The 72,089-nt window shown below is 41.5% G+C and overlaps 2 protein-coding genes across 2 annotated transcripts; both read right to left on the bottom strand.

The window, feature by feature from the left end:
• Positions 1-24,395: 24,395 nt before the first annotated feature.
• Positions 24,396-38,898, bottom strand: LOC105946414 (vomeronasal type-2 receptor 26). Its single transcript, XM_031895183.1, has 6 exons — positions 38,669-38,898; positions 36,623-36,914; positions 34,286-35,092; positions 31,075-31,293; positions 29,816-29,939; positions 24,396-25,303 (listed from the first exon to the last, which is right to left on the bottom strand). Exons 1-6 carry the CDS (start codon positions 38,896-38,898, stop codon positions 24,396-24,398), a joined length of 2,580 nt encoding a protein of 859 aa, XP_031751043.1.
• An 8,307-nt stretch (positions 38,899-47,205) lies between these two features.
• LOC105946413 (vomeronasal type-2 receptor 26) lies at positions 47,206-64,906 on the bottom strand. The gene is made up of 6 exons (XM_031895182.1): positions 64,572-64,906; positions 62,947-63,238; positions 58,508-59,317; positions 57,153-57,380; positions 50,765-50,888; positions 47,206-48,125 (listed from the first exon to the last, which is right to left on the bottom strand). The coding sequence occupies exons 1-6, from the start codon at positions 64,904-64,906 to the stop codon at positions 47,206-47,208; spliced, it is 2,709 nt and encodes a 902-aa protein (XP_031751042.1).
• Positions 64,907-72,089: the final 7,183 nt, after the last annotated feature.

The following is a 72,089-nucleotide window of genomic DNA, read 5'->3' as shown; positions in this document are numbered from 1 at the left end:
AAAGACAAATAATGCAACTGGCAAAAGTATAATTTATAGAACCAAGGTTAAGCATCTTGATAATGATGAGAAATGCTCTCGTTTCTTTTTCAAAAAATTGTGTCATAAAAAATGTGTTTGTTTTTGATAAAATTCGAAATAAGGAGGGCGATGAGGTTTATGGGGGAAATGCATAAATGTATTAGAGAGATTTATGGGGATTTGTTTTGTGGGAGCAAAGAGGAAATTGATATGGAGTTCTTGAATATTATTGATAACTGTTTAGCCAAAAAGTCTATGTCACCTTCTTTTCATAGATGTGGATGTTGGGGAAATTTTTGAGACGGTGAAGTCGATGGTCTTAAATAAAACTCCGGGTAGTGACGGGCTAATCAGTGAATTTTATGTGAAATACTGGGATATAATTAAGGAGGAGTTTTCGGAAGTATTTATGTATGTAAATATATTATGTGGAATGGAGAGCTGTCTAGATCTATGCAGGAAGGGGTTATTGTTTTAATTTTCAAAAAGGGAATTGGCGGAATATTAGAAACTGGCGACCAATCACATTATTAAACTCTGGCTATAAAATTCTGGCAAAGATGGTGGCGAACAGGTTACGGCTGGTTGTGGGTAAGTTAGTTGGTTGGTTGGTGAATCCTAAGCGGGTGCGTTGAGGAGGGAAATTGTTTATAAGCAGCAGAAAAATGGTGGGCTGCAATATTGGGGTTGTAATGTGGGAATATTAAGTAAGGATAGCTGCTGTGCTTGTATGATTCAGTATATGGGTGGGGGCCATATATATTTATTTTATATATTTATATAAATATAAATGAAAAATAGAGTGCCACACAGGGACTTAAAAAAGAAAACAAAAAATCTTTATTAATCCATTTAATCCAATTTTTTGTTCTTTTTTGTTCTTCTGTGTGTGCGGCACCCTGTTTTTCATTTACATAAACTTCTGTCCAGCACCTGGGGCAGTTTGTAGTGCTCTTTTGTTTCTTTTATATATATGTAGGGGAGCTGTGTACACTTGTCTCCCCTCTGTGTTGTTACTGTGCAAGGAGGAGGAGCCCCCACCCCCTGTGTGAGCTGACAGGAAGGAAGTGAGAAAAGAAGGGGCTGCTGGGAACGAGGAAGCAGACAGACAAGCAAGGTGTTGGTAGCTCACACAGTGCTCTGTATAAGAAAGTAATTGGGAACCCCCCAGTGGCAGAAAGTGCACTCTCTTAGGGTGCGGAAGGAAAGGGGGTCACTGTCAGGGCTCTGAAGAACAAAGTGTGCTCTTCTCAGGGCACAGAAACCCAAAGGGAGTTCTAAGACTCTGAAGCACTTGCCACATAAGTGGGGGATTCCCCTCAGCAGTTCAGAAAGTACCACCTACTGTATGTTATGTGAGTGAGGTTGCCCCTGGCTGGCAGGCTGTATCTATCTCTGCTAATTTAAAGGTATAGCGTCCTGCCAATAAATCCATCAACCTTTCCTGTGTTTGTGTGTTGTGGATCAGAGAAGTTTCCCAGAGAGGGGTACCGAAGTCCAAACTGCCCTGACCCTGGGTGGGGGCCCGCCATTTATCAGTGTTCCTGCCCTTCCATATAGCGGAGGCCCAGGACTCCTGTAGCGCCACACGCAGGTGAATGCATGCTAGATCTCATGCAGTAGCAAAAGAGGGCTACATTTGGAGGCACTGCTGAGATCGAAGCAGAAATCACTGCAGATATGCCATTAATAACACCAGCCCAGGTCTATGAATGGGCCCTAAAGGAAAAGGTGAACCCACACCATGCATTTGCCATTGATCGTGTACCACCTGAAGTTACACTGGAAATGTTAGAGCGTATCCTGTCTAAATACAGACATTTGGAGTGTGCACATCTGATAGCAGATGAGGGATCAACCATGGACGGATATGCAGTCCTGCTTTTCAAAGTGAGTGATCCACTAAATTCAGAAGTGGGGCCACCCTGCGGGTGATTTATCGGTAGGGTGGCCCCTGGTGTACCCCCAGGCTGTTGTTGCCCCCTCGAAAGTTGAAGCACCCAGTCCAGATGCAGGCTATACCAGTAAGAAAAAAAGGTTGCTGCCATCACTACCCTGCAATGTGCAGCACACAGTAAAGCAAGAACCGCTTGTAACCGAGACCAGTGAAGCTAAGGATGTCAGCATTTCAGAGCATCCCTTGACTGACACAATAACCCAAATGACAGAGGCATTGGCTCAGGGGCGGCAGCTGAGCCACTATAGAAAGCTAAAGACATTTTCAGGCACAGAGCCGGTTACTACAGGGGAAGAGGGATTTGAGACATGGAAGGAGTCTGCACTACAAGCGTTAGATGAGTGGGCCTGCTCAGAACAAACCAAGAGGCAGTCAATTATGGAGCATGTCCGCCCCCCTGCAGCTAGTATTGTGTTACATTTTAAAGCCAGTCACAAAGATTACAATGCTATGGACATAATTGATATCCTCACTTCAGCATATGGGAAGCATGAGGACCCTGACCAGTTATTGGCTGACTTTAAACAGATGAGACAGAAGTCTTCGGAGGATGTATCTGCATTCACCCTCCATGTAGAGAGTATGCTGCAGAATCTCTTGTCAAAAAAAGTGATTACAGCAGAGGAAGTAGATACACTACGTCTAAAACAATTACTAAAGGGGATGTCCCCATTCTTCCCCATGTATTCAACGTTGCAGATACTCCTGAGGGATAAAAGAGATACAGGCTTTATTGACCTGATGAAAGTGATTAAGCAAGAGGAGGCAACCCTAGGCTTTGCTGGTACCTCCCGGGTACCAAATCAGAACCCGGCTTTACCTACCTTGAAAGATATCAAGGTAACTGGAAAGGGTGTACCATCAATAATCCCAATCCGGAAAAGGTCCCCGTCAGAGTGGCATAAGGGGGTACCTGCCACTACCCCTACCAGTTGTTTCGGGTGTGGCAAGGAGGGGCATTTTGTTAAAGACTGTCCTGAGAAAGATTCCCCTAATGCAGTGCAGACAATGTCATGTGGGAAGCCAGATAGCTACCCCAACAAGGTTACAAAACCCTCTACGACAAAGTACAGAAACATGGTGGGCCCTAAGTCCTTGGTGGACATCCTGTTAGATGGGCAGCCAGTACAAGCTTTGTTTGATACCGGATCACAGGTCACAATAATCCACTATAGTTATTACCTGCAACATCTAGCCCACAAACCTTTACAGCCCGCTAGAGGTTTAGAATTGTGGGGGCTGAATCAGCAGGCCTACCCCATACATGGATTGCTACAAGTGACTATAACCATGCCGAGGTGCCATGGTACACTGCCTCTGTCCCAGGAAGTTGATGCTGTGGTCTGCCCAGATACGGGAAACCCTTTTGTTTAATTTGTTCATAAATGACTTAGGGGAGGGTATTATGAGTAATGTATCAGTGTTTGCAGATGACACAAAACTCTGCAGACCAGTCAATTCTATCCAGGATGTGACATCCCTGCAGCAGGATCTTGACCAACTGGCAATCTGGGCAGCTAAGTGGCAGATGAGATTTAATGTGGATAAATGTAAGGTCATGCACCTGGGATGTAAAAATATGCAAGCCCCGTATAACCTTAATGGGACTGCACTAGGCAAATCCATAATGGAGAAGGATCTTGGAGTCCTTGTAGATAATAAACTTGGCTGTAGCAAGCAATGCCAGGCAGCAGCTGCAAGGGCAAACAAGGTTTTGAGCTGTATTAAAAGGGGTATAGATTCACGGGAGGGGGGGGTTATTCTTCCCCTTTACAGAGCGCAGGTAAGGCCCCATCTAGAATATGCTGTTCAGTTTTGGTCTCCAGTGCTCAAACGGGACATTATTGAGTTAGAGAGGGTCCAGAGAAGGGCAACTAAGCTGGTAAAGGGTATGGGAAGTCTCAGTTATGAAGAAAGACTGGCCAAGTTGGGTCTCTTTACACTGGAGAAGAGGCGCTTAAGAGGTGACATGATAACTATGTATAAATATATAAAGGGATCATATAATAACCTCTCTAATGTTTTATTTACCAGTAGGTCCTTCCAACGGGCACGAGGGCACCCACTCCGTTTAGAAGAAGGGAGGTTCCATTTAAATATTCGGAAAGGATTTTTTACAGTGAGAGCTGTGAAGTTGTGGAATTCCCTCCCCGAATCAGTCGTACTGGCTGATACATTATATAACTTTATATAGGGGCTGGATGGATTCTTAGCAAGTGAGGGAATACACGGTTATGGGAGATAGCTCTTAGTACAAGTGAGGGAATACAGGGGTAGGGGGGATAGCTCTCAGTACAAGTGAGGGAATACAGGGGTAGGGGGGATAGCTCTCAGTACAAGTGAGGGAATACAGGGGTAGGGGGGATAGCTCTCAGTACAAGTGAGGGAATACAGGGGTAGGGGAGATAGCTCTCAGTACAAGTGAGGGAATACAGGGGTAGGGGGGATAGCTCTCAGTACAAGTGAGGGAATACAGGGTAATGGGAGATAGCTCTCAGTACAAGTGAGGGAATACAGGGGTAGGGGGGATAGCTCTTAGTACAAGTTGATCCAGGGACTGGTCCGATTGCCATCTTGGAGTCAGGAAGGAATTTTTTCCCCTCTGAGGCAAATTAGAGAGGTTTCAGATGGGGTTTTTTGCCTTCCTCTGGATCAACTTGTAGTTAGGCAGGTTAGGTATAGGCATTATGGTTGAACTTGATGGACGTATGTCTTTTTTCAACCCAACTTACTATGTAACGCTGCTCCCATCATTCTGGGAACAAATGTTAGTGAGGTACGGACTACCCTAAACCCTTCAGTCGCTGGGACAAAAGCCCCTAGGTATTCTGACCATGGTCCAGAGGTTGTCTGCAACACCTTCACAGTTACTTACAAGTATGGGTTGTTACGCCATAATGCTGGGCAAACTGTTGAGATTCCCCCGGGTTCCATTAGGACTGTGAGAGCACTAACTGATGTAAAACCTGAGATGATGAAAGGCTATAGATGTGTGCTGGTTGAAAGCCCCTCCAAGGCAGTGGCCCAGAATGGGTGGAAAGTTGTTCTGGAGAAGAAAGAGTGGGAGAAGAAAGAGTGGGAGAAGAAAGAGTGGGAGAAGAAAGAGTGGGGCAAGAAAATACCTCTAGTTGCTCAAGTATCCCCCCCATACACAGGTGCCCCCCCATCCAGAGTATCCCCCCCATACACAGGTGCCCCCCCATCCAGAGTATCCCCCCCCATACACAGGTGCCCCCCCATACAGAGTATCCCCCCCATACACAGTAGCCCCCCCATACACAGTAGCCCCCCCCATACACAGGTGCCCCCATACAGAGTAGCCCCCCCATACACAGATGCCCCCATACAGAGTAGCCCCCCCATACACATGTGCCCCCCATACAGAGTAGCCCCCCATACACAGGTGCCCCCATACAGAGTAGCCCCCCCCATACACAGGTGCCCCCATACAGAGTAGCCCCCCATACACAGGTGCCCCCCATACAGAGTAGCCCCCCCATACACAGGTGCCCCCATACAGAGTAGCCCCCCCATACACAGTAGCCCCCCCCATACACAGTAGCCCCCCCATACACAGGTGCCCCCATACAGAGTAGCCCCCCCATACACAGATGCCCCCATACAGAGTAGCCCCCCCCCATACACATGTGCCCCCCATACAGAGTAGCCCCCCCATACACAGGTGCCCCCATACAGAGTAGCCCCCCCATACACAGGTGCCCCCATACAGAGTAGCCCCCCCATACACAGGTGCCCCCCATACTGAGTAGCCCCCCCATACACAGGTGCCCCCATACAGAGTAGCCCCCCCCATACACATGTGCCCCCCATACAGAGTAGCCCCCCCATAGTAGCCCCCCCATACAGTGCCTCCATACATGCTGCTGGCTGCTGGCTGCACGTTAGTCCTCCTCTTCAGCGTCTCCTCTATATGCGGCTCCTTGTTCGGCGGAGCCAGGCCTTTTATAAGGTTGCGCCCGTGCGTGCGTGTGACGTCAATACGCACGGGCACAACCTTATAAAAGTCCTGGCTCCGCCGAAGGAGCCGCATATAGAGGAGCCGCTGAAGAGGAGGACTAACGTGCAGCCAGCACGTCCCGCTGACGGGATAGTTCCATGAATGTCCCGCATTACGGAAATGCGGGACATTCATGGAACTATCCGGGACAGCGGGACGCGCTGCCAAAACCGGGACTGTCCCGCAGAAAGCGGGACAGTTGGGCGGTATGCACATGCTGGACTTTACCATGCCTGGGAAGGGGCAGTGTCCAATCTGGTAAATATGCTTCCGGTGTTTGCACTACCAGGACTATACTATTATTGATTCAGTTTATGAAATGTGCCTTTGTAAGTATACGGCTGAGTATGTTGCATGCAGTTCCTTTTCAGCTAGTGGTTATGTCAATTATTGCATTACTTGGTTATGTTTTTTTATTGTTGTCAGCCAGTAGGGGGCAGTTTTTAAGCAGGGGGAGAATGTAGGGGAGTAGATTGCAGTAATCTAAGCGGGAAAGGATAAGGGCATAGATTAGTGTTTTAGCTGTTGCTTGTGAAAGAAAGGGGCGTATCTTGGCAATATTGCGGAGGAAAAAGCGGCAGGTTTTGGCAGTGTTATTAATATGGTTAGAGAAGGAGAGGGACTGGTCAAAGATAACCCCAAGGCAGCGTGCAGAATTTACAGGGTTGATGGTCATGCCATCAATAGTGATGGTGAAAGGAGGAGGGGCCAGGTTTGGGTGGGAAGACCATGAGCTCTGTTTTAGCTAGGGTAAGTTTGAGCTGGCATCGGTTCATCCAGGAGGAGATAGCCAGGAGGCAGTTACCAATCTGGGTTTGAACATCAGTGGTTAGTGCAGGGGTGTCTAAATATATCTGGATGTCATCTGCATATAAGTGGTATTTAAGACCAAAAGAAGAAATAAGGTCTCCTAGAGAGAGAGTGTACAGGGAGAACAGCAAAGGGCCAAGCACAGAGCCCTGAGGCACCCCCACACTGAGCGGAACCAGGGTAGGGGATTTGTTAGTAAGAGCGACAGAGAAGGAGCGGTTAGAGAGATAGGAGAAAACTGGCTACAGGATCGGGTACAGAGGGTGGTTGTTAATGGCACATTCTCTACTTGGAATAAGGTTCTCAGTGGGGTCCCTCAGGGTTCTGTACTGGGTCCACTTTTGTTTAATTTGTTCATAAATGACTTAGGGGAGGGTATTATGGGTAATGTATCAGTGTTTGCAGATGACACAAAACTCTGCAGACCAGTCAATTCTATCCAGGATGTGACATCCCTGCAGCAGGATCTTGGCCAACTGGCAATCTGGGCAGCTAAGTGGCAGATGAGATTTAATGTGGATAAATGTAAGGTCATGCACCTGGGATGTAAAAATATGCAAGCCCCGTATAACCTTAATGGGACTGCACTAGGCAAATCCATAATGGAGAAGGACCTTGGAGTCCTTGTAGATAATAAACTTGGCTGTAGCAAGCAATGCCAGGCAGCAGCTGCAAGGGCAAACAAGGTTTTGAGCTGTATTAAAAGGGGTATAGATTCACGGGAGGAGGGGGTTATTCTTCCCCTTTACAGAGCGCTGGTAAGGCCCCATCTAGAATATGCTGTTCAGTTTTGGTCTCCAGTGCTCAAACGGGACATTATTGAGTTAGAGAGGGTCCAGAGAAGGGCAACTAAGCTGGTAAAGGGTATGGGAAGTCTCAGTTATGGGGAAAGGCTGGCCCAGTTGGGTCTGTTTACACTGGAGAAGAGGCGCTTAAGAGGTGACATGATAACTATGTATAAATATATAAAGGGATCATATAATAACCTTTCTAATGTTTTATTTACCAGTAGGTCCTTCCAACGGACACGAGGGCACCCACTCCGTTTAGAAGAAGGGAGGTTCCATTTAAACATTCGGAAAGGATTTTTTACAGTGAGAGCTGTGAGGTTCTGGGGTCCCCCCTCCCCGAATCAGTCGTGCTGGCTGATACATTATATAACTTTATATAGGGGCTGGATGGATTCTTAGCAAGTGAGGGAATACAGGGGTAGGGGGGATAGCTCTCAGTACAAGTGAGGGAATACAGGGGTAGGGGGGATAGCTCTCAGTACAAGTGAGGGAATACAGGGGTAGGGGGGATAGCTCTCAGTACAAGTGAGGGAATACAGGGGTAGGGAGATAGCTCTCAGTACAAGTGAGGGAATACAGGGGTATGGGAGATAGCTCTCAGTACAAGTGAGGGAATACAGGGGTAGGGGGGATAGCTCTCAGTACAAGTGAGGGAATACAGGGGTAGGGGGATAGCTCTCAGTACAAGTGAGGGAATACAGGGGTAGGGGGGATAGCTCTCAGTACAAGTGAGGGAATACAGGGGTAGGGGGGATAGCTTTCAGTACAAGTGAGGGAATACAGGGGTAGGGGGGATAGCTCTCAGTACAAGTGAGGGAATACAGGGGTAGGGGGGATAGCTCTCAGTACAAGTGAGGGAATACAGGGGTAGGGGGATAGCTCTCAGTACAAGTGAGGGAATACAGGGGTAGGGGGGATAGCTCTCAGTACAAGTGAGGGAATACAGGGGTAGGGGGATAGCTCTCAGTACAAGTGAGGGAATACAGGGGTAGGGGAGATAGCTCTCAGTACAAGTGAGGGAATACAGGGGTAGGGGGGATAGCTCTCAGTACAAGTGAGGGAATACAGGGTTATGGGAGATAGCTCTCAGTACAAGTGAGGGAATACAGGGGTAGGGGGGATAGCTCTCAGTACAAGTGAGGGAATACAGGGTTATGGGAGATAGCTCTCAGTACAAGTGAGGGAATACAGGGGTAGGGGGGATAGCTCTCAGTACAAGTGAGGGAATACAGGGTTATGGGAGATAGCTCTCAGTACAAGTGAGGGAATACAGGGGTAGGGGGGATAGCTCTCAGTACAAGTGAGGGAATACAGGGGTATGGGGGATAGCTCTCAGTACAAGTGAGGGAATACAGGGGTAGGGGGGATAGCTCTCAGTACAAGTGAGGGAATACAGGGTTATGGGAGATAGCTCTCAGTACAAGTGAGGGAATACAGGGGTAGGGGAGATAGCTCTCAGTACAAGTGAGGGAATACAGGGGTAGGGGAGATAGCTCTCAGTACAAGTGAGGGAATACAGGGGTAGGGGGGATAGCTCTCAGTACAAGTGAGGGAATACAGGGTTATGGGAGATAGCTCTTAGTACAAGTGAGGGAATACAGGGGTAGGGGGGATAGCTCTCAGTACAAGTGAGGGAATACAGGGGTAGGGGGGATAGCTCTCAGTACAAGTGAGGGAATACAGGGTTATGGGAGATAGCTCTTAGTACAAGTGAGGGAATACAGGGGTAGGGGGGATAGCTCTCAGTACAAGTGAGGGAATACAGGGGTAGGGGGGATAGCTCTCAGTACAAGTGAGGGAATACAGGGGTAGGGGGATAGCTCTCAGTACAAGTGAGGGAATACAGGGGTAGGGGGGATAGCTCTCAGTACAAGTGAGGGAATACAGGGGTAGGGGGGATAGCTCTCAGTACAAGTGAGGGAATACAGGGGTAGGGGGATAGCTCTCAGTACAAGTGAGGGAATACAGGGGTAGGGGAGATAGCTCTCAGTACAAGTGAGGGAATACAGGGGTAGGGGAGATAGCTCTCAGTACAAGTGAGGGAATACAGGGGTAGGGGGATAGCTCTCAGTACAAGTGAGGGAATACAGGGGTAGGGGAGATAGCTCTCAGTACAAGTGAGGGAATACAGGGGTAGGGGGGATAGCTCTCAGTACAAGTGAGGGAATACAGGGGTATGGAAGATAGCTCTCAGTACAAGTGAGGGAATACACGGTTATGGGTGATAGCTCTTAGTACAAGTTGATCCAGGGACTGGTCCGATTGCCATCTTGGAGTCAGGAAGGAATTTTTTCCCCTCTGCGGCAAATTAGAGAGGCTTCAGATGGGGTTTTTTGCCTTCCTCTGGTTCAACTAGTAGTTAGGCAGGTTATATATAGGCATTATGGTTGAACTTGATGGACATATGTCTTTTTTCAACCCAACTTACTATGTTACTATGTAAGAGAACCAGGATGCAGCCTGATCCCGGATACCCAGAGAATGGAGAATTTGCATAAGAATAGAATGGGCGACAGTATCAAAAGCAGAGGAAAGGTCTAGGAGAATGAGGACCGAGTAGCGTCCTTTGGCCTTGGCAGTCTGGAGATCATTTGCCACTCTACATAAGGCCGTCTCAGTGGAGTGCGCAGGCCGAAAACCAGACTGCATAGGGTCCAGCAGATTATGGGTGCAGAGGAAGTTAGTTACACGAGAAAAGACAAGACGTTCCAGGAGTTTAGAGGCTGGGGGGGGGCAGGAGAGAGACAGGACGGGAGTTAGAAAGGCAGGATGGGTCCAGTGTAGCCTTTTTAAGAATGGGTTTGACACATGCTTGTTTGAAGAGAGAGGGAAAAGTACCAGAAGCCAGAGAGGAATTGAATATGTGGGTAAGAGCTGGAGTAAGGGCAGGGGCACACTGTTAGTAGGGATGAGGGCATAGGGCCCAGTGAGCAGGGAGTAGGGGGAGAGGAACTGAATATGTGGGTAAGAGCTGGAGTAAGGGCAGGGGCACACTGTTAGTAGGGATGAGGGCATAGGATCCAGCGAGCAGGTAGTAGACGGAGAGGATCGGAGAAGCTGAGAAACTTCAGACTCTGTTACGAGACTGAAGGAGCTGAATACGGAGAGAGGAGATTTAGGAAGGCTGAGATTACCGTTATCTGAGGGTTGGGAAAATTGTTTGCGGATAGAATCGACTTTGCTTTTAAAGAAGTCAGCAAAGTCCTGGGGGGGGGGGGGGGGTCAGATATGATTGATTCATTAGGTGAAGGATGAAGTAGTGCATTAAATATGGAGAATAAGCGCCGCGGGTTTGATTTATTATTATTTATAAGTGAGTTATAGTATGCTTGCTTGGCCTAGGATAGGGCAGTATTGAGGCACACCATAAGAAGTTTATAGTGGAGGAAGTCAGCTTTAACGCGTGATTTCCTCCAAATGCGCTCAGCAGATCATGCACAGGAGCGCAGAAATGGCATCTGAGGGTTAAGCCAGGGACGGGGATTGCGGGCACAACTTGCTTGGGGCTGCAGGGGGGCATGGGTGTTAATTGCAGATGATAAAATTGAGTTGTAGGTATTTACCAGTAACTCAGGATCAGAGGAAGCACAGGAGGAGGAGAGGCTAGAACTAAGAGAGTTAGAGAGAGCATTTATATCAACCATTCGCATGTTGCGAATCAGGGTTTTAGGCTGAGAGTTAGAGGGAGAATGAGACATGTGCGAGATAGAAAAGGAGATAAGATGATGATCTGAAAGAGGAAAAGGCTGTTAAATGTAGATAGATCTAGATTTTTAGAAAAGACCAGATCTAGAAAATGCCCACCCTTATGGGTAGCTGTATTAGTCCATTGCCGGAGATCAAAGGAGGAGGTTAGATGGAGAAATCGAGAGGGCCAGGGCTGAGAGGGTGCATCTATATGGCAATTGAAGTCGCCTAAAATGATTGCAGGGGTGTCAGAGCATAGAAACATAGAGCCAGGATTCAAAGTCAGAGAGAAAAGTAGCCAAGGATTTTGAAGAAGGAGGTCTGTAACCAACTGCCCCCCGCACAGAGAGAGGGTGGAACAGCTGAACCGTATGCACCTCAAAAGAAGGAAACCTGAAAGTAGGGGGTATAGGGATTAGTTTAACCCGGCAATGAGGGGAGAGCAGAACCCCTACCCCTCCCCCACGGCCAGTAATGCGGGGAGTGTGAGAGAATGAAAGGCCGCCATAGGAGAGAGCTGCCTCAATAGCATTATCATTCTGAGAGAGCCAGGTCTCTGTTATGGCAAAAAGGTGAAAAGACTTGGAGCAAAACAGATCATGAATAAAAGTGGCTTTGTTAGTTACAGAGGGGTATTGAGAAGGGCACATGGGAAGGGGAGATAGGAAGGGGAGAGAGTGGGAATGGGAATAAGGTTAGACGGGTTAGCGGTTTGTGAGGGTTTTACCAGAAGAGAAGCATTGCGTGGGCGATAGGAAATGGGAATATGGCAGGGACCGGGATTGGGAGAGATATCACCTGTGGCCAGTAGGGGCAGTAAGGAGAGGGAGAGGAGGTGGGAGAATGATTTAAAATCGTTATGCTTTTGTGAGGTATTGGTTGGAGGTGCTAGATTTTTCAAAAATGTATAAAGATTGTAAGAGCAGCAGTGTGTAGAATGGAGGAGAGAGGGAGATATTGTTATGGAGTAGGGACAGGCAGCCGGGGGGTGAAAGGAAGAAGTTACCTTTGGAAGCACAAACATGAAAGATAAAACTAATAAGAGCAATGACATTATGCAAGTAAACTGGGTCTTGATTCAAATGGACTGAGGCTGCCGGTCTTCTGCTGTTGCTTCCCTAGTTGTTCCTCCTGTTGCTCCTCTTGTTAAACTCCTTGTTAAACTCTTTTTCCAGTTCACTTGTGAATGATTCACTTTGGAAGGATTCACTTGTGTGCTGCTACCCTAGCGCTGCTTTCCCCAATGAGGTTCTTAAGATATAGGGAGAGCAAGCTGGGTCACTCCTGAACACAGGACTGGGGGATCAGGACTGATTGCAGCTAGTTACATTACAAATTAAATCAATCAGCTGAGTCCCAGGATGAGAGAAGTGCACAAGTGAAGATCAGCCCAAAGATATGCTGAACTACAAAGTTTGTTTAGAGGAGTCATAAAATCAACAAATTGCTGGAGCACAGGAATAGGGGGCATGCAATATTGGGAATTGAGAATGGAAATAGAACTAGTTAAATTACCCAATAAACTAGCAAAAATGCAGTATTCAGGGCCACAGTGAAGGTGGAAATAGTGCAGCAATTACCCAATAAACTAGCAAAAATGCAGTATTCAGGGCCACAGTGAAGGTGGAAATAGTGCAGCAATTATCCAATAAACTAGCAAAAATGCAGTATTCAGGGCCACAGTGAAGGTGGAAATAGTGCAGCAATTACCCAATAAACTAGCAAAAATGCAGTATTCAGGGCCACAGTGAAGGTGGAAATAGTGCAGCAATTACCAAGCAAAGTCCTTCTAGTCCTGGAGGCAAGGGGAAACTACAGGATAAACTTCCAATAGAAATTGGTCCTCCACAGAATATCCATCAACCTTTCCTGTGTTTGTGGATCAGAGAAGTTTCCCAGTGAGGGGTACCGCAGTCTAACCTGCCCTGACCCTGGGTGGGGGCACGCCATTTATCAGTGTACCTGCCCTTCCATATAGCGGAGGCACAGGACTCCTGTAGCGCCACACGCAAGTGAATGCATTATAGATCTCATGCAGTAGCAAAAGAGGGCAACATATATATATATGTATATATATATGTTTATATAAGCATTGCACAGGTGTAGATGATATTAAATAGTCTTTGTGTCTTTATGTTCTTTATTTATTATTCCCCAGTAAATATTGCTTTGTGTTCATCTCTGGTTTTAATAAAATAATGTAACATTTGGGCAGAAATATAGAGGCTAAAAGCCCCGCGCTTGAGGAGAGTATGGCAAATATCTCCACACACACAGTGTTTTTGCCTTTGGTGCTCAGATAGGCCGGGATCATTGTGATCCAAACACTGCAGAAGAGCAGCATGCTGAAAGTGATGTACTTGGCCTCATTAAAACTGTCCGGTAAGCTCCGAGCTAAAAATGCTAAAACAAAACTAACAGCTGCCAGAAGCCCCATATACCCAATAACTGAGTAAAAGCCAATAGCTGAGCCCTCATTGCACTGAATGATGATGGTTCCATGGGAAGTGTGAATGTCCAGTTCCTGAAAGGGAGGAGAAATGGCCAACCAAGTCATGCAGATAATTATTTGAATGGATGAGCAGAACAAGACTACAGAATTGGACAGTTTGACTCCCAGCCATTTTCTCCATGAGCTCCCTGGCTTGGTGGCTTTGAAAGCAACACAAACCATGATAGTCTTGGCCAGGAGAGAAGAGACAGCTATGGAGAAGGTGATTCCAAAAGTGATGATGCGCAGCATGCAGGTTATATCCACAGGGCGACCGAGGAACAGAAACACACTGAGGAAGCTCAGCTTGATGGAGACAAGGAGGAGGAAGCTCAGGCTCCGGTTGTTGGCTCTCACTATGGGGGAGTCCCGGTGTGTAATAAAAAGTCCAAATATCAAAAGAGTTAAGAAGAAAAAGAAAACTGACAGTGATGACAAAACCACTGAAATTACATCATTATTGTAGGAGAGAAACTCTTCTGTTTTGGAAAAGCACTGATTCCTCCACTCATTGGGCCATTCCATGGTTGAACATCTGAGGCAATTTTCACTGTCTTTGTAGAGAAAACATAAAATGATTTAAATGATGATGATATATAGGCTATCCCACAGCCACAGTCCCTTAATATCCCACTAATACTATAGGCACCATCTTTCCATTTTTAGTATAATTCAGTATAATTAAAATAATAGAATAATAATCTGGTTGAAAATTAGGATATCATTTGCCTTTATCTAATTTGTTTAGACTTAAGATGTGCAACTAAACTGCCAAGAGTAGTAGAGAAAGTCGTAATGTTGAGGGTTGTTTTTTTTCTAAAGAAAAGACGCTTGCAAGGGGACATGATACTCCTTACACCACTGATTCCCAACCAGTGGCTCAGGGCAACATTTTGCTCCCCAACCCCTTGGATGTTGCTCCCAGTGGCCTCAAAGCAGGTGCTCATTTTTGAATTTCTGGTAAAGGAGGCATGTTTTGCAGCCAAAAAACAAGTATAATGCCAAACAGAACCTTTTATAGGCTTCCAGTCCACATAGGGGCTATCAAATAGCCAATTATAGCTCTCATTGGCACCGCCAGGAACCTTTTCCATGCTTGTGTTGCTCCCCAACCCTTTTTCCACTTGAATGTGGCTCACAGGTATAAAAGGTTGGGGATCCCTGCCTTACACACATATATGTATATATTCTTTTCTTTTACAGCTTTAATTGTCAGTATAAGCAGCTTTTATACCAGTTTCACTGGAGATCTCTCCCTCGGAACACCGGACACAACTATAACAGCAAGTGTGGGCTGAAGGTGCCGAGGCCTTTCTAAACCCAGGACTGCAATTTTTAGAACAGCGAGATCTTGGGATCTAAAATGAGAAAAACATACAAAAATACAAACGTTTAATGGTCTCGAGATGAAATATCTCAAGATGGAGTTTATTTAAGGCTTTTAATAAACAAATACGTGTTCAGTTGCCTTTGGGTTTGGTGCTGCCCATATGCCATTGCCCAGGACCAGTTATAAGAATAAGATCTAAGGGATCATCACAAGTGAAGTTTGCAAAACTGTGTTTTTACCAATAATGCAAGATTGAAACATTGTACTGAAACAATTGTGTGTAATACTGTGCATGAAAATGAACACAACTGTCCAAGATATTTCGAGAACTGGGTCCAAGTTGCACCATATTTGTTGTGGTGATGGGGGTTAATTCTAGTCCTTGCCCTTGTCATTGATTCTTTGGGCATCTACCTACTGAAGCAAAGGAACCCTGGAGCTAATACTAATGTCATGTCTACTGACAGCTGTATATGTTTTTCCCTTGTTCTTCTCTGCCCTGATCATATTGACAAAATACATCATTAAAACAATGTACCAGTATCAGCTGTCCTCCAGTAAATCCCACAATGCCTTGCATGATTCTTCACAGCTCTGTTAATTACAGAACATGCAGACTCTGCTTTTAATAGCAATTATATTTATAAATAATTTCAACATCTGTGAAATTTTCATTAATCTATATTGGAAAGTTGATTAGAATGATAACTTATTCACAACAAATATTTAATCAGCAACTTCAACCTTCAACCTACTAATGCTAAATCTCACTCATTACTGGATCATTTTCACACTATAGATCTAGTAGCTTTATTTTCAGCTCATCAGACCAATTATATCATTCAGTATTTGGTACAAAGTCAAATCCCCTTAGCCTCTATGTTAGCCAGCTATGCCTCATATGCTTCTTTATAATTTTGTGGTATTGAGTATTCTTCAGATTTATTCACAAAAGCCCTAATGTATCCCCCAAACCTTGTTTATATCTAGTTGTGCCCCCAATCTATAGATATTATGATTATTTAGTCATAAAGTGTCATGGATTTAACTATACCATGAAGGCAGAAGCGAATAAAACTCTAGTTCTTTCCCAACTGTATTAAAAGCTGGAACGGCCACTATAAACCATACTCTGCTTGTGTCAGGGTAGAGGTAACTATAATGAATGTGAAGGACAATTTTATTTGTTTCTGTAGAGGAGAATAAATCCAAAGCATAATTTATACAAGGCTATGTTTTCTTAATAAACTAAACTTATCAGAAAAGAACAAAACCCAAATCTGACCTTGTTGTCTGGTGTTTTCCATCTTATTAACTCTGGTTTTATATGAAGTTTCTGGTCTGGTTGAGCCCACGGTGTGTACGTTCCTACTGGCGCCCAAGCCAAGGTTTTATCAAAGAATAAGTTATGAATCTCATACTGAGTGACAAATTCTCCATTTTCATTGAAATAAGAAGTTTGGTTCTCTGTGTCTGTAACTGTAACGTTTTTCAAATAGTGATGTAACTAAAAAGTATGAAAAAACACAAGAATGAGTAAAAAACCTTTGTGTTTTTGGGACTTTTTAATGCACATAGTTTGGCAGTTTTTTTAGTAAATGGCAGACATTCATCAAAATGAGTTTATTCGAATTTTAAACGAAATATTTGAGAAAAGTTATAGAGTTTTATTAAATATTATTACGCAAACTGTTTGGTTACAAAAATACCATTAGGATTTAACAATTTATTTTTAATGCTGAGCATGAGGGACATGGGTGGGATTGTGTTTGACAGCCTAAAGCAATCGAACGCAAATTGAAGTATTTACCACGATTTGAGTTCCTCTTGTTGAAAAAATTGTGAACATGACTATTTTCCAATTTGAAACTTCTGAAACTTAAATATTCAAGATTTAAATTCAAAAACTCAGACATTAAAAATTTGCAGCTAATAGCATGTTCATAAAGGAGGGCTCAGGAGTAGTGATGAGCGAATCTGTAACGTTACCCTTTGCCATAAAATTCGCGAAACGGCAAGAAAATTTGTGAAACAGCTAAAAATTCACAAAACACATTTGTCGCGTGATTTTTTTTTTGTCGCCCGCATCTTTTTTTTGTCACCCTCTGGTATTTTTTGTCGCAACCGCACCCGTTTTGGTGCGCCCACACCCATTTTGACTCGACCACACCCATTTTGACGCTTGACAAAAAAAATCTGCTCAATAATTTTTTTCGCGCACATTTTCACAGAAGTTTCACAAAACAATTCACCAATGGTGAAATGTGGAAATTCGCTGCAAATCCATGTGGGCAACAAAAAAATTGTGCAACAAATACGTTTTGCAAATGTTTCGCGAATTTTCTTGCCATTTCGCAAATTTAATGGCGAAGCGGACAGATTCGCTACTCAGTAGCCGTGCCATAAACCCATCATTTGGATAAAACTTGGACCTAAAGTAACAGACATAGGGTTCTGTGATCACCTTCAAGACAAAATAGTCTGTTATTTACCTGGTGCCTGTAACGGAGCCCCTTTGTGTTCCTTTCAGCCATTTGCTTGCTAAGAAAAGACTGCAGCCCAAGAGACATCATAAGAACAGCAAGAGATACACTGGGAGAGTGATAAGTGTTATTAAATTCTGCAAGATCTGTGAGTCGTTCCTCTCCGGAGCAGTTGAGATGCTGAACTGGATAAAGATGATGATAAAAGCTATTTCTCTTATGGTTACTCGGCATACAGATATAAAACATGAAAATATTTTTAAGCAATATGTCCTCTGGGTATTTTGAAGGACGTCTGCCTGCTGCAAACTGCCTAAATCTGTGTATGGACATGGGGTATGTGAAATGCTGGGAAAATACCAAACTGCCATGGAACACTTTGCCATAATATTCCAGAACATGGCTGAAAGATTCCCACATGGAGGTCAGAACGAGGGTTTTTCGACTAAGTCTGTCTGTTAGAGTGAGTAAGTTTGCTGAGATGCCTGCCAATGCTTTCCCACAAAGGATAATGATGTTGGCTGAGTATTTATCCATCATTTTCTCATACAACCCAGGTTTCCTAGTTTGATTCTGACTTATCTCAAGGATCTTCACGGTAAACTCAACACATATCCCATAAGTAGAGAGATATCTGGTCAGCAGTTCGTGCTCCTTCTCCCCTTTATCATCATTAGATGTAATAATTCCAACCCAGTTCCAACCAAAATGCTTCAGTAACTTGCATAAAGCAAAATACTGATGGTGGTGACTCTGTACTGTCCGGAAGAAGGAAGGGAAGGTGCCTCTGTCACTGAGTGATGGCTCCCCAGCACCGTAACTGATCTGTAAGTAGAAAAGAAGGTTTAATAGGCGGCATCTACACTATAAATGTTTTATCTATACATAGGGGTACATTCATGAAAGCACAAGTTTGAATCCCGAATGGGGTAAATTTGGACTGGATACGATAATTTCTTAAGATTGCAAATATCACGAATATGCTTACGAAAGAATCGTATTAGTCATGAAAATATTATATTATTTGCCAAAAATCATTAATAGTAACCTAAGCATTGTGTAATTTACCTGGGAATACCCATACAGAGTCAGTATCTGGGCTATGGGCACGGTAGTCTTGGAGCCGAGATCCCCAATAAACCCAGCAATGTTTCTCTTTCCCACACAGGAGTAATTGGGAACCGGCTCCCTGGTACCAGATAATATCTGTAATACGCTCCTCACAGCCTTCTGCTCATTCCCACAGGAGTCGTATATATGGTACCCCAGGGTCAGGTTGGGTAATAGAAATGGGTTATTGTTTATTTCTTCTATTGCAAAGATAAAATCCATAAAAGATCTGTAATTCCTGAGATCTATTCTGGGGAATAAACATAATAAGGATAAAAGTGTTCATTGACCCAGTAGATTAAATGCTAAATCAGGTGCCATTTAAGTACTGTAAATAATTCCTACCTATTGTCAAGAAGCAAATTTCCGTAATTTGGATCTCCATAACCTAAGTTCTGCCCCAATAGGGCTGTTCTGCCCCCAATAAGGGGTAATTATATCTTAGTTGGGATCAAGTACAGGTACTGTTTTATTATTACAGAGAAAAGGGAATCATTTAACCATGAAATAAACCCAATAGGGCTGTTCTGCCCCCAATAAGGGGTAATTATATCTTAGTTGGGATCAAGTACAGGTACTGTTTTATTATTACAGAGAAAAGGGAATCATTTAACCATTAAATAAACCCAATAGGGCTGTTCTGCCCCAATAAGGGGTAATTATATCTTAGTTGGGATCAAGTACAGGTACTGTTTTATTATTACAGAGAAAAGGGAATCATTTAACCATTAAATAAACCCAATAGGGCTGTTCTGCCCCAATAAGGGGTAATTATATCTTAGTTGGGATCAAGTACAGGTACTGTTTTATTATTACAGAGAAAAGGGAATCATTTAACCATGAAATAAACCCAATAGGGCTGTTCTGCCCCCAATAAGGGGTAATTATATCTTAGTTGGGATCAAGTACAGGTACTGTTTTATTATTACAGAGAAAAGGGAATCATTTGTTAAAATTAGAATTATTTGCTTATAATGGAGTCTATTGGAGATGGCCTTCCCATAATTCAGAACTTTCTGCATAATGGGTTTCCTGGTAACAGATCCCATACCTTTATAATCAACAGGGTACATCATTAATAAAGTATAACATCTTTCCGTTCAGGGTAAACCAACAGGCTTAAATTAAAAAAAAATGCTGTCTGTGCTTTGTCTTTTGTGTTCTTTTGAATGTTTAATATATATAAATAAAGCCATAAATGCCAGTGAGGGTCTTCAGTATTAAACCATGTAAACTTATTAATTAAGCACCCACAAAGCAATTTTGTTAAGGTGTCTATTATAACCCAATGTGTGGAAGGTTGAACTCTTTTATATTAATACATTGCAGCCCCCATAGCAGCCCCACCAGAAGTAGATACACCTCTAGTTAAACCCTAATATAGAGTGTTCATTTGTAATTAATCATATTTACAGAAAGCATGCCAGCAGGTTGATCCTCAAATGTCTCACACCATAGAGACTCAGAGACAGCACCCCTCCGATCATGATGTCTCCTTCCTGTATATATTCATATTCCTCAACTGCTTTAATCATCTCCAGGCGACAGGCAGTACTGATGGAGGCTTGGCCAGATCTACAGGGTCCCTCACACATAATTATAATATAGATCAGCAGTTTGATGGGAATATATGTAGCCATTCCTCCCAGCATTGTACCCTTTGGACAATACCCCCAATACACGACAGAAGGTTGGGTCACATCCCCAGCAGCAGTCAGTAGCAGTCGTACAGCAGATCCCGGATCCCCCTGCATGTGTAGAACAGAGTAAGGGGCCCGGCTCATCCAACCCTCATTTTATAGAGAGCAGAGAGAGGATTTGCCCCAGTAACAGTCAGTGGCACAGAGAGACACAGGGGCCCCAGGGTTGGGCTGTGTGTGTAGAACAGAGTAAGGGGCCCGGCTCATCCAACCCTCATTTTATAGAGAGCAGAGAGAGGATTTGCCCCAGTAACAGTCAGTGGCACAGAGAGACACAGGGGCCCCAGGGTTGGGCTGTGTGTGTAGAACAGAGTAAGGGGCCCGGCTCATCCAACCCTCATTTTATAGAGAGCAGAGAGAGGATTTGCCCCAGTAACAGTCAGTGGCACAGAGAGACACAGGGGCCCCAGGGTTGGGCTGTGTGTGTAGAACAGAGTAAGGGGCCCGGCTCATCCAACCCTCATTTTATAGAGAGCAGAGAGAGGATTTGCCCCAGTAACAGTCAGTGGCACAGAGAGACACAGGGGCCCCAGGGTTGGGCTGTGTGTGTAGAACAGAGTAAGGGGCCCGGCTCATCCAACCCTCATTTTATAGAGAGCAGAGAGAGGATTTGCCCCAGTAACAGTCAGTGGCACAGAGAGACACAGGGGCCCCAGGGTTGGGCTGTGTGTGTAGAACAGAGTAAGGGGCCCGGCTCATCCAACCCTCATTTTATAGAGAGCAGAGAGAGGATTTGCTCAGTAGAATGAATATAGGCACAGCCACCGGGGGGAACTCCCATCTATTCTGGAAATTTTGCTCATAATTTCACTATTTCTGTTTGGCACAATGACTACTATTAAAATAATATTCTAAGCTACTGCCTATTCATGTACTACCTATATACTATAAGAATTGATGTGCACATCAATCAATATAATATAAGCATAGAAAGTCAGTAGATGAGATATTATTATATGTTTTAACATTGGTACTACTGTAGGATATTTATTAATTGCTGTTGAAAATAAGTCAATGGTCTGTCCAAATAAGTCCTAGATAAAAGCAATTAAATAATTTCTTCTTTAAACAACAAAGAGTGCACCATTAATATTTTTACTTGACTTTGCATTTTGTCTCACACATTTTCTATTGTGTTTTGCCTTGTCTTTGTCTTTGCACTCTAGCACCATCTAGAGGCAGGATTTAACACTCAAAAGTGTTGTCTGGACATGGCGAGGCAAACTGTGAAAACTTGCGGCATAAATAAATTTAGTAGATATTTCCCTTTTCACATCTTGCTTGAGACTCCATGTTGTGAAGTTCTGAGTGCTCTCTTACCAATAACTTGAAAGTAGCAAGTTCTAACTGTATCTCTACTGATGTAGATATATGGACATTCGTGTGGCAAAGTGCCTGATAAAGACACTGTCCATACAGACATGAGGTAACTCTGGGAGTTTTAGGGGATGTCCCAGTTGCATGCCTAGTAGTGTAGTGTTTTGTTTATGCATCAGTGTCAGGGTTACCAGGTTGATAGGGACTGGTGCTGCACAAGTTAACTGACTGACCAGTTTGACACTTTGTTGCTGAGCCTATTAACATGGATAAAGGACTTACATATACTTTAGTCAGCATATCAGCCCACAACATAGGTTTTTTTAAACCCTCAGCTGACCCAGGCTAATTGCCAGATCAAATTGGTTTGCAGTGAGAGATAATGTTCCTGTGAAGCACTTGCCAAGTATAGATTTAGTATTCCTATTAGTGTATGACCTGGTGTGTTTTCTGTGTGTTGCCGGTACCATACTAGTGTGCTTGCCTTCTTAGTTCTGACCAAGCCCATACAACAACTCTGCTATCTATTCCCTCTGTACCACGCTGTTCCAACGTACTCGTAGCTAAAGATGCAGCCAAGTTCCTTTACCATGTTGTTGCGTTGTCTCTTCCTGTTAACATAGGTGAAAAAAATACCAAAATTCACCACCAGGTGGAACATGGTCTATGACATTTTCTATTGTGTTTTGCTGGCAAGTCTTTGCACTCTAGCACCATCTAGAGGAAGGATGTAACACTCAAAAAATGGTGTTTGGACATGGTGAGACAGTGATCCCCAACCAGTGGCTCCTGGGTATCATGTTGCTCACCAACCCCTTGGATGTTGCTCTCAGTGGCCTCAAAGCAGGTCCTCATTTTTGAATTTCTGGTAAGGAGGAAAGTTTTGGTTGCATAAAAACCAAATATAATGCCAAACAGAGCCTTCTGTAAGCTGCCAGTCCCCATAGGGGCTATTAAGTAGCCAATTATAGCTCTTATTTGCATCCCCATGAACTTTTTCCATGCTTGTGTTGCTCCCCAACACTTTTTCCATTTGAATGTGGCTCATAGGTATAAAAGGTTGGGGATCCCCATGGTAAGACTACATCTGAACGTAATGGCTGCATCTGTACCTCTCTGCTCATTACTGAGTGCAAGTCTGTTTCTTCATGTTCCTGCTACACTGAGTAAGAGTGCTGTGGTTACAAGCGGGTCTCGGCTGCTACTTTCAGTTAACCCCGCCCACCATCCTGAACGCTCCTTCTCTTCCTTCCTGCTCTTTAGAGTAGATATCTGTGCATACGCTAGGGAGAAGGAACGAGGAGGAACTTACCCTGTTACATTGCTTATAGTGCCTGGAAGCCTAGTAACTTGGAGTATCTTTAAGGTGTTTGCTGTTAGTGAAAGGTATTCCTATTCTCTTCTTCTACCAGCCTTGTGGGTTTTCATCTTGTGGATAAATGGAGACAATTTTTAGGTAATTTGTACTGCAATCTGTTAATCTCACGACAGGGTTGACAACCCAACATCATCTGTTAATCTCTTGCTGACAAATGGCTCCCTATACTGGGTGTGTAAGTCCCATTCAAATCAGCAACAAATTTCAACCCTCCATCAACAAATCTAGGGGGTTATCGGTGCCTCTACTCTGTTTAAGGAACCCTAAAACAAGTTCAACATTGAAAGTACCTGAATAACTAAGAAGTCACATTTATCCTGGCTGAACAAGGTACAGATGCACTCAGCAAGTTTTCACATTTTGTCTGCCATGTCCAGACACCATTTTTGAATGTTAATTCCTACCTCTAGATGGTGCTAGAGTGCAACAGCTTTCCAGCAAAACACAATAGAAAATTTTGGTATTTTGGTATTTTTGTTACCCTGTGTTAATTGTAAAAGACATAAGGCAACAACATTGTATAGGAACTTGGCTGCTTCTGTATGTCTGTGGTACATGGTCACATGGCTCTTTGTGTAAGAAGGTTTTCTAGGTATGGTACTCCTGTGGTCTGCCTTTGTTTTCTGGATTACACATTATACCATTGAGAGGGGTTCACCTCCTGATGGACAGCCACACCTAGATACACCGATTCAAGTACACGTTAGCCATTTGACCCAATAAAGCTTTAGTCTGATGGATTAGCAGCCCTTCTGACATTTACTGGAATATCCATATGGCCAGTAAAGTCCTACGGTCAACTCTATTGAGGGGGTTCATATTGTGTAGGGTGGCTGACTTTCTTTATATGTATATTAGTTCCTGTATGCAAAATTAAGATGGATGGGCTTTTGGTGTCTGGTTCTGAGCATCTGCCCAGGTGTTACAGGCTGCCTGGCTTATGTACTTGCTGTTTCAGCATCACTTATTATGCTGGTATACTGTACCTTTTATTTCAAGGTTGCTTTGTTCTGCCATTAAGCGAGGGTTTAGTTTTTTTGTGAGTTGGTCCCTAAGCTTAAGTGGCAGCTAAAAGGTGACTGAGCATAAAGGGGGCCTCTCCACTCCTAGATCTCAATGGTGTTCATATTTAATGGAAATCCACCTTTGCATTCTGATTGAAATACATGATTTAAAAATAATATTGGCTAGAAAAAAAGGTTGAAGCTCTACAGAATGTGTCAGCTATATACAGTCAATGCTAATAATAACAACAATATTTGCAAGGATCCTTGCAGACATAACTCTATACTAATATTATTTTTAAACATTATTCCTCCCAAACATAACTGATTTTATGTTTCTTTCAGGCCTAAATAAAATTATGAAGCATTTTGGTAGGAATATACACACCAGAAGTCCAGCATTTGAGGCCAGTATGGCAAATATCTCCACACACACAGTGTTTTTGCCTTTGGTGCTCAGATAGGCCGGGATCATTGTGATCCAAACACTGCAGAAGAGCAGCATGCTGAAAGTGATGTACTTGGCCTCATTAAAACTGTCCGGTAAGCTCCGAGCTAAAAATGCTAAAACAAAACTAACAGCTGCCAGAAGCCCCATATACCCAATAACTGAGTAAAAGCCAATAGCTGAGCCCTCATTGCACTGAATGATGATGGTTCCAGGGGAAGTGTGAATGTCCAGTTCCTGAAAGGGAGGAGAAATGGCCAACCAAGTCATGCAGATGATTATTTGAATGGATGAGCAGAACAAGACTACAGAATTGGACAGTTTGACTCCCAGCCATTTTCTCCATGAGCTCCCTGGCTTGGTGGCTTTGAAAGCAACACAAACCATGATAGTCTTGGCCAGGAGAGAAGAGACAGCTATGGAGAAGGTGATTCCAAAAGTGATGATGCGCAGCATGCAGGTTATATCCACAGGGCGACCGAGGAACAGAAACACACTGAGGAAGCTCAGCTTGATGGAGACAAGGAGGAGGAAGCTCAGGCTCCGGTTGTTGGCTCTCACTATGGGGGTGTCCTGATAACTAATAAAAACTGCTAATACCAGTACAGTTATAAGAAAAAATATAAATGAGAACATTGCATAAAGAACTGAAATCACATCTTTGGAATATGACAAAAATTCTATCCTTTTTGGTCTGCACCATTTCTTTTTCTTAGTGGGCCATTCCATGTCTGGGCATCTGATGCATTTTTCACTGTCTACAAGAATTAAAAAATGGAATTATTGGAGCAAAGACATCATGGCATTTAAGATATGACATTTATCTATACGTGTTTTAATCTACCACCTAATTTCTTCATTCTCTCTGGTACAAGGTCTGCATCTATAGATGCAACTTAATAGCTGCTGCCATTGGGCAAACCCAACACTCTTGGAGAGAAAATACAATTAGGGACTAGAATATCCAAGCAGGGGCATGATGGGGCATTCATACAAAAATATTATTGGATGAAGATCTTTAAATAAACCATAACATTATCTACTCATTAAAGACTGAAAAGAAATAACACTAGGGAACATGGGTGCCATTCGACATGCTGGACTGTAATGTGACCTTAATTATATATTATCCAACAAAAGTTTACAAGTAAATAAAAGAGAATTCTCCACTTCCTGCAAAGCTACGGGTATTGTGTGCAGGAACTCAAATTCTTAGATCTGATGAATACACAAACCTGGCTCAGATCAAGAGAACATTAGCAACAAGGAGAACTGATGTTTAGAATATAACTCATTCTTAAATATGTAATATCCCAAAGTAAACTTAATAATGTCAAATGTCATCTTCATAGTCTCTCCGGTGTTGGTATTGGCCGACATTCAGTATTGCATCTGGTAGTGTAGTTCATCTCTCAAACAGTCAATAAACAGATTGCTCTACAATGGCACTAGATTTTGACTATAAGGTCAGGATGGCTTATGATCATTCCATCAGCAGGTGAAATCTGATCTCAGACAACTAAGACAGCAATTAAGAACAGGAGAAAACCCCTGGAATTTGAGGATCAGGCCCAGCATGGTAATCATAAAAAATGATCCAGGAGAAAGACATGATGTTACCATATCTAACAAAACTACCCCCCCCCAATATATTTGTTCAAAAAACAAATTGCAACAAGTTCCTAGTTTCTGACCTATTACAATAACCTATAGGCAGCTAAAGACATAACTGGATGGTGCAGCTTCCGCAGAAGCTATCCTCCCCAATGGCACAGAGATACTTGCTTACTGTCCCATTCCTGTAGATCCTTTTGAATAGGTTTAAATAAAGAATTTATATATTGTATGATGTACATTTGACTCACTGTTTGGTGAAAGTTTAAGGCCTTAATATGTTAAATATTAGTTTTTAAGAGTAAAGAGAAAAGATTAATTAGGGGCAAAGTTGGGGTGCAGTGCCATCCATGTTTAAAAAAGAAAACTCCCATGAAATTCTATCAAATTCTCTTCAGTTGACAGTAAAGCTAAGGAAATGCTGTTCTTCTGGCAATGAGTTATAAGGCTATGGAGTCTTAAATATACTTATAAAAATCCTATAGGAATAAATAAATAGTGGGTGAGTCTTCTGGGGTGATCTTTAATTTCACGCTTTGATAAATCTGACCCTCAAAGTATCATTGAATGCTTCTCTTTTAGGGATGAAGCCTACTTGTTTCGGGTGGATAAAGTTTGATATTTTACAGTTTAGGCAATAAGATAGCACTTTTGAGTATTTTGTATTATCACTCAATAGTTAGATTGCCCAGTAACTTTTCTAATAGATTTTTCTCCTTCCTGTGGTTACATGGGATGTTGGCAAAGTGTGGGAGGGGGACTAATGCCAATCTCTTATAGTAAAGGATGGTAAAGGCATCTGGAACTGGGGCTTTACTGGATGGGGATGATATCTGGGCTGCTGCAATCTCTTTTCCATCATGATAAATGCTTTTAATCAGTCACAATAATCGATAGATATTTGGGATTTAGGTAATGTTCGTAGATATGATTATTGATGGGATAATTTTTTTTCATTAATCAGGGTGGTCTGTTGTAAATTATATATGTTTTTATAAAATGCTCTGAAATTCATAGGTAGAGATGGGTGAAAAAATTCACCAGGCATGGATCTCGGGCAAACTTCATCTGCGTTCCGTCATCTGCAGATTTTTTCCATGAAACGCCTGACAAAATTCGCTGCAGAAAAAATCGAAGCATGTCCAAAAATTGTTGCCTGCTTCAAAAGAATAGCCACGAATAGCAACTGGTGGCAAAAGAATTTTCACAAGCGTCAAAGAGAATTTTTTGACGTGCAAATTTTTTCCTATTTTGCAAAATGGGACAGATTGGCTCATCACTATTCATAGGCTATTTTGTTTCAGAAGTAATCTCTCCATTCAAATATCTAGAGTATGGATATTTTTGGTAGAAGATGGTTTTGTCCGTATAACTAGTTAATAATTTCTTGATTAATTTTCTGATGGAGGCGACCTGTAGTAGAACCTCAGGAGTCTGGGAATGCTTGCTTGCTTGTGTTGTTTAAGGAGTTTGATTGATGAGAGCAAACTGCTGTATTTCCCCTCATTCAGCCACTTTAATCAATTCTCCTCTTATCACACCCTTGTGCTTCCCAAACTGCTTGTGGTGCCATCTACCAGGGATTCATTGAGTTCCCAATAACACAGGCCAATTTTCAAGTTATGGAAACTGATTTGAGAAAAAATCTGAGCGTGATCAGACCTAGATATCTATCCAGTGATGGCTTTGGTGATTATCAGGAGATGTGGGTAGGATATGAGGAATGTACATTTCAGTAGAATGAGTAACCTTTTGTTTCAGAACTAAGAATTCTCCAAACATCTATAAGATGGTGGGCAGTTAAGAGAGTTCTCAGCTATGAGAGGTATCTGGAAGAGGCTTGATTTTTTAGTGGTGCAATCAAGACTAGGTTCCATAATGAAGTTAGGGTGTCCTCCTAAAAATAAGATGTATTCGGAAAATTGGTCAAGAGATTGATTCATTTAAAAGTCTGTTATGAGCCACATTTTGAAGGTTAAACTATACAAAATGTAGTATAGCCATCTATTTTTGGATTTGGACGAACCCCCAAATCCTTTGTAAAATAAACAAACTGGATTAGATCCCTAATTAGCACATGCTAAATAGGTTTTGGAAGGGTTAAATGATGAAAAATGTTCAACTTCCTTTTTTATGTGACAAAAAGTCACATGGTTTTTAGGATTCGGTTCGGCCAGGAGTGTGGATTTGGCTGATCCTGAATCCTGCCGAAAAAGGCCAAATCTTGGACAAATCCCGAACTGAATCCTGGACTCGGTGCATCCCTACCATCTATTTGTCCTTTAATCACATTGCAGTGGCCAATAGCTTTGCCACATTAGTGCCACCTAGATCACTATATTTATTCTGAAGAAAGCTTTACTGTACCTGAGTAAAGAGTCCTAGAAGCTTTGTTTGTTTAAGATAGCAGCTGCCATTTTAGTTCGGTCTCAGTAGCTTCCTGCTTGCAGTCTAGCCCTTATAGCTCAGATCACACATTCCTAAGGGTGTCTCTGCCATCTTGTCTTGGCACTGGCGTACCTCGGTGTCCTTTGCATGGCATATTATTTAAGTTAAAATTGTTCTTGACTTTTTTTATCAGGATCGGGGAAGTTTAAGTAGCTGGCTTATTTGGCAAAGCTTTTCCACAAGACTGCCATTTTTCCACTGAAAATTGTTAAGCAGCTTTGAGCAGCCAAAAGTGCTACCCCAAGGGGAACAATTTTGTTAAATGAGGATAAAAAAGGTTAAAAAATATTTTTTTACTATAGGAAATTCTGTTAACTTTAACTTTCTGTTTACTCTTTTTGAGTAACGTTTCACTCAGGACAAAATGCTGTATAAAAATTATGAATAAACTCATATTGATTATTATGGGCCCATTTACTAAGGTTTTCTAAGAAAAGTTTTTTTCAATGTTTCGTTTTTTTCAAGATTTATGTATGTGTTTTGTTTTTTTCTCAAAAAATGCTAGATGTTTTTTTAAAAAACCAACATTTGAGATTTAGAAAACTTTATGTGACTTTTTTTTGATTGACAAAACCACCCCAGGTTTAAGCTGAATAGAGTCCTATGGAGGAATAGAATAGTCAATGACAGCCTGTCCTTGACATGTTTTTCAAGGGGAAGGGACATTTTTCAAGGGGAATTTCATACACTTTCAAGGAGAAGTTAATCCCATCATTGTTTTCTATTTCACACACTTTCAAGGGGAAGATAACCCCATCATTGTTTTCTATTTCACCCACTTTCAATGGGGAGTTAATCCCATCATTGTTTTCTATTTCACACATTTTCAAGGGGAAGTTAATCCCATCATTGTTTTCTATTTCACACATTTTCAAGGGGAAGATAATCCCATCATTGTTTTCTGTTTCACCCAGTTTCAAGTGACACCTAAACACACTATTGTGAGTGCCAGTGCTCCTAAAAGGGCTGCTGGAGCACTTCCTGTGGATTTATGAAAATGAAGGGCCATTTAAGTTTCATGAATTTCTCACAATTTTTGGGCAATAAACTCAATATTTTCAGTTGACCCTTCCAACATTATTGTTACATTTAATAAATGCAAGAACAAATACCAATTCAAAAAATTCTATTTTTAGTAAATCTGCCCCTTTTTGTTCATTTTTTGCCAACCATACTAGAAAAGAGAAGAAAAGTACTATTTGTCATACCAGTTATATTGGAAATTTCTCCCTCTGAACATGGGACACAATGATAGCAGCAAGCAGGGGCTCCTTCCCTTGGGGCCCTCCTGTAACCAGGAAGACATCTTTCTGTACACTGAGCTCTTGGGATCTATAAATAAGAAAGAAAATATTGAAAGCTTTGGGCAGTTATGTGAAAATATGTGGTAGGTTGCAGTAGAATAGACCTAAATATCAAAGCCAGAAAGGTTTTTCCGCCATTTACGAACGTTCAGATCCAAAAATTTTGTGACTGAGAAAAGAATTTTCGTGACATTTCCAAAATCAGAAATTATCACGATTACTCCAAATTTGTTCCAATCATGATTTTAACCACCCAAAATTTGTGGTTTCAGGAATGGTCACAAGTCTGCACAACATAAATCCATGTGAGGTACAAAATATCACAGCTATGAATGAAGTTTATCACCAGGCTTGGATTTGTGGTGAAATTCCTTTTTTCATCACCTGCGAAATTAAAAAAAAAAACTGCGGCAAAATTTCACCACAATAAAAACCCAAGAAAAAATGGGAAACAAATCTGCAAAAAATGCTCACTAATGTCAGTGATTTTGGCACGAGAAAAAAAAATGACCACTGGCTTTAACACATCTGGCGTGAGAAAAAAAACTCCTGTTGACTTCAATGTAAATATTTGTTGTTTTATTACTTTTTTGGTGGTTTTGCAAATTTTTCATCTAATCTATTCTATAAAAATTGCACTCTATCTGAGTCAGTTTTACGAGCCTTAATAAATATCTTTTCTACATGCTCTACTGGCTGATCCCCCTGCATTCTGAATTCCCCCACAGCTAGGTTAGGAAGGGTCTTGTATCTGAGTCATTGTATGGCTGTCCACATAGGTGCTCATATACCCACATTTAGGTGCTATTAGTTAAGCATGGGTGGGTATGTGTAGATATAAGTATATATTGTTTGCGGTATGAGTTTATTGTACCTTACCTCTTTTTATAGATGAATACATTGACTGAATGTCACAATAAGACAATCCCAAACCTAGAGGAGTAACTGGGTTCTAGTCTCGATGTGTCCTTCCACCTATAACAGTAACCTTCATCCTTGGGTCTGGTGCACAACTACTCAGGTGTTCCCTTGCCTCAGTATTCAATTGCTTAACCTGTCTCTTAACCTGGTCTGTTCGACAATTATTATAATTATAATAATTATTATAATATGGATTCTCCCACAGTGATTTAGTAACAGAAGTTGTAGTAACTGGTACTTACCTGACTATTGTTGGTCTTCCATTTTATTAATTCTGTATGAAGACTCTCATCTGATGGAGCCCAAGGTGTAAACTTGCCAACGTAGGCCACAATAATATGACTTTCCATATCCAGAAGGCAATTATAGATCACGTACTGAGGGACAAATTCTCCATTGTTAGTATAAGAAATTTGGGCCCCTGTGATTTCATGGGGAAGATTTTCAAGGTAATGATGTAACTGTTAAGTAAAAGATGCAAGAGGCAAAACATCAGTAATTGCTAAGAGCCATATTGATTTTATTTTCCCAGTGAGGATGAGTATGAAGCTGGCCTTTTGCAGAATTTTTTAATTACTCTAACCTAACTCATTCTAACCTATTTTTTGCTAACATATCTCATTCTAACCTAACTCATTCTAACCAAACTCATTCTAACCCAACTCTTTCTAACCCAACTCTTTCTTACCCAACAACTCATTTTAACCTAACTCGTTATAACCTAACTTTTACTCACCTTAGTCATTCTAACCTAACTCATTCTAACCCAACTCTTTCTAACCGAACTCATTATAACCTAACTCATTCTAACCCAACAACTCATTCTAACCCAACTCTTTCTAACCAAACTCATTCTAACTTAACTCATTCTAACTCAACTTATTCTAACCTATCTCATTCTAACCTAATTCATTCTAACTCAACAACTCATTCTAACCTTACTCATTCTAACCTTACTCATTCTAACCTAACTAATTCTAACTTAACTCATTCTAACCCAACTCTTTCTAACCTAACTCATTCTAACCTAACTTATTCTAACCAAACTCATTCTAACTTAACTCATTCTAAGTCAACGTATTCTAATCTAACTCATTCTAACCTTACTCATTATAACCTAACTCATTCTAACCCAACTCTTTCTAACCTAACTCATTATAACCTAACTTATTCTAACCTAAGTCATTCTAACCTAACATATTCTAACCTAACTCATTCTACCCTAACTTTTTCTAACCTAACTCATTCTACCCTGACTTTTTCTAACCTAACTCATTCTAACCCAACTCATTCTAACCTAACTCATTCTAACCTAACACATTCTAACCTAACTCATTCTAATCCAACAACTCATTCTAACCCAACTCATTCTAACCTAACTCATTCTAACTCAACAACTCATTCTAACCTAACTAATTCTAACCTAAGTTATTCTAACCTAACTCATTCTAACCTAACTTATTCTAACCAAACTCATTCTAACCTAACTCATTATAACCTAACTCATTATAACCCAACTCTTTCTTACCTAACTCATTCTAACTTAACTCATTCTAACCCAATGTATTCTAACCTAATTCATTCCAACTCAACAACTCATTCTAACCTTACTCATTCTAACCTAACTTATTCTAACCAAACTCATTCTAATTTAGCTCTTTCTAAGTCAACATATTCTAACCTAACTTATTCTAACCTAACTCATTCTAACCTAACTCATTCTAACTCAACAACTCATTCTAACCCAACTCATTCTAGCCTAACTCATTATAACCTAACTCATTTTACCCAACTCTTTCTAACCTAACTCATTCTAACCTAACTTATTCTAACCTAACTCATTCTAACCCAACTCTTTCTAACCTAACTCATTCTAACCTAACTCATTCTAACCTAACTTATTCTAACCAACTCTTTCTAACCTAACTCATTCTAACCTAACTTATTCTAACCTAACTTATTCTAACCTAACTCATTCTAACTTAACTCTTTCTAAGTCAACATATTCTAACCTAACTCATTCTAACTCAACAACTAATTCTAACCCAACTCATTCTAGCCTAACTCATTATAACCTAACTCATTTTACCCAACTCTTTCTAACCTAACTCATTCTAACCTAACTTATTCTAACCTAACTTATTCTAACCTAACTCATTCTAACCCAACTCTTTCTAACCTAACTCATTATAACCTAACTCATTCTAACCTTAGTCATTCTAACCCAACAACTCATTCTAACCCAACTCATTCTAACCTAACTTATTCTAACCAAACTCATTATAACCTAACTCATTCAAACCCAACTCTTTCTAACCTAACTCATTCTAACTTAACTCATTCTAATCCAACTTATTCTAACCTAACTCATTCTAACCTAACTCATTCCAACTCAACTACTCATTCTAACCTAACTCATTCTAACTCAACAACTCATTCTAACCCAACTCATTCTAACCTAACTCATTATAACCTAACTCATTCTAACCCAACTCTTTCTAACCTAACGCATTATAACCTAACTTATTCTAACCTAACTTATTCTAACCTAACTTATTCTTACCTAACTTTTTCTAGCCTAACTCATTATAACCTAACTTTTTCTAACCTAACTCATTATAACCTTAGTCATTCTAACCCAACAACTCATTCTAACCCAACTCATTCTAACCTAACTTATTCTAACCAAACTCATTATAACCTAACTCTTTCAAACCCAACTCTTTCTAACCTAACTCATTCTAACTTAACTCATTCTAACCCAACTTATTCTAACCTAACTCATTCTAACCTAGTTTATTCTAACCTAACTCATTCTAACCCAACTCATTCTAACCCAACTCATTCTAACCTAACTAAATATATAAGTATTCAGTTGGAGTGTATCAGGCAAAGAATAAGACATTTATCAGAAAATTTTGAGTTGGCATTTGGTTCCCTGTTAATAAGCTCTCAAAGTGGCTCATTTATGAACCAATCAAGTCTTTTCTCTAATCAAATTTTTAGCGCTAAAAGTCGCTGACAAAAGAAGTCACAATTTTTTCAACATTTACTATGCCTGTGAATGGTTAAAAATCTGAATCTGACAAGTCACGAAGTAAAACTTGCCAAATTTATGTAAAATCAATGGAAGACATCCCTCTACTTTCCTGGAAGATCCTTCTTTTGTCTCAAAACAATGTATAAAGCTCAAAACACTTAGATTATTTTGCAGCTTTTTTTTCACACTGACTTTTCCTATAGGATTTTTTTTAGTAAATTTTAAACATTCAAGGAAATGAGTTTAGTTGAGTTGAGAAAATTAAAAATTAGAGAAATTATAGAGTTTTAGTAAATCTGCCGCTAAGAGTTACAATGATCAGTTGTATCACTAGAAAGTCATTTTGGATTTGATGGATGAAGAAGTACTGCATGTTGATACTATACAACACATAAAAGACATAGGTTGGTTACCTGGAATCTGTACTCTATTTCACCTTTAAGAGCTTGTTTCCTGTGTGAGATGTAAATATCCTGAATTGCACGAGACATCATATAAACTGCAAGAAGAACTTGGGGAGAATAAAACTTGTTGTCAAACTGGCGAAGATCTGAGATGCGTTCCCATCCTGTGCAGTTGTGAAGTTTGCGGTTGTGAATTTGTTCAAACAAATAATTTTTCATTTGGTCTTTTGACAAACATGAATGATATCGTATCCCAATATTGTCAAGTAGTTTGTCTTCTGGGTATTTTAAAGGGTAGATATTCTCTAGAAAAAGTCTTCTTTCAGGACTATCAATAGAAGAAGAGAAATGTTGGAGCAACCCTAAGCAACCAAGAAATAATGTTGGTGCATGATCCAGAATGTGACTGTTGGCGGCTACCGTATAGGAAACAATTATCGTCTTTTCACTGAAAGCATCTGACAGATAACTCAGCCCCGCTATCATATGCACCGACGCTGTTCCACAGAAGATAATCACATCAGTTGAGGATTTTTGAATGATTTCCTTATAAGGCTTATAATTGACATCAGTGTTGTAATTATGTATCTTTATATGGAACTCAACACATATCCCATTGCTGGAGAGGTGATCTGACAGCAGCTGAAAGTCTTCGCTGTTATCGCTGAATCTAAGGATTCCAATCCAAATCCAGCCAAAATATTTCAGTAATTTACTTAAAGCAAAATAATGACTGTTATCACATTCTACCGTTCTGAAAAAGTACGGGAAGGCAACTTTGTCACTCAGCAAATCACCTGTAGCTCCATAACTGATCTGTGTATAGAGAGAAGACCCAAGTTATACATCTTTCCTGAACCAATACTACTTGCACATATTACATATTGTTCCTTGCCAAAAGTATCCCTCTAATTACAGCCTGCCTTTTTCCAGGTCCATGCCTACAAAGACACACCAAATGGAAGGTTGTACACTTTTAGGTCTAGAAGGTCTAGGAGGTGAGGTAGGTCACTTTAGAAGTGAGAGATAGCCAGGTTATCCAGAAAGAACAGTCTGTTGTCCAGAGGATGAGTAAGTATTTGGGTTAAGGACCCCAGGTGATTGTGCTCCAGTTAGGGATTGGATCACTCAGGAGTAGGTTGGTGGAAACATACTGGAGCTGTAGTAAGTAGGACTGTATGCTTGGCACGACAGAGAAGTAAGGGGAAAGCTTTATTGGAAGAGGAGGCCCCTCAATGGCTAATGAAAATCTACTAATGCATTTCCACCTGACACTTGCATTGGAGGCTTTTGGAGAAGAAACACTATGTATGTGAAAGGATTCTCTGTAGAAGTGCTTATTTGTGTACCTAATATACTTCCAATGCTCCTGACTGGTACCTGCTACACCTGTAAGAATCTGTTCAATAAAGTCTGCCTCAGTTCATTGCACCACCTGTGTAATGCCTACTTCTTACAGCCAAGGCCTACCCAATACCCCTTCCTGTGATGGGAGTCTACCAAATATAAGTAGCACTTTTACATACTAAATATATTTTATTGATTTGTTTGCAGGAATGCTGCTGCCTTGAGTCAAGTTGAGAAACTCACCTCAGATGGCAGTGCCCGGCAAGTTACCAGGGGTGGAAAAAACATACTGCTGGTAACATAAGGAGCTGTATAAATCAGAATTTCAGTTCTTCTAGTGCAGAGAGCGCTATTCCATTCACTGCACTAGCAATGAGTCCCCATTAACCCTCTACAATGCAAAAACATTAAGCGGGTGGTGGCATCAACTTGGCCACCTTGGGGCCTCAAGTTCCCATGAGTCAACACTGTTTGTTTATTGCAGTTGCTTTAATGAAAGATACCTCTGTAACCTATGGTATGTAGCCACATATCACCAACACGCACACCTTTATCCTGAAAATACAACATTTGCAAGTTCATAATATCAGATGTGCAATTAATGTTTTATTCTATAAAATCATGAAGCTTGTTAAGCATTTTCCAAACCTGTTGAGTCCCCACTTGCCCTGTAGCCTCAACTTCTAAGGATGGTGAATCTCATTTGCTGCTCCATGATTTGCAACAACCCCTATCGAAACCTTCTCGGCAACTGCCCAGAGCCCACTGAGCATGAGGGTATCACTGACACTCTGAGTAAAATCCAAAATGGTGGCCACCAGTGCTCAACTTTGAAGGCCCAAATCATTCTTGTTATATAGACTTTAAAACTTTAGGCTTATGCAGTAAGTTCAGTAAATAAAATAAAGCATTTTTAGCCAAATTTTTGGGGTTTAGTTTAAGAAGCCCTTTATTATACGCAAACCCGTATTTCTATTGTTTTATTATTTTTATACTTACTTGTGCATAACCAAGCAGGCTCAGAATCTGGGCTATGGGCACAGTTGTATCTGAGGCGAGATCCCCAATAAAACCAGCAATGTTTCTCTTTCCCACACAGGAGTAATTGGGAACCGGCTCCCTGGTACCAGATAATATTTGGAACACACTCTTCACAGCCTTCCGGGGGTCCCCACAGGAGTCGTATATATGGTACCCCAGGGTCAGGTTGGGGAGCAACGATGCATCCTTGTTGTTTTTCTCAATAGCAAAAATAAAATCCACAAATTGTCTGTAATACTGGAGGAGAGTACTGAGGAAATAATTCATTGGTTTAAAATCGGATTTTTGGGGGACTGCTGTACACGGACATGCACGTATATGATATAAATATACGATTACTAAAGGTAACATATAATAAAGGGTGAGGCATGCTGGGAGCTGTAGTCCAGCAACATCAGGGCTGTATTGTTAAAGCAATATTGCACAATAAAACTTTCCCAGCTCTCTAGGGCCCGCATTGGCAGCATTGGCAGCATTGAAATGCAAAAGAATCCTCCAATGAGAATCCCAGCTGATGTGAGTAAATCCGGCTCCCTGTTCTCTGTTCCTGCAATTGGAGTTGGGAGCAATAAGCACAGTTTCCCAGCACTGAACAAGTCTGTCCCTTTATCCCCATGTCTGATTCCTGTGCCATATAATGACGGGAAAATGCCATCATTATCTCTATATGTAAGGTACCAGCAAGGGGCCTGACACAGTGCTGGGAATCAGCATTCTCATTGGTCACTTATCTTGCATTTATAATGAGGTTTTTTACCATTAGAATTCTCCTTGTTGTTAAATTTTTCTGACCAATTCTATAGAAAAACTGGGCGACACTGTGAGACAACATTGCAGTTGGGCCTATAGACCTTTTATTTGTGAAGCAAAATGGCTTTACCCCCATGGAGCTGTAAAAGTTGTGCTTCTGTTGGTAATTTTTGATGTTAAACTTTGCACTTCTCCAGGGCAAGAAGGTAAATATGTACATACTTCTCATATATCTGCCATTACTGCCATTATTGTTTAAATAGTTGAAAGGGAGAAGGAAGGATGGATCTTGGCATGGTTTTTTTGTTCCTTTAGAAGCACAGAACAGGGGCATTACCCCAAAGCACATTGTGACATACAGGAGCATTACCCAGAGCACATTGTGACATCCAGGGGAATTAAAGTGGAAAAAAAGAAGATGGGATTGGGAAATTGCCAGGCAGGCACATCGGTGTATCAGAGCCTGTGCCTACACTTACTCTAGGTTTTTGAATTTCAACCATTGTGTAGGTGAATCTTCTGGAACTAAACATCTACTGAAGCCCCTGTGGATTCCCAAGTGCAGGCAGACAAAAAACTGAAAACTCTTTCTATTTAAACATATTCCATATTAATGGACCCACACAATGGCAGTTTTAATTTCTCATTAAGTGAAGCTGGGATGTATAGTTATAATCGGTGACATCTTAAGGAACAGAGTCCTGCTTTGTTTGACATCCCTCTGTTGGTGAAAGAGAAGGACAAACTGCCATACTCGTCCTTCATTTATTGCTCAACCAACATTTTGAAATATAAAGTGAGATCCCATCATATTATTATATGTAATAAGTGGAGCACTTGGTTCCAAAATATTTCTGGGTCCCTAGTCCAAGAGTAAAGAACCACTTCACTAAACTCTTGTGTGTCAGGTTCCCCCCTGCACAATGTGGATTTCTAGATTTCATGCCTAGTCTGTACAGATCAGAAGCTTCTGGCCAAGATGGAGTCAGTGCTAGAATTGCTACAATTGTTGCATCCCACTAAAGATCTGGTTTTATTAGAACATTGGCAAGAGAGTGAATACAGCACAAACATGTGGTTTTGGGATTTCACTTTTACAAATTATGACACTGGCTTCAGTTGTGCTGAGGAACCACAAAGCTGCACATACAAACAGATCCCCATTAGGGTGCAAAGGGGTGTTGCAAACACTAAAGGCACTTTTCCTACTCATCTCTCTTTGTTACTGTGTTGCCCTAAAAATGTGACACTTACCTTCCACACATCACCATGTTGTCCTCGTCATCAAATGGAACTGCGAAAGAGTTTACAGTCAGTATTCCTCCAATAATAACATCACCTTCTTGAATATATTCATATTCCTCATAGGCCTCAAGGATATTCAGGCGACAGGCAGGATCTACAAACACAAAGGCAAATATACAGAGTATGACAGTCAGTCCTACCAGGTATTTCAGCTTCAGTAAGAACAAGGATTCAGCCATCATGGCATTGGTTTCCTGGGCATAAGCTCCTAGGATTAGAGGCCACCACAGTCCAAAGAGGAACACAGGGTTGGGCTGCGTGTGTAGAACAGAGGGACCGGCTCATCCAACTGTCATTTTATAGAGAGCAGAGAGAGGATTTGCTCAGTAGAATGAATATAGGCACCGGCACCTGGGGGAGCTTTGGTCTATTCTGAAAATATTGCCTTTTTTGTTTGGTTCCATAGCTAGCATCAAATATAAAAATATCATTTGAGTATCGGCATGTTAGAATCAGTAAGAGCTATATTAATTTGGGCTGCTGTAAGCAACTAGAGGCATCACCATGCTTCGACTGGACTGTAAGACTAGACTAACTGTAGGCACCTGGTGGCAATGTCTAAGGGGAACATGTACTAGAACTCTATCATTTCTAGTGACTCTATCATTTCTAGTGATGGGGGAAACCATTCGGCAGGCAAGGATTTGCGGCACATTTTTGCGTTTCACCATTGGCAAATTTTTTTGTGAAGCATTTTCTCCATTCCACAAATTTTTCACCATTTTTTTTTTTTAAAGATTTGCACATTTTTTCTCAAGGCGGAATGGGACAGGTTCACTCATCAATAATCATTTCTCATTATTTAAAATGTCAAACTAAACTCATTTCTTTGAATGTCTGAATTTTTCGAGTTATCTCTCCAAAACATTAGGGGTTTTGTATGATTTTTTTCTAAAAAATTGGCTAAAATGTATCTGACATAACCTTTTACTTACAAAGTCAAATCACCCTACATTTGAATGCCAGGGGTCTACTAACCCGTATATACTGTACCTAAACTGTACAGACCCCAAATTCATCTGCAGCAAACAAAGAATCCTGACAGGGTATTATGTGTGGTAAGACCCCCAAAGTCACCAAGGAAACCATATATTATTGCAAAATACACATTCAGAGAATATACAGCATGGGTAAATATGTCTTTCTACACCAAGCTGCAACGCTATGCTAAACAATGTAATGAACAATAATCCAAGGATAAAATGCAATAAACCCACAAAAATTGTGCAAATGGTCTGACAACTCTTGCTGTCAGACCATTTGCACAATTTTTGTGGGTTTATTGCATTTTATCCTTTGATTATTGTAAGTGGCCAAAATACCTGAGCCAATGGTCACACTGGCAAAGTTTTAAATAAAAAGCAAAAGTCAGAGGAGTAAATGTATTTCTGATTATTAAATTTTTTAGACAATATTTTGAAGTGTATGGGGGATCTTAATGGCAAAACCTGGTGACATTTTTGGCTCGTGGCTATTACTGAGGCAAACCTGGGAGACAGAACCTCCTCCCTGCACCCAAGCAAACCTCCAAGACTGTGGGAAAATTCTGGTAAAAGTGTTCACTGTGTTAAAGGGCAGTTACCCAAAGCATCAAGGTCAGAAAGGACAGAAACTGCACAATTATCATCAGTCTATATAGATGATGTGATGATATTCAGCCCCGACTGACAGTCTTACAGGCTGCGCTAGACTTGATATGAAAGGCTGGATTTACTGTGAACCCTAAAAAGTGTGCAATGGGGCTGAAATGGAATGTGATTGTTAAAGATGTAGAAGAGCCTTTAAATAAATAAAGGCAATACAGAAGTGGCCTGAACCAGTCACAAAAATTAAGCCTAAAGGTTGCCATACACTGTAAGATCTAATGGTTTGGTAGGTTGCCAAGCTAGCGGATCTTCTCCCGATATGCCCACCTGCTAGTAGGCGATGTTGGCCTAATTTGAAATGGTGGGCATAGGCGCAGTTGGATCAAGGACCACATCAACGATCCCATGCGGCCCCCGATCCAATGGAAAAATCTTATCTTCCCAATCAAGATCTGGCCAATTGTAGACCAGATGTCGGTTGGGGAGATCTGTCGCTGGTGTCCATAGACAGATAAGTTGCTGAATTGGTCTTAGGGGCTGATATTGGCAGCTAAAATCGGCCCGTGTATGGCCACTAGAGATGTAGCGAACCTCACAAAAAAAGTTCGCGAACCCGTTTGCGAACTTCCGCCAAAAAGTGCGAACTTTTGCGAACTTTCCGAACCCCATAGACTTCAATGGGAAGGTTAACTTTAAAACCTAGAAAAGCCATTTCTGGCCAGAAACCTGATTTTAAAGTTGTTTAAAGGGTGCCACGACCTGGACAGTGACATGCAGGAGGGGGATCAAGGGCAAAAATTTATCTGAAAAATACTTTGTTGACACAGCGTTGCGTTTTGTGCTGTAAAGGGCAGAAATCACACTACATTTCTAAACTTGTGTAATAAACTGCTTTAAAACGTCCGGCGTCTACATGCCAATCAAGTCGTGTAAAGGTTACAGCCGGTTCAATGTGTGGTTGGTGCTTAGTGCACTACTCGGAGCAGCACACCTGTCTCCAACACACACAGACGGAGCTGCAGTACACAAAGAAAAGAAGAGTAACAGTAATCAGAAAATAAAAGCAGTCCTTACAAGGACTATTGGGTTACAGCAAATTAGATCAGCAGGACAGCTGCCCACAGCAGCTACATACAGAGCAGTAGAAAGTAGATTACTAGTCAGCAAAGCTACCTAAACTGTCCCTCAAACCCCTGCACAGCTCTCTCCCTATGCTAACTCAACAAGCACACACAGGCAGAATGTAAAATGGCTGCTGGGCTTCGGTTTATATATGGAAGGGAGTGGTCTGGGGGTGGTCCAGGAGGGAGAGCTGCCTGATTGGCTGCCATGTATCTGCTGGCTCTGGGGTGAGAGGTCAGAATTTGGCTCCAGCTAAGGCGAACCCAAAATTGCGAACTTCGCTAAAAGTTCGCGAACTTGCGAACACCCGATTTTCGTGCGAATTAGTTCTCCGGCGAACAGTTCGCTACATCTCTAATGGCCACCTTAACTTTGTTTCCATTGCAGCTTCCCTGACAGACGTTACTAAAGAGAAGAGCTCAGTAATGGCACAATGGTCTACACAGGCTGAAACAATCTTTCATAGAGCTTTACTATTCCCTCTGTAGACAACCTGTATTGAGATCACGACATTTTCATAAGGAGTTTATTGTGTCAAATGACACCTCAGATGTAGGATTGGGGGCTGTGCTATCCCAGATGGTAAATGGTGAGGAACACCCAGTGTTAAGAAAGCTTATACCTGCTGAGAGTAGGTACTTTATTATAGAAAGGGAGAGCCTTGCAATTAAGTGGGCATTAGAGGTTTAGAAGAACTATCTGCTGGACCATAAGCTTAGACTGATCACTGACCATATTCTGCAGAGGTGGATGTCAGAAAATAAAGAATAATTACCATTGGAATAATTAGCAGGTATAGATCTGCCAGTGGCCAGAGGGAGAACAAGCCCAGTTCAAGCTACAAGCCATACACCCCAATAGGGGACTGGTGTTAGAGAGGGACTTGCAGTTGTTAGAGCCCGACTATGGCACAGGTTTTGTTTTATTAATCCTCCTATTTGGTTACAGAGTCTGGAACTGTATATAATAAATTTACTTTTTTATTCTAAAGAAATGTGTCCATTTGATCCTGTGTGCAATATAGATACATGTGTGTGAGTGTGTCTTGTTTGTTTTTCAGTTACCTTAGCACAAAAACATGCAAGGTTACTTATATTAGCATCATATATGTCCAACTCTTATAGGAGTCATTGCAACTGTATCTACTGAACTTATTTTCAAATATTTCTTCCCACATATTGAGAATTTCATGTTTATTTCAGGTTTAAAAAACATTGTGTAACATTTTAGAAAAAAATCTTCCGCCTAAAAAGTAATTAATGTAAAGCTTTGCAGGATACATCAGTGCTTAGGCTAATAATAATAATAATACAGGTGTAGGATCCTTTATCTGGAAATCTGTTATCCAGAAAGCTCTGAATTAGGCGAAGGCCATCTCCCTAGACTTCTTTTTAAAAAAATAATTTAAAATGTGAGAATACATTTCTTTTTTTCTGTAATAATAAAACAGTACCTGTACTTGATCCCAACTAAGATATAATTACCCCTTATTGGGGGCAGAACAGCCCTACTGGGTTTATTTAATGGTTAAATGATTCCCTTTTCTCTGTAATAATAAAACAGTACCTGTACTTGATCCCAACTAAGATATAATTACCCCTTATTGGGGCAGAACAGCCCTATTGGGTTTATTTAATGGTTAAATGATTCCCTTTTCTCTATAATAATAAAACAGTACCTGTACTTGATCCCAACTAAGATATAATTACCCCTTATTGGGGCAGAACAGCCCTATTGGGTTTATTTCATGGTTAAATGATTCCCTTTTCTCTGTAATAATAAAACAGTACCTGTACTTGATCCCAACTAAGATATAATTACCCCTTATTGGGGCAGAACAGCCCTATTGGGTTTATTTAATGGTTAAATGATTCCCTTTTCTCTGTAATAATAAAACAGTACCTGTACTTGATCCCAACTAAGATATAATTACCCCTTATTGGGGGCAGAACAGCCCTATTGGGTTTATTTCATGGTTAAATGATTCCCTTTTCTCTGTAATAATAAAACAGTACCTGTACTTGATCCCAACTAAGATATAATTACCCCTTATTGGGGGCAGAACAGCCCAATTGGGTTTATTTCATGGTTAAATGATTCCCTTTTCTCTGTAATAATAAAACAGTACCTGTACTTGATCCTGTAGATATTGGTGTTTTAGGTTTATGCTATAAACATGTTTATTTTAGTTATTATCAAAGGACAAAGATATAGAACAGGACACAGGCACAGAACAACTGCACTTGTAGGTTGATTTTAGACATCAAGACCAGAGGTCATTCTATTTACTGTACTTGGGCCTTAGAATGTTTACAGAACAAGGAATCCATCTGTTTCTCCTGTCACAAGTATCCCTAGTGCAAGGTTAAGAATGTCACAAATAGTCTCAGACACACCAACTGCACAAATACCATTTGGGACACTGCGCTGATGTAGATTTCTTACCAGAGAGATACCTTTTTGGGCTATTGTGCTGGGACAGTGAGACACTTAATCCTTTCCTAAAGATGGACAGAGAGACACAGTTATGCTAAAACAAGGCTAATGATTGGCTGCCATGGGATCAGCCCCAAGTAGGAAGAAATTGTTAAATGGCAACATTTTTGTACTTGACTTTGTTCCCTTACGTCCTCACGAGCTTTCAGGATGTGTGAGCTATTATTTAATACTCTGTATTGTAATACTCTGTATTAATGTATACCTCTAATAAAGCTGTCTGGTTAATATCCTTTGTGAATCTGAATGGTTCAGGTCAGGCCCAGGGGGAACTTTGGGGCCAGGCTCGATTTGAGTAAGTATTTATTTAAATCCAAGAGTGACTTACTCACTGTGGGCGAGAATCCTATATCCCTAGTGGAGGATCATTGGAGTATATAGATACGAGTCATTATAGAATTACGAGCATTATATATACAGTATATATATAACTAACTCCGACATTTATGGGGGCTTCGTCACGGTCCTGTGGTTCTGATTGTCACAAGAGGATTGATTGTCTCAGCTCTCGGTAAGTAAGTTTCTTTTTATAACTTGGGATAGAGTGGTACCACAAGGTTCGCAACCCAGTGGGGATAACATTAGTCTTAGGAATAATGTATCTCAAAGTACTGTTTCGCCAGGCAGCACAGAAGCTTTTATAACCCTTGTCTTGTTAACTTTTCCTTTTGTAACCCATTGTCTTGTTATATGTTTTAAGAATAAGTGGCTGGCCATTTAAGAGAAATGAAAGTTGAATAGAGGACAGTCTGGTTACTGTATCCCAATACTCAATAATAGAGTTGATTTAATAAAATGGGGAAGATTACAAGTAAATCAATGGATTTAGTAATTACTTCACTGCCATTAACTGTAAAGCTGCTGGTCAGCAACAGTTTACAGAAAACTTATATAGAAAAACTGCTGGTTCAGTTAAAAAATTGTAGACAATCAGCTGCCCTCCTCCAGCACAGTATAAACCAACTAACAGATAACAGTGACAGATCATGTTATTTAAAAAGGAGGAGAAATAATAAGAAATGTGCTATCATTAAACAAGAAACTGATAATTGTAACACCTTTACTAATGCAACTAACAGAGTATATCCAACTGACTCTAAAATATCCAATATTGCACCAATGTTAGTTGAATGTAATAAGAAGTTATTGATGGGTTTTGAACATCTGAATGCTGCAACTGACCCAACCTTTGCATTTGAATTACTTGTATTTAACCATCTGTATGTAAGAACCATAACAGCAGCAACAAGATATACAGATAAATTACACCAAAAGTGTAAAAAGTTTAATCCTAGAAAGGAAAACCTCTTGCTTTGCTTTGATAATGGAGGTTAGGTTAATAGTAGAAGAAAGCTATGCTGGGTTCCATAATCTCTATAAAAGGTTGTAAATGAATTAAATTAGACAATTTTGCATTTATACATCTCTTTTGGTATCAGACTTAGGAATCTAGTATTGTGTTGGTATTATTTATTCGAGGGTAACCATCTGCACTGTTGTGAATTTTTTCTAATGTATGTTTTATTTTGTAGGTGTTTAAAGCATCAGACTGACCAGAGAACCAGATCTGTTTCAGTAGTTTTAGACTCGGCTAAAGGACATGCAAATAATACTTTAGGAAACATCTTGTTTCCATATGTTAAAGTCAATTTTTTCAGTAATGTTAGTATGCATTTAAAACTTTAGATGCACTATACTTTTCTTAATTTTTTCTCTCTTTTTTATATATGTATTTTTGTTTTCAGCCAACTGTGCTAGTTTGTGGATTTTGCCTATATTAGAAGAAAAAAAGTGGGGGAGTGTAGATATTGGTGTTTTAGGTTTATGCTATAAACATGTTTATTTTAGTTATTATCAAAGGACAAAGATATTGAACAGGACACAGGCACAGAACAACTGCACTTGTAGGTTGATTTTAGACATCAAGACCAGAGGTCATTCTATTTACTGTACTTGGGCCTTAGAATGTTTACAGAACAAGGAATCCATCTGTTTCTCCTGTCACAAGTATCCCTAGTGCAAGGTTAAGAATGTCACAAATAGTCTCAGACACACCAACTGCACAAATACCATTTGGGACGCTGCGCTGATGTAGATTTCTTACCAGAGAGATACCTTTTTGGGCTATTGTGCTGGGATAGTGAGACACTTTATCCTTTCCTAAAGATGGACAGAGAGACACAGTTATGCTAAAACAAGGCTAATGATTGGCTGCCATGGGATCAGCCCCAAGTAGGAAGAAATTGTTAAATGGCAACATTTTTGTACTTGACTTTGTTCCCTTACGTCCTCACGAGCTTTCAGGATGTGTGAGCTATTATTTAATACTCTGTATTGTAATACTCTGTATTAATGTATACCTCTAATAAAGCTGTCTGGTTAATATCCTTTGTGAATCTGAATGGTTCAGGTCAGGCCCAGGGGGAACTTCGGGGCCAGGCTCGATTTGAGTAAGTATTTATTTAAATCCAAGATTGACTTACTCACTGTGGGCGAGAATCATATATCCCTAGTGGAGGATCATTGGAGTATATAGATACGAGTCATTATAGAATTACGAGCATTATATATACAGTATATATATAACTAACTCGGACAGATCCCAACTAAGATATAATTACCCCTTATTGGGGCAGAACAGCCCTATTGGGTTTATTTCATGGTTAAATGATTCCCTTTTCTCTGTAATAATAAAACAGTACCTGTACTTGATCCCAACTAAGATATAATTACCCCTTATTGGGGCAGAACAGCCCTATTGGGTTTATTTAATGGTTAAATAATTCCCTTTTCTCTGTAATAATAAAACAGTACCTGTACTTGATCCCAACTAAGATATAATTACCCCTTATTGGGGCAGAACAGCCCTATTGGGTTTATTTAATGGTTAAATGATTCCCTTTTCTCTGTAATAATAAAACAGTACCTGTACTTGATCCCAACTAAGATATAATTACCCCTTATTGGGGCAGAACAGCCCTATTGGGTTTATTTAATGGTTAAATGATTCCCTTTTCTCTGTAATAATAAAACAGTACCTGTACTTGATCCCAACTAAGATATAATCAATCTTTTTTGGAGGCAAAACAATCTCATGGGGTTTATTTACTGTTTAAATAATTTTTTAATAGACTTAAAGTATGGAAATCCAAATTACAGAAAGATCCATCATCCAGAAAACCGCAGGTCCTGAGCATTCTGGATAATGGGTTCCACACCTGTAATAACTAACTAACTAATATTTGCAAGGATCATTTGCATACACAACTTCATATATTAATGTTATTTGAATAATATTTTGGTTTTATTCCCAAACATAACTGATTTCATGTTCATTTCAGGTCTCAATAAAATAATGTAACATTTGGGCAGAAATATAGAGGCTAAAAGCCCCGCGCTTGAGGTGAGTATGGCAAATATCTCCACACACACAGTGTTTTTGCCTTTGGTGCTCAGATAGGCCGGGATCATTGTGATCCAAACACTGCAGAAGAGCAGCATGCTGAAAGTGATGTACTTGGCCTCATTAAAACTGTCCGGTAAGCTCCGAGCTAAAAATGCTAAAACAAAACTAACAGCTGCCAGAAGCCCCATATACCCAATAACTGAGTAAAAGCCAATAGCTGAGCCCTCATTGCACTGAATGATGATGGTTCCAGGGGAAGTGTGAATGTCCAGTTCCTGAAAGGGAGGAGAAATGGCCAACCAAGTCATGCAGATGATTATTTGAATGGATGAGCAGAACAAGACTACAGAATTGGACAGTTTGACTCCCAGCCATTTTCTCCATGAGCTCCCTGGCTTGGTGGCTTTGAAAGCAACACAAACCATGATAGTCTTGGCCAGGAGAGAAGAGACAGCTATGGAGAAGGTGATTCCAAAAGTGATGATGCGCAGCATGCAGGTTATATCCACAGGGCGACCGAGGAACAGAAACACACTGAGGAAGCTCAGCTTGATGGAGACAAGGAGGAGGAAGCTCAGGCTCCGGTTGTTGGCTCTCACTATGGGGGAGTTCCGGAATGTAATGAAGACGCCTAGTATTAGTAGAGTTGTAAGAAAAAACAGAACTGAAATTGATGAAAAAAATACAGAAATCATATAATTATTGTACGAGAGAAACTCTTCGTTTCTGATGATACATTGATTCTTGTTCTCATTGGGCCATTCCATGTCTGGGCATCGGGTACATATTTCACTGTCTGAAAAGATATAGTAACATAGCAACTAACAAGGAGACATCAAGATAAATATAAGGATAAATGTAAGGTCATGCACCTGGGATGTAAAAATATGCAAGCCCCGTATACCCTTAATGGGACTGCACTAGGCAAATCCATAATGGAGAAGGAGCTTGGAGTCCTTGTAGATAATAAACTTGGCTGTAGCAAGCAATGCCAGGCAGCAGCTGCAAGGGCAAACAAGGTTTTGAGCTGTATTAAAAGGGGTATAGATTCACGGGAGGAGGGGGTTATTCTTCCCCTTTACAGAGCGCTGGTAAGGCCCCATCTAGAATATGCTGTTCAGTTTTGGTCTCCAGTGCTCAAATGGGACATTATTGAGTTAGAGAGGGTCCAGAGAAGGGCAACTAAGCTGGTAAAGGGTATGGGAAGTCTCATTTATGAAGAAAGACTGGCCCAGTTGGGTCTGTTTACACTGGAGAAGAGGCGCTTAAGAGGTGACATGATAACTATGTATAAATATATAAAGGGATCATATAATAACCTCTCTAATGTTTTATTTACCAGTAGGTCCTTCCAACGGGCACGAGGGCACCCACTCCGTTTAGAAGAAGGGAGGTTCCATTTAAATATTCGGAAAGGATTTTTTACAGTGAGAGCTGTGAGGTTCTGGGGTCCCCCCTCCCCGAATCAGTCGTGCTGGCTGATACATTATATAACTTTATATAGGGGCTGGATGGATTCTTAGCAAGTGAGGGAATACAGGGGTATGGGAGATAGCTCTCAGTACAAGTGAGGGAATACAGGGGTAGGGGGGATAGCTCTCAGTACAAGTGAGGGAATACAGGGGTAGGGGGGATAGCTCTCAGTACAAGTGAGGGAATACAGGGGTAGGGGGGATAGCTCTCAGTACAAGTGAGGGAATACAGGGGTAGGGGAGATAGCTCTCAGTTCAAGTGAGGGAATACAGGGGTATGGGAGATAGCTCTCAGTACAAGTGAGGGAATACAGGGGTAGGGGGATAGCTCTCAGTACAAGTGAGGGAATACAGGGGTAGGGGAGATAGCTCTCAGTACAAGTGAGGGAATACAGGGGTAGGGGAGATAGCTCTCAGTTCAAGTGAGGGAATACAGGGGTAGGGGGGATAGCTCTCAGTACACGTGAGGGAATACAGGGGTAGGGGAGATAGCTCTCAGTTCAAGTGAGGGAATACAGGGGTATGGGAGATAGCTCTCAGTACAAGTGAGGGAATACAGGGGTATGGGAGATAGCTCTCAGTACAAGTGAGGGAATACAGGGGTAGGGGGGATAGCTCTCAGTACAAGTGAGGGAATACAGGGGTAGGGGAGATAGCTCTCAGTACAAGTGAGGGAATACAGGGGTATGGGAGATAGCTCTCAGTACAAGTGAGGGAATACAGGGGTAGAGGAGATAGCTCTCAGTACAAGTGAGGGAATACAGGGGTAGGGGAGATAGCTCTCAGTACAAGTGAGGGAATACAGGGGTAGGGGAGATAGCTCTCAGTACAAGTGAGGGAATACAGGGGTAGGGGGGATAGCTCTCAGTACAAGTGAGGGAATACAGGGGTAGGGGAGATAGCTCTCAGTACAAGTGAGGGAATACAGGGGTAGGGGAGATAGCTCTCAGTACAAGTGAGGGAATACAGGGGTAGGGGAGATAGCTCTCAGTACAAGTGAGGGAATACAGGGGTAGGGGGGATAGCTCTCAGTACAAGTGAGGGAATACAGGGGTAGGGGAGATAGCTCTCAGTACAAGTGAGGGAATACAGGGGTAGGGGGGAGCTCTCAGTACAAGTGAGGGAATACAGGGGTAGGGGGGATAGCTCTCAGTACAAGTGAGGGAATACAGGGTTATGGGAGATAGCTCTCAGTACTAGTTGATCCAGGGACTGGTCCGATTGCCATCTTGGAGTCAGGAAGGAATTTTTTCCCCTCTGCGGCAAATTAGAGAGGCTTCAGATGGGGTTTTTTGCCTTCCTCTGGATCAACTACTAGTTAGGCAGGTTATATATAGGCATTATGGTTGAACTTGATGGACATATGTCTTTTTTCAACCCAACTTACTATGTTACTATTTTACTATGTAAGACATGATTCCTCTATGAAAATATTTATAAAGTTGTACAGACAGAGTATTCAGATGGTGCAATTAATTTCCTACGTTTACCTCTGGAGCAACAGTAGATCTGGGGTTCCTTCCGTACCCTGTGTCAATTGTATGCCCCCTTCACCCTCACAGCATACACTGGAAATGAGAATATAAAGGCCATTTGGCTATTCCAAATGCATTGGCCCCAATTGCATCAGGCGCAACACTCCCCGGGGAGCACAACAATGCAGGAGTTCTGGGGAAACCACCACATTATGTGAAAAAAATGCCAATTTGTTCACTGCGCTTTCCGATATACTGTAAATAACTCTGTGTATTTTTTCTCTGTGGTGGTTTTACATTGTTTTTAGTAAAACGTATAATAGTAGATGAGCTTTGTGTATGAATGATATACTGCTATCTAAACTGCTCAAAAATGCTCTGCAAAAAAACTAACATTCTACATATTGGCGTTGCACCAAGGGGGTAAGGCATGTCATTTGATGGTAATTGGCCACTTAACATGATCTATCTCAGTCATTCCATTATACCAGTTGTGGTAGAAATGTCTCCAGTTGGACACGGGACACAGTCATAGCAGCAGGTCTGGGCTCCAGGATTTGGGGCCTTTCTGAATCCAGGGGGGCAGTTATCTGAGCACTGAGCTCTTGGGATCTAAAACAGAAAATGAAAAGACTTACTGGTTTTTTTGTGTTATAATAAAATATATATTTTTTAATTATTTTGTAATGGCCTTTTGAAAATATAAATACCAACTGGATCAGTGAAGTTCTTATTGGCTAGCTTATGAAACTGTATGTGGCAGCCTATCATTGAGGATAGGATATTGTGTGATTGTAGTTGATTTTTTCGCCAGCCATGGATTCGCCATTGGTGAATTGTTTCACAAAACTTCCGTGAAAATTCCCAGCCGAAAAATTTATTGAGCGTCAAAAAAGTTGCATGTAAAAAAAATGGGCACGGTTACGGCAACTTAGGCACAGTTGTGACAAAAATAAGACGCAGGCAACAAAAAAAAAAGATGAGGGCAACAAAAAAGTTGTGCGACAAATGCGTTTCATGGATTTTTTGCTGTTTCACGAATTTTCTTGTCATTTTGCAATGTTTATGGCGAAACGGGACTGATTCGCTCATCACTATAGTTGATCATTATAGTCCTCTTAACTTCCAAACATTGTGCCCCAACCTTAATCTCTTACTTGTCTTGTGCATCTTCATACCTTCCTGAATATCTCAACTCCCTTTTTTGTATTCCAGTTCCTTACATCTGATTTTTAATGTTGGGTTCTTCATTAAGAACGTGACATATGATTTCATCTTGGCACTTATGGGCCAGTGGCCCAATTATTTTGAATGTGTGCACTTGTTACCTTCCTATTTGTGTCTATAATTTACCCACCCACAATGATTGTAAAGCTTACAAAATCCTTCTGCTAACATTCAAAGCCCTTCCCTCCTCTGCTCCTCACTACATTCCCTCACTGGTCTCCCTACTCCTCACTACATTCCCTCACTGGTCTCCCTGCTCCTCACTACATTCCCTTGCTGGTCTCCCTGCTCCTCACTACATTCCCTCACTGGTCTCCCTGCTCCTCACTACATTCCCTCACTGGTCTCCCTGCTCCTCACTACATTCCCTCACTGGTCTCCCTGCTCCTCACTACATTCCCTCACTGGTCTCCCTGCTCCTCACTACATTCCCTCACTGGTCTCCCTGCTCCTTACTACATTCCCTCACTGATCTCCCTGCTCCTCACTACATTCCCTCACTGGTCTCCCTGCTCCTCACTACATTCCCTCACTGGTCTCTCTGCTCCTCACTACATTCCCTCACTGGTCTCCCTGCCCCTCACTACATTCCCTCACTGGTCTCCCTGCACGTTCCTGGTCGTCTCCTCCGCTCCTCTCAGAGCTTCTGTCTCTTTACACCATCCACACCCACTGCGCTCTCTTGGCTTAACCCTTTCTATCTCACTGCTCCTTCCCTCTGGAACTCTATCCCTGAATCCCTCCGTAGGGAAAACTCACCCACTCTCTTTAAGAAAAAACTCAGCTGTTACCTTCTGGAGCACTAAGACATTATTTTGCCTAGTCCTGCACTTAAAGAATAAGTATACCTTTTTTTTTCTACGAGTAAAATAACTCTAAACAGCCTCCAGAATTACCACCCCCACTTCCTGTTCTTTAAGGGCAAATGCCCATACCTGGTGCACTCTTACCTTCCAATTTGTGCCTGTATGTTACCCAACCACTCAGATTGTAAGCTCTACGGGGCAGGGACCTCCTTCCTACTGTGTCTCATACCACATGGCACTTAATCTCTGTGTATTTATACTTATTTATTGTATTTATTATATCACTTGCCCTCCCTGTGTGTAATTCTGTATATTGTAAGACTGTACAGCGCTGCCTACCCTTGTGGTGCTTTATAAATAAAGTTATAAATACATACATACATATATACATTATACCTCTATGTGGCAGAGACTTCCTTTTTGCTGAATTTTTTATTATATTTAGAGATGATCAAATTTTTTTTACCAGATTTCGCTACTAAAAAAATGTGCACTTCAATGTATTCACAAATTTTCAGTGTTTTGCAAATTTTTTGGTGAAACAAAATGCGTCAGATTTGCTTATCACTAATGGTACTGTATATATGCCATGTATTATGTATTTTTCTGTATATTTAATTTTGTAATTTTGTAAGATTGTTTTCTACCATGATTAAACTCACTTTTTAAAAAAGCACAAATATCTACTTGTTTATTAAAACCCACACTAAAAAAAGAGAAACAGGAAGAAAAAACCCAAATACCTCAAATCAAAAGAATTTTTACTTGAATTAATAGCCACCCCCCCATTGAATTCTACATGATCTCAACAGCTTGTAGATGGGACATTTTCCCATTTGAGTTATTATGTGTTTTGACACATAATAAATGGTGGAAAACGTGCATTTTTGTAAATGAAAAAATGTGTTTTTAAAGCAAAAAAATATGAATTGCGGGAAAAAATACAAACATAAATGGACCCCATAATGATACCTATTTTAAAATTATGATTCTACCAAATCTTTTCCAAATGAGTGAGTGAGATTCATCATTACTGTTACATAGAAACCCATAACTTATATAGATCATTTTCATTGCCTTTTTTTTCATATTTGTGTCCATTTGGCATGCGTATCGTACTTTTCCCTCTATGCGCTACTAAACCAGGCCCCACTTCAGCTGATATTCCCATAGGCTTATCAATAATATTATGGATTTTGACAGCAGATACAAAACTGATGCAATGGGGAATTCAAATAGTAAAAATGAGAGGTTAATATTAGTGATAAGCAGTGAAATTCCGGGTTTCACCACTGGTGAATTGTTTCACAAAGCTGTGGCAAAAATTCCCTGACAAAAAAAAAATTGCCAGGACAAAAGATGCCTATTATCAGGACCTGCCTGTGCTCAAACTCTGGGCTGTATGGCAAACTGGTCATACATTACCTTGTTGAGCCACTGGAGACCTTGGGGATTGAGTCCTACACATATTGCTAAATACTGTTCAGTTAGTATTTCTTCATGCTCACCTCCTCCTCCCTCAGTAAGCCCAGGTGTTTGTAATCTGGCATTTAATGGGGTTTATAAGCCTGTTACAAGCTGCCCCTGATTGCTTGATCATTAAAGCCTTATAGCTTGATCCAGAGACTGTACCTGGCTGGTTGCCACCCGTTTCCTGCCCATGTTCCTGCCTGATTCCTCCCCGAGTCTTGCCCATGTTCCTGCCTGATTCCTTCCCGAGTCTTGCCTGTGTTCCTCCCTGATTCCTGCCCTTGTTCCTTCCTGGTTCCTGCCTGACTCCTGCACATGTTCCTGCCTGACTCCTGCCGTGTTCCTGCCTGGTTCCTGCCTGATTCCTGCCCGTGTTCCTGCCTGGTTCCTGCCTGATTCCTGCCCGTGTTCCTGCCTGGTTCCTGCCTGACTCCAACCCGTGTTCCTGCCTGATTCCTGCCCGTGTTCCTGCCTGGTTCCTTTTTGACTCTTGCCCGTGTTCCTGCCTGATTCCTGCCCATGTTCCTGCCTGATTCCTGCCCGTGTTGCTGCCTGGTTCCTGCCTGACTCCTACCTGTTTTCTGCCTGGTTCCTGCCTGATTCCTGCCTGTGTTCCTGCCTGGTTCCTTCCTGACTCCTAACCGTGTTTCAGCCTGATTCCTGCCCGTGTTCCTGCCTGGTTCCTGCCTGACTCCTACCTGTTTTCCTGCCTGGTTCCTGCCTGATTCCTGCCTGTGTTCCTTTCTGGTTCCTGCCGGACTCCTTCTCATGTTTCTGCCTGATTCCTGCCTGACTCCTACCCGTGTTCCTGCCTGATTCCTGCCCATGTTTCTGCCTGGTCCCTGCCTGACTCCTGCCCGTGTTCCTGCCTGGTTCCTGCCCATGTTCCTGTCTGACTCCTGCCTGGTTCCTGCCTGATTCCTGCCTGTGTTCCTGCCTTGTTCCTACCTGACTCCTGCCCGTGTTTCTGCCTGACTCCTGCCTGACTCCTACCTGTGTTCCTGCCTTACTTCTGCCTGTGTTCCTGCCTGGTTCCTGCCTGATTCCTGCCCATGTTACTGCCTAAGTCCTGCCCCTGTTCCTGCCTGATTCCTGCCTGACTCCTGCCCGTGTTCCTGCCTAAGTCCTGCCCATGTTCCTGCCTGATTCCTACCCGTGTTCCTGCCTGGTTCCTGCCTGATTCCTTCCCATGTTCCTGCCTGGTTCCTGCCTGACTCCTGCCCGTATTCCTGCTTGTTCCTACCTGACTCCTGCCCGTGTTTCTGCCTGATTCCTGCCTGACTCCTACCTGTGTTCCTGCCTGATTCCTGTCCATGTTCCTGCCTGGTTCCTGCCTTACTCCTGCCCATGTTCCTGCCTAAAACCTGCCCGTGTTCCTGCCTGATACCTGCCTTATTCCTGCCAGTGTTCCTGCCCGTGTTCCGGCCTGGTTCCTGCCTGACTCCTACCCATGTTCCTGCCTGGTTCCTTCCTGATTCCTGCCCGTGTTCCTGCCTGATTCCTGCCCTTGTTCCTGCCCATGTTCCTGCCTGGTTTCTGCCTGATTCCTGCCCATGTTCCTGCCCGTGTTCCTGCCTGACTCCTTCCCGTGTTCCTACCTGGTTCCTGCCTGATTCCTGCCTGTGTTCCTTTCTGGTTCCTGCCGGACTCCTTCTCATGTTTCTGCCTGATTCCTGCCTGACTCCTACCCGTGTTCCTGCCTGATTCCTGCCCATGTTTCTGCCTGGTCCCTGCCTGACTCCTGCCCGTGTTCCTGCCTGGTTCCTGCCCATGTTCCTGTCTGACTCCTGCCTGGTTCCTGCCTGATTCCTGCCTGTGTTCCTGCCTTGTTCCTACCTGACTCCTGCCCGTGTTTCTGCCTGACTCCTGCCTGACTCCTACCTGTGTTCCTGCCTTACTTCTGCCTGTGTTCCTGCCTGGTTCCTGCCTGATTCCTGCCCATGTTACTGCCTAAGTCCTGCCCCTGTTCCTGCCTGATTCCTGCCTGACTCCTGCCCGTGTTCCTGCCTAAGTCCTGCCCATGTTCCTGCCTGATTCCTACCCGTGTTCCTGCCTGGTTCCTGCCTGATTCCTTCCCATGTTCCTGCCTGGTTCCTGCCTGACTCCTGCCCGTATTCCTGCTTGTTCCTACCTGACTCCTGCCCGTGTTTCTGCCTGATTCCTGCCTGACTCCTACCTGTGTTCCTGCCTGATTCCTGTCCATGTTCCTGCCTGGTTCCTGCCTTACTCCTGCCCATGTTCCTGCCTAAAACCTGCCCGTGTTCCTGCCTGATACCTGCCTTATTCCTGCCAGTGTTCCTGCCCGTGTTCCGGCCTGGTTCCTGCCTGACTCCTACCCATGTTCCTGCCTGGTTCCTTCCTGATTCCTGCCCGTGTTCCTGCCTGATTCCTGCCCTTGTTCCTGCCCATGTTCCTGCCTGGTTTCTGCCTGATTCCTGCCCATGTTCCTGCCCGTGTTCCTGCCTGACTCCTTCCCGTGTTCCTACCTGGTTCCTGCCTGATTCCTGCCCATGTTCCTGCCTGGTTCCGTGTACTATACCCTGTTCCTCTGCTCCTGCTCCTGACCTTGGTTGGATCTCCTGGTATTGACCTCTGCCTGTTTATTGACTCTTTGTCTTCAGACTGCCTCTGACCACTGCCTGTTATTTGGACCCTCCTTGCTTGCTGCCAGTCCTGACCCTCTGCCTGTTATATGGACTTGTGTTGTGTTGCTGCCTGCCTCTGACCACTGGCTTGTTGTAAGGACTTTTGTATCTGTTTATTTCATTATTCACTCCCTATAATAAATCATGTTTCACCATAACAACATGTTTCCATCCTATCAACAAGTGAAGTACCCACTGTATCCATATTACACAGCATATAAGCACATAAAAATGTTGTGTGCATTGAAATTGTTGTGCGTAAAAAAAGTTGCCTATGAACTTTAATGTGTTTCGCAAATGTTTTCGTTGATGTGAAATGAAACAGATTTGCTCATTGCTAGTTAATATAATGCCTTTCTAAAGCATGTGTAAAGGTCTGAGAGAATCCGGGAAGAGGAAGGAGATGGGGATGCGCTAGTCCCCTAGTTCAGAGCAGATTTCAGGCAATGGGAGCACAAACCTGGGGTCTCAGGTAAGAAATTCTCATCAGTAAGAGTAGTGATGAGTGAATCTTACCCATTTCACTGAAACATTTGCGAAACTGTGGAAAAATTTGCAATGAAAAAATTGTGAAATGCTGGTACTGCACCTTTTTTTTGACACGACTGCATCTTTTTTGATGCAATTTTTACAAAAAAATTAGCCAATGGTGAAATGCAGAATTTTGCTGTGAATCCATGAAAAAATTCACTCTTTGCATTTCCTTCTCCTTTCAATTAGTCTCTGACCTTGCTGTCGTTGGTTTTCCAGCGTATTTTGGAGGATGCAATCTCTAGCTTCTGATTGGACGATGCCCAGGGATTAAACAATCCCAGATAATTCACAATTACTTGTGCGCCCGGATCCATGATGTAATTATATATCAAGTATTCACCGATTAACTCTCCATTCTCGTTAAAAATGTTGGTTTTATTCTTTATTGTTTTGTATTGAATGTTTTTCAGATAGTGATGCAGCTATTAAGGGAAAGATAGAGTCAGTCAATAGCAATCTCTTTGTGTCTGAAATTGAAGATATTTTAGAAGCTTTCATTTGTTTGTTAAATAAATGTATCATTATAATAAAATTTTCTATGTTCTGTGTCTATTCAATTTATTTGTTTGGCTCTTCCCTCCATTATTTTGCTTTTGGCTCTGTCTGTGAGTGTATCCTCTGAGCTGTATTTTGATGTTTGAGGGGGGGGGGGTTATTTTAAATAGTATATAATATAGTGCTGTCTAAATTCTGTGGTACCAAGAGCTGGAATTTTTCTGACCACTCCCTGTTTTTAAAGCACACCCACCTCAAACCACACCCATGATATCACAATAAATTTTTTAAAGACCATATCCACGTTAATGGAGGTAGCACACCAAAAACTAAAATAAAGTCTCTATGACATGACATTTTGGTAATCCTATCACAGTAACACCTCTGTCAGTTTTAAGTGCCACCTCTCTGAAGTTTTACAAAACACCATTGTGATTGGATTAGTGGAAGAGTACATATGTTGAGGACTTCCCATACCAGTCAGTTGAACTGAAGAAGCTGCTCGGATGAGTATAGAAGAGTCTTTGATGATTAATCAGCAAGTCCAGTTGCTCTAGATTTACTTATACTAGATATACCATGACCTGGATGAACGAAAACCTTTGTGGTCTCAGGGTATTACAGGTGTGGGCAATGCAGGGGCTTACAGCCCAAATCTGAGGTGTGAGTTAATCTTAGTACTGATACCTTTTCAAGTTTACACAAGGTAAGTATTAAGACTTTGATTGGGGCCCACAGGCTGCCAGTTGGACAGCACTGATATAATTGTTGTTACATAATTGTCTACTCGTATGTCTCATGGCTTGTGAGCATGAATGTGTTGTTGGGTAGAACTTTTTCTTACTTTACTGTAAATAATTTTTTGTAGCTGTGCTGAAATCTGATTATACTGTGTGCTTGTTTGGTTCTTTTGTCTTTCTTTCTTGCATAGAATTTGTCTTCTACTCTCTCTATTGTGTCTCTTTTTCTCTACATTATATCTCTCACTGTTGCCGCCTCTCCAACACACTGCCCATTGCTGAATGATTACATGTACATGCTAGAAAAGGTTTACCTTGTACTTATAATAATGCCCAGTTTTGCTCTTCTCAGAGGTATTTTGCATTTTATGAAGTGCCCCAGACATAATATGAACTGCAAAATGTACAGGGGGAAAATGCAATTTACTGTCGATACTGAGAATATCTGTAATATTGTCTTGTCTTGTACAGTTGTGAAGCTTAAATGCATAAACTCTTTCGTACAAATCATTTTTATTTGGATCTTCCGACAAACATAAATGGTATTGCATCCAAATGTCTTCCAGCAATTTGTCTTCTGGGTTTCTGAGTGGATGGAGACTTTCTATGAATGATCTCATTTGGGGACTATCTAGAGAATATATTGCATGTTGCACAAATCCCAAACTGCCGTGGAATAGTTCTAGATGATAATCTATGATATTGTGATTAGCTGCTACAGTAGAAGAAATGACCAACGTCTTTGTACGGAACACGTCTGTCATGTTTATGAATGTCCCAACAAAATTGACGGAAGGAGTCCCACAAAGTATAATGACACTGGTGGAGGATTTCTGGATGATCTCCCTATACATTTTATACACAGCAATATTCTCAATATAATTGCTTATCTTTATAGTGAACTCAACACATATCCCTTCCACCGACAGATAGCTGCTCAGCAGTTGAAGTTCTTTTTCTCCACTATTATCATTAAATCTAATAATTCCAATCCACGTCCATTTAAAATATTTCAGTAACTTGCTTAAAGCCAAATAATGACTATGATCACTTTGCACCATCCTGAAAAAGTACGGGAAAGCGTGTCTGTCGCTGAGCGATGGGTCTGTAGCTCCGTAACTGATCTATCATGAAAAAAAAAACCAGAAGAAGAAGAAAAGAAGACACATCAGCAAATAAAGGGGAATTGATACATCATGGACCATTCTGGAAACAAGACAGCACCCTGATAAAGGGGTAACAGGAGTAGTGTGCCCTGATATTAGTAATGGGTAAATCATTATAGTTGCTCTAAACCTTATGGCATTCTAGTGAGCAATAGTCACTAAGTGGGAGATTTACTAATCCACGAATCTGAATCCAGAATGGGAAAAAATCGGATTGGAAACAAAAATTTTGCGACTTTTTTGTCTTTTTCGTATTGAACATGCTTGAATGGCGTAAAAAACTTTCTGACTTTGCATGATTTTGGAAGCCTTCCATAGGAATAAATGGCACTGTGCAGCTCCAACCAGGTCCAAGAAAGTCTCCCATAGGGCTCAATGGCACTCTGCAGCTCCAACCCGGCCCAAGGAAAGTCTCCCATAGGGCTCAATGGCACTCTGCAGCTCCAACCCGGCCCAAGGAAAGTCTCCCATAGGGCTCAATGGCACTCTGCAGCTCCAACCCGGCCCAAGGAAAGTCTCCCATAGGGCTCAATGGCACTCTGCAGCTCCAACCCGGCCCAAGGAAAGTCTCCCATAGGGCTCAATGGCACTCTGCAGCTCCAACCCGGCCCAAGGAAAGTCTCCCATAGGGCTCAATGGCACTCTGCAGCTCCAACCCGGCCCAAGGAAAGTCTCCCATAGGGCTCAGTGGCACTCTGCAGCTCCAACCCGGCCCAAGGAAAGTCTCCCATAGGGCTCAATGGCACTCTGCAGCTCCAACCCGGCCCAAGGAAAGTCTCCCATAGGGCTCAATGGCACTCTGCAGCTCCAACCCGGCCCAAGGAAAGTCTCCCATAGGGCTCAATGGCACTCTGCAGCTCCAACCCAGCCCAAGGAAAGTCTCCCATAGGGCTCAATGGCGCTCTGCAGCTCCAACCCAGCCCAAGGAAAGTCTCCCATAGGGCTCAATGGCACTCTGCAGCTCCAACCTGGCCCAGTCTCCCATAGGGTTCAATGGCACTCTGCAGCTCCGACCTGGCCCAAGGAAAGTCTCCCATAGGGCTCAATGGGATTCTGCAGCTCTAACCCGGCTCAAGGAAAGTCTCCCATAGGGCTCAATGGCACTCTGCAGCTCCAACCCGGCCCAAGGAAAGTTTCCCATAAGGCTCAATGGCACTCTGCAGCTCCAACCCGGCCCAAGGAAAGTCTCCCATAGGGCTCAATGGCACTCTGCAGCTCCAACCCGGCCCAAGGAAAGCCTCCCATAGGGCTCAATGGCACTCTGCAGCTCCAACCCGGCCCAAGGAAAGTCTCCCATAGGGCTCAATGGCACTCTGCAGCTCCAACCCGGCCCAAGGAAAGTCTCCCATAGGGCTCAATGGCACTCTGCAGCTCCAACCCGGCCCAAGGAAAGTCATGATACCGAAGCATGAATGAATCCGAAACTTTCATACTCGGCGCAACAATATGTTTTTTTCACGCCGGCAATGAAAAAGTCATGGAAAATATACAACAAATTCGCAACGGCGACGAAAAAGTCGGAAAAATACCGATCATTACGAAAAAAACGGTCCATTCGTGGATTAGTGAATGTGCCCCTTAGTCTTACAGCCAGCTAATAGGTCAACTTCATCAAGTAAAAAAAGTGTTGGTCTTTTGGTAATAAATATGTTAACAAAAGAAAAAATAATTGTTTAATTGCTTCTTATTCCTGGTAAAGAAGATCCAACCCCATGACCGATTTGTAAAAACTCTTGCCCAGAACAATGAATTTAGAAAATGTTATGGTTCCCGTAGTATTGAGTAAGGCCTGTGGCACTAACCTAAGGCAATGTAATGCACCAACCCATGCAACTTTTTCTACCCTGTTATGTGCGGCTGTCATTTTTAATAAAAAAACCCTCATCACTAAGAGGCCTATTTATCATGCTGAGTAAAAAACGGTAACAAAATTCGCCACACATCTCCAGGCTTCGCAGTGTAAAAACCGGCATAAAAAAAGTCATTTTTGAATGCGTTTTTCTTCAAATGGAAGTTACATAAACAAACGGCATAAAATCTGGCATTTGGGCGACAAACTTCTCCATTAATTGTCCACAGCTTTTTACACTGTTTTTCCGGTGAATTCTGTTTTAAATTGCCAGCTTGCTGTCGCACGGAGTGTTTATGGAGGGAGTGAACTCGTGTTGATAGTGGCTTAGTAATTTATATGTAGGGATGGAGTGCTGGACCCCTGTATTTACCACCCTCTTGCATTGATCCCCTGTAGTGGAGCAAGGCACTAAGCTTGTGTCTTCTGAAGGGAGCCATAGCATAAAGGAGAGTTGTGCTCACCTCCAGACAAAATTTAACAAATAGGTGCAGCAAGGATCTGACCACAAAATGTGTCCAGACAAGGATAAGAGATCCTCCGCACTCACCCATTATCATTACACTAAGGCAGTGTTACCCAACCAGTGGCTCAGGGGCACCATGTTGCTCACCAACCCCTTGGATGTTGCTCCCAGTGGCCTCAAAGTAGATAGTTCTGGTAGGGAGACAACTTTTGGTTGCATAAAAACCAAGTATAATGCCAAACAGAGCCTTCTGAAGGCTGCCAGTCCATATAGGGGCTATTAAGTAGCCAATTATAGCTTATTGGGTCTTATTAGGACCCCCAAGAACATTTTGTAATGCTTGAGTTGCTCCCCAACAGTTTTTTCAATTGAATGTGGCTCATGGTTATAAAAGGTTGGGGATCCCTGCACTGAGGACATTAAGACATTTTGTGAATTAATCCTGGCAGAGGAAGCCAGGAGCAGGGCAGACAAGGTTCCAGAGATCAGGGAGCTGCATGTGACTCAAAGTGCTGGAAGGCCCCACCAGAAGCAGTCTTTGGAACATGCTGGGGCAGGGAAGGCAGAGATAAAGCTCCTGTGAGGAATCCAGACTGGAGGGACAACCACCTGTAGGGAAACCCCATTGGAGTGTCTAAAGAGGCTAGTAGCCACACTGCATGTCTGTAGGTGCTGGACTTGCCTGGAGATTAGAGCATAAGAAGCCAACTTTGGAGTGAGAATTACTTCTTACAGTTACTGTGTTTAAGAGCACTTGAGACTGTATTTGTGGACTGAGTTAAAGGACTTTGGGCCATATTCTGTTCCATGAGATAGCATTATAGTGTGGTTATCTTATGAATAACTTATGAATAAGATTTAATTTGAGGATAAAACATTTTTTCTTACTTCACTTTTCCCCCATAAATTGCAATAGAGTTTTCAACAGAGAGATAAGTTTTTCTTGTTGGATTGCATTTGTCTCTATGGGAAAAGGTTTGGTTTTATAGCAGTTTATGCAGTTTGTCTTTGTGCCGGGGCAGGGTGCAAAGTGAAAAAACTAAGGCCGGTTGCACTACTTCTTTTGTACTTTGCACCCTGCCCTACAAGTAATAAATTATGCCTGCTGTGTTTTATTGTTTGCAGGAACTGCTGTGGCAGTTTGTAAACAATTATTCTATCATTTACGGGGGAAGCTAATAAAAGGTTTGTGCAGGTTGTTTTGTTTGGTCTCCTTAAGGGTCATCGTTTGTGAGCAAAATGCACTATTCTATTTACCACCAATATTCCTACCTGTGCATAGCCATACACATTGAGAATCTGGGCTATGGGCACCGTTGTCTCTGAGGTGAGATCCCCGATAAATCCAGCAATGTTTCTCTTTCCCACACAGGAGTAATTGGGAACCGGCTCCCTGGTACCAGATAATATTTGGAACACGCTCCTCACAGCCTTCCGGGGGTCCCCACAGGAGTCGTATATATGGTACCCCAGTGTAAGGTTGGGTAATAGAACTGGGTCTTTGTTAATGTTCTCAATGGCAAAAAGAAAATCCACAAATTGTCTGTAATTCTTTGCAAGAGCACTGGGAAGATAAGAAGATTTTCATCAATCTTGAGTTCTTAATTGAGCTTATTCAAATAATATTCATCTATAATCCTATATAATACTGTGTAAGTGGCCACTTTGCTTTGGGTGTATGTCTCAAACTGTTCTAGCTTCTTTCATAAAGAGGTGAAATATATCTATTATATTGTAATGTAAATAGTTAGGCAATGTGCAAGTAGATGCAGCCATTAGGTGGTACCTTTAAGGTTGGCCCTTGGGGGATTCACAGTGCCACAAACTTTCTGTTTGGTCAAGAGCATAAAAAACCTACCTGACAGCACAAGAGACCACAGAGCCACACCACGTGGGAGGCTGTAACTTGTGAGAGCTGAAGTTAGAAGATTGGTATCAGATTAAGAGTGAAAGAAAGCCAGGTGAGCCAGCAAGGACAGTCTGTTGTCCCAACAAGGAGTGAGTATTTGGGGTTAGGATCCCAGGCGATTGTGCGGCAGTTAGGGATTAGGGCATTCAGGAGAATGTTAGTAGGACCTATTGGAGCTGTAGTGAGAAGCTCAGGAGAAGCTCAGGCAATGTATGCTGAACATGACTGAGATAGGGGCAGCTTTATTAATGCTGTGTGAATAGGGATGTACAAGGATTCACTGGAGAAGTCTTTATTATAATATATGATTATAATATACTCTGAGCCTGACTTCCAGTGCTCCACAATCTCTCCTCTCTGTAAGAAGCTGTTCTATAAATTCTGCCTTGGTTCATTGTACCACAATGTGAAATGCCTACTTCTTACAACAAAGGCCTATGAAACTCCTTTCCCTGTGATGGGACTCTACCAGCCCCATTACATGTTGATTAGACCACATATTAAATATGCCAAAAGTAAAGAAGGGTGTGCTCCCTAAATGCAATATGCTTGATAAATGTATTCTATAAAATGAATTGCACTTCTTTTATATTTGCTTTTTGGTTTGACCAAGCGACTGCAGTGCCAGTGCCCTCATTCTTTCTGTGGCTTTATAAACCCTCCACCAATGAGGTCCCTTATTATTGGCTTTGTCACCTATTAAATATGATTGTACAGAGAGACCAGATAGCAAACACAATCCAGTAAAATGAAGGTTACTGCTTCAGAAAGAAGGTAATCCATACAAGACAAGTAAATCATTTATGCAGTCAAAAGAATAATTTGTTTATGGTACTGATAATAAATAGGGTTCTGCAGTAAATTGTCTTAAACTTGATTCCAGTAGGGATAAATATCATATAGTATATATAGTACTGTGTGTGGGTGTTATTTCCTTGACACATTACTGCAATGTCTGAACTCGTGCCATAGCACTACAAGAACTTACCCAACACACAACATACTGTTATAAAAGTCCATTGGATAGCTAATTGGAACTATCAGGGTATTTACAGTAAACACCCCTGCAATCATTATATCTCCCTCTTTCATGTATTCATACTCCTCATATGTTTTAATGATCTCCAGATGGCAGGCAGGTTTCTTGGTCTGAATCTTCGAACTGCAGGTTGTTATATACAGGGCTGTCAGGTAGATCAGCTCCAGGAAAGCCATGGCTTCCACCACTGCACCTCCAGAAAGGCAAATGTAACTAATATAAAGCAGTAGATCAGAGCGTTTTGCCAGTAGTTGTCCAACATGGGGTCCAGAATTAGGCTGCATGTGTAGAACAGAATGATGGACTGGCTCATCCAACCCTCATTTTATAGAGAGCAGAGAGAGGATTTGCTCAGTAGAATGTATATAGGCACAGCCACCGGGGGGAGCTCCCATCTATTCTGGAAATGTCACATTGTAATTGTTAGTCAATAACCAACTGCCCAACCCAACTTAACTATGTAACTGTTAAAATATATTAACACTGTGATGCTTTTATACCCAGTAATTATATTTTTCTTCAACCTGAACTAAATATATACGTAACTTGGGAAGACGGTTTTATAAGACTTGTATAAGACTTGTCTTCATTTGCACTCTTATATACACACTGGCATTTTAGTCCCAAGCCTTTATTTGTGGGTTCATTACATATGATTTGGTTTTAAACTTGATGTAATGTGTAAAACTTTACAACCCAGGAATTTATTAGGAGTTTAGAGCATTCTGCTAACCAACACCAACCTATAGGGAATGCAATGACGAAGACTATGAAACAAATGGAACCCAGTCAGCTGTGCCCCCAACCCCCTCGGCAACGAGCCAAGGGGGCTGGCAAGTTGGTCCAAAGATGCGATCGCATCGCAGGACCTAACTACAAGCAGCAGACCGATCGCATGCGTCTGCTGCTTGTCCTGTCTGTTCCCCTGCTCCTTGCTTCCCCCAGCTCCGCCCACGCACTTCCTGTGCTGTGAGGACTGCAGAGAGGACTGCCTGCCTGTGATCCCTGAGACCTTACCGCTGGTAAGTGCTCCTTATTTGCCTAAAACACACACTTACACACATTTCCAGGCATTTCCACACATTTCCACACAATTTTGCACACTTTTTTTCCAATTTTGCACACTCTAGCACACTTAAGCACACTTATATACACACTGTCACACAAATTTTAAATGTGTGCTTTTTTTTTTACCCCTTTGTCTTTAGTTTTTTCCCTAAATATTTTATTTTGACAGTGTGACTATTGTTATTCTAACCACTAATTATGCTGTTGTGTGACTTATTTTGTTGTTTCATCGATTTACACAATTTTTGTGGTTTTATTGCATTTTTATCCCTGTATAAGTGTTCCTAATCTGTTTTTAGCATAGCTTTGCCATGTGGTACTTTGGTGAAGAAAAATAACTTTACCTCTTTTGAATTCCTCAGAATGTGTACTTTCTAAAAATATATGGTTTTCTGGGGGTCTCTGTATAGTTAGGGGGGGTTACAGCACATAATACGCTGACAGGGGGCTCTGTATAGTTAGGGGGGGTTACGGCACATAATACGCTGACAGGGGGCTCTGTATAGTTAGGGGGGGTTACAGCACATAATACACTGACAGGGGTCTCTGTATAGTTAGGGGGGGTTACGGCACATAATACGCTGACAGGGGGCTCTGTATAGTTAGGGGGGGTTACTGCACATAATACACTGACAGGGGGCTCTGTGTGCAAAAGCTGAGCTGGCAGGCAAGAAATCCATATGAGCTATTTTCATTTTGGGGTCAGTACATACCGCAGACTTTGGTATATCTATGCATATTGGGCATCAAACTGTTAAGTAGGCCTCTGGTGTTCCTATTTGGGGTGATTTGCCTTTTATGCAAGAAAATGTGTGAGATAAATGCGGCAAATTGCAAAATTTTTATGTGGTTTTCTGAAATCCACTAACTTTAGGAAAGCTTTGCAGATGTGTAGAATGTGTACTTTCCAAAAATATATGGTTTTCTTGTTTTTTCTGTACAGTTATGGGGTCTTACGGCACATAATACATGGTTATTGGGCTTTTTTTACAGAAATTGAGTTGGCAGCTGAGAAAATTCCTATGCACTATTTTCATTTGGGTGCCTCTGTACCCCACATACTTTGGTAAATCTTTGCATATTGGGCATCAAACTGTTCAGTAGACTGCTGGCATTCATATTTAGGGTGATGTGTCATTATATGTAAGAAATGCTGTAAGATAAATATGGCAAATTGCAACAATTTTAGGCCTTTTTCAGAAAAGTCATAAAAACCATTAACTTTAGGAAAGCTTTCCAAATAAGTACTTTGACGTAGAAAGTCTTCTTTACCCATGTTGGATTTGTCAGAATGTGTACTTTCCGAAAAGATATGTATTTTAGGGTTTACCCTACATTTCTACAGCTTCTACCCCTCATAAAACTGCCATGTGTTTATGAATTAGGTAAATGTAAGCCATGAAATTAGTGTGCATAAGGTATATTTTGGGGTCTCTAAGTGCCATGTGCTTTGATAAACCTATGTACAGTGGGCATCAAACTGTTTAGTAGGCATCTGGGGTTCATATTTAGGGTGTTTTATCTTGGTACCTAATGACCTTTAGAAAATAAGGAAGTGGAATAGGGAAGTTTTGAGGTGATTTTTGGAAATGTCATAAAAATCGTCAAACTTAGGAAAGCTTTGCAGATTGGTATTTTGGAGTAAAAAGAAATGGGTACCCATTTTAGATTCAGGGGAATGTGTACTTTCCAAAAATATATGGCTTCCTGTGATGAGCATACTTTTTACTAGCTTTATCCCACATAAAGCATGTAAATGTGTTGCTTTTGCAGGAGCTGAAATGACAGTACATATGGAGGTATAATCACATTGGGGCCCCTACATGCCACATACTTAGGTAAACCTATACATATTAGGCATCAAACTGTTCAGTGGACCCCTGGCATTCCAATTCAGGGTGTTTTACCTTGGTACCTAACGATACGTGGGAGATAAGATGCTTCAAACTGGAAGCTTTGACAGGATTTTTGGAAATATTATCAAAATTGCCAAATTTAGGAAAGCTTTGCGGCTTGGTAATTTCCATTTTAGATTCAGGGGAATGTGTACTTTCCAAAAATATATGACTTTCTGGGGTGAGTGTACTTTTTACTAGCTTTAGCTCACACAAAATGATGTAAATGTGCTGATTTTGCAGAAGCGGAAATAACAGAAATGATAGATCATATGGGGGTATGTTCACTTTGGGACCCATACAAGCAGAATATCCAAGGCTATTGTGATACTAATATCTACAGTTAGTATTACTGGTTGTATATATATAGTTTATGTATGTGAGTGTATAGATTGGTTAGTATAGGTTGTGTGCTGGGTTTACTCGGATGGGTTGAACTTGATGGACAATGGTCTTTTTTCAACCCTATGTAACTATGTAACTATGTAACTATGTAACATGCAACATATTTAGGTAAATTATACATATTGGGCATCAAATTGTTCAGTGGACCCCTGGTGTTCAAATTTATGGTGTTTTATCTTGGTACCTAATGCTATGTGGTAGATAAGATGCTGCAAAGTGGAAGCTTTGAGAGGATTTTTGGAAGCATCATAAAAATTGCCAAATTTAGAAAAGCTTTGCGGCTTGGTACTTTGGAGTAGAAAGACATGGGTACCCATTTTGAATTCAGGGGAATGTGTACTTTCCAAAAATATATGACTTTCTGGGGTGAATGTACTTTTTACTAGCTTTATTCCACATAAAATTATGTAAATGTGTTGATTTTGCAGGAGCTGAAATGACAGAAATGACAGTACTTATGGGGGTATGTTCACATTGGGGCCCCTACATGCCACATACTTAGGCAAACCTATACATATTGGGCATCAAAATGTTTAGTGGACTTCTGGTGTTCATATTTAGGGTGTTTTATTTGGTTACTTTATGACCTGTAGGAGATAAGATACAATAGACTGGAAGCTTTGAAGTGATTTTTAAAACATTTCACAAATTTTGATAAAAACCAATAACTTTAGGAAAGCATTGTGACTTGGTAGTTTGGAATAGACAGTTCTACCTATTATGGATTCCTCCGAATCTGTTCTTTTTAAAAATGTATAATTTTCTGGGATAAACCTTCTGTTAGTTGGATTTTTTGCCTTGAAATCTAAAGTATGCAGCTTTCTGGAGCAGTGAAATTTGGTAGTGTACTGCTGGGAGTTTTTGACCTATACAAGTGGGAAATCTCCATAAAACTATATATATTTGGTATTGGCACATTCAGGAGACATGGGACTTTCCAAATCAGTTGTAATTTCATGCATAAACTAATTTTTGTTTCTGGTGTATGTGTTTATATTATGGAAAATATGATTTTTTTTTATTTTTTAGACATTTAGAAGCCTATATCTTGTTACAGAATTGAAATTACACAAATTAAACAATACCATATTTTAAAAGCTTAGGTTGTCCTGAAAAAAACAATATATTGTTTTCCTGGGTAAACTAAAAGCCCCCCCGAGGAAAGGCCCCTAAAGTGATACAGTGCAAAATGTTCAAAAACTGTCTAGCAGTAGAAGCTCCGCTTTGTCCAAAATGGCTGGCAGTGAAAGGGTTAAGGGGTGCATGATTATGCCTCATTCATACTTGCAAGTTAGAGATGAGTAGGTGGGGTGCCTATGTCCATCCTGCCCCATAGCAATTCAGTGCTGGCTAATATAGACTGTATTCATCAAAGTGTAAAAAAAAGATGATTGCACTTTACACATTCTGTAATATTATATAAATGACCCATCATGTACAGGTATGGGACCTGCTATCCAGAATGCTTGGGACCTGGGGAATTCTGGATTCCATAATTCGAAACTCCTACCTTAAGTCTACTAAAAAAAATTATTTAAACACTAATTAAACCCAACAGAATTGTTTTGGCTCCAATAAGGTGTAATTATATCTTAGTTGGGATCAAGTACTGGTACTGTTTTATTATTACAGAGAAAAGGGAATCATTTAACCATTAAATAAACCCAATAGGACTGTTCTGCCCCCAATAAGGGGTAATTATATCTTAGTTGGGATCAAGTACAGGTACTGTTTTATTATTACAGAGAAAAGGGAATCATTTAACCATGAAATAAACCCAATAGGGCTGTTCTGCCCCAATAAGGGGTAATTATATCTTAGTTGGGATCAAGTACAGGTACTGTTTTATTATTACAGAAAAAACGGAATCATTTAACCATTAAATAAACCCAATAGGCTGTTCTGCCCCAATAAGGGGTAATTATATCTTAGTTGGGATCAAGTACAGGTACTGTTTTATTATTACAGAGAAAACGGAATCATTTAACCATTAAATAAACCCAATAGGACTGTTCTGCCCCCAATAAGGGGTAATTATATCTTAGTTGGGATCAAGTACAGGTACTGTTTTATTATTACAGAGAAAAGGGAATCATTTAACCATGAAATAAACCCAATAGGGCTGTTCTGCCCCAATAAGGGGTAATTATATCTTAGTTGGGATCAAGTACAGGTACTGTTTTATTATTACAGAGAAAAGGGAATCATTTAACCATTAAATAAACCCAATAGGGCTGTTCTGCCCCAATAAGGGGTAATTATATCTTAGTTGGGATCAAGTACTGGTACTGTTTTATTATTACAGAGAAAAGGGAATCATTTAACCATGAAATAAACCCAATAGGGCTGTTCTGCCCCAATAAGGGGTAATTATATCTTAGTTGGGATCAAGTACAGGTACTGTTTTATTATTACAGAGAAAAAGGAAATTATTTTTAAAAATGTGAATTATTTGATTAATACGGAGTCTATTGGAGATGTCCTTTCCGTAATTTGGAACTTTCTGGATAATGGGTTTCCAGATAAGGGGTCCGATACCTGTATATTATCCTATCAGTGAAATTGAGCTTATTGTTGATGCAGTACAAGGAATGGTATGATTGACAAAAACAATACGTTTATCCATCTAGACATCGCCCAAACTGTGCAAAAGAAACCAAAAATGTGGGGGTACCAATGGGTCACAACAGTATTCGTTAGTAGGCTCAGGAATAGATACTAAATTAATGCATGTATAAATACAAATGATTGTGTATATCCTCAGGAACTTCCCTGTATAGGCAAGGAAAAAGCTGAATAGAACAGTTCATAGAATGGAAAAAGTTCCTCCCAAGGTCACATCAAGTTGCAGTTTCCTTATAGAGGATCAATCTTCAGTCACCTAGAATATATGAATAAAAAGGGGCACAAGCCCATAGTGTGTGCCGATTAACATTTAATCACAAATTTAAACAATGACACAAAGTGCCAAGAGGTTAAAAGCTCATCATCAAATAATTCCCTAATCTCAGGGCTGCTGATCTTCCAATGTATAACATGGCCTGTATTAGCTTGGCCTGTATTAGCTTGGCCTGTATTAGCTTGGCCTGTATTAGCTTGGCCTATATTAGCTTGGCCTGTATTAGCTTGGCCTGTATTAGCATGGCCTATATTAGCTTGGCCTATATTAGCTTGGCCTGTATTAGCATGGCCTGTATTAGCTTGGCCTATATTAGCTTGGCCTATATTACCTTGGCCTGTATTAGCTTGGCCTATATTAGCTTGGCCTATATTAGCATGGCCTATATTAGCTTGGCCTGTATTAGCTTGGCCTGTATTAGCTTGGCCTGTATTAGTTTGGCCTGTATTAGCTTGGCCTACATTAGCTTGGCCTGTATTAGCATGGCCTATATTAGTTTGGCCTGTATTAGCTTGGCCTACATTAGCTTTGCCTGTATTAGCTTGGCCTACATTAGCTTTGCCTGTATTAGCTTGGCCTGTATTAGTTTGGCCTGTATTAGCTTGGCCTACATTAGCTTGGCCTGTATTAGCTTGGCCTACATTAGCTTTGCCTGTATTAGCTTGGCCTACATTAGCTTTGCCTGTATTAGCTTGGCCTACATTAGCTTTGCCTGTATTAGCTTGGCCTGTATTAGCTTGGCCTACATTAGCTTTGCCTGTATTAGCTTGGCCTGTATTAGCTTGGCCTGTATTAGCTTGGCCTACATTAGCTTTGCCTATATTAGCATGGCCTATTCCCTGTGCAGCTGGTATTTAGTTCCCACTGGAGGGCTGGATTTACCAACGCGTTTCGCTGGAATCCCAGTATAACTTCCAGTTAAGTGACTTAAAAGGCGCTGTGAACTGATGTGCATGTGTGTGCAGAAATTAGCTGTTTTGCGAGATGGATGGAAAATGTTCCTCCCAAGGTCACATCAAGTTGCAGTTTCCTTATAGAGGATCAATCTTCAGTCACCTAGAATATATGAATAAAAAGGGGCACAAGCCCATAGTGTGTGCCGATTAACATTTAATCACAAATTTAAACAATGACACAAAGTGCCAAGAGGTTAAAAGCTCATCATCAAATAATTCCCTAATCTCAGGGCTGCTACATCTT

Source organism: Xenopus tropicalis, chromosome 1, assembly GCF_000004195.4.
Source record: "Xenopus tropicalis strain Nigerian chromosome 1, UCB_Xtro_10.0, whole genome shotgun sequence".
Lineage (NCBI taxonomy): Eukaryota > Metazoa > Chordata > Amphibia > Anura > Pipidae > Xenopus > Xenopus tropicalis.
This window is presented reverse-complemented; position numbering and strand designations above follow the sequence as displayed.

Coding starts and splice junctions, on each gene's coding strand:
- LOC105946413 (XM_031895182.1), bottom strand. CDS start 64,906: ATGCAGCCTAATTCTGGACCCCATGTTGGACAACTACTGGCAAAACGC. Junction 57,381..58,507: donor GGCATTATTATAAGTACAAG/GTAAACCTTTTC, acceptor TTCCCTTAATAG/CTGCATCACTATCTGAAAAA. Junction 48,126..50,764: donor AGACATTTCTACCACAACTG/GTATAATGGAAT, acceptor ATATCTTTTCAG/ACAGTGAAATATGTACCCGA.
- LOC105946414 (XM_031895183.1), bottom strand. CDS start 38,898: ATGGCTGAATCCTTGTTCTTACTGAAGCTGAAATACCTGGTAGGACTG. Junction 36,915..38,668: donor AACATGGTGATGTGTGGAAG/GTAAGTGTCACA, acceptor TTATTTCCTCAG/TACTCTCCTCCAGTATTACA. Junction 35,093..36,622: donor GCCTGCTTGGTTATGCACAA/GTAAGTATAAAA, acceptor CTCTATACACAG/ATCAGTTATGGAGCTACAGG.